The 71298-nt window shown below is 41.7% G+C and overlaps 4 protein-coding genes across 10 annotated transcripts; 1 reads left to right on the forward strand and 3 right to left on the reverse strand.

Moving 5' to 3' along the window:
* Positions 1–352: 352 nt before the first annotated feature.
* Positions 353–36212, reverse strand: LOC117582740 (protein held out wings). 7 transcript variants are annotated; one of them, XM_034270674.1, is made up of 8 exons: positions 36057–36212; positions 34814–35343; positions 13950–14083; positions 7272–7388; positions 5421–5561; positions 5013–5109; positions 4326–4676; positions 353–1478 (listed from the first exon to the last, which is right to left on the reverse strand). In XM_034270674.1, exons 2-8 carry the CDS (start codon positions 35124–35126, stop codon positions 1369–1371), a joined length of 1263 nt encoding a protein of 420 aa, XP_034126565.1. In that variant the 5' UTR covers positions 35127–35343; positions 36057–36212; the 3' UTR covers positions 353–1368. The 7 variants fall into 7 exon arrangements, with proteins under 7 accessions (XP_034126565.1, XP_034126566.1, XP_034126568.1 ...); XM_034270675.1 differs by having other exon boundaries at positions 1002–1475; XM_034270677.1 differs by having other exon boundaries at positions 1337–1475; positions 4326–4628.
* Positions 36213–40061: 3849 nt separating this feature from the next.
* Positions 40062–42800, reverse strand: LOC117583284 (probable ATP-dependent RNA helicase pitchoune). Its single transcript, XM_034271518.1, has 5 exons — positions 42514–42800; positions 42121–42453; positions 41239–41916; positions 40546–41171; positions 40062–40484 (listed from the first exon to the last, which is right to left on the reverse strand). The coding sequence occupies exons 1-5, from the start codon at positions 42704–42706 to the stop codon at positions 40158–40160; spliced, it is 2157 nt and encodes a 718-aa protein (XP_034127409.1). The 5' UTR covers positions 42707–42800; the 3' UTR covers positions 40062–40157.
* A 9382-nt stretch (positions 42801–52182) lies between these two features.
* LOC117583160 (putative odorant receptor 98b) lies at positions 52183–53510 on the forward strand. Its single transcript, XM_034271355.1, has 4 exons — positions 52183–52483; positions 52540–52726; positions 52783–53392; positions 53460–53510. The coding sequence occupies exons 1-4, from the start codon at positions 52183–52185 to the stop codon at positions 53508–53510; spliced, it is 1149 nt and encodes a 382-aa protein (XP_034127246.1).
* Positions 53511–59387: 5877 nt separating this feature from the next.
* On the reverse strand, positions 59388–60523 carry LOC117582800 (alcohol dehydrogenase-like). Its single transcript, XM_034270828.1, has one exon. It carries the CDS (start codon positions 60506–60508, stop codon positions 59477–59479), a length of 1032 nt encoding a protein of 343 aa, XP_034126719.1. The 5' UTR covers positions 60509–60523; the 3' UTR covers positions 59388–59476.
* Between the last annotated feature and the right edge of the window lie 10775 nt (positions 60524–71298).

Here is a 71298-nt window from a genome sequence, read left to right on the forward strand (position 1 = left end):
TATGTATAGGTATGTGTGGTGTTTCGTATCTATCGTTAAGTTCTCTTAGTGACTAGAGTTGCAAACAAACAAAGTGAAGTGTTTTTTTTTCTTTCTTTTTTTTGTATTAATAGTTCTGATCAATGAGTTATGTGTGACTGATAAATACTTTTGATTTTTTTTGATTATTTTTTTGGTGGGTGGTTTAGTTTACGGAAAGCGTTAGATTTTTGGTTGAAAGTTTTTTTCGAGAGAGAGAGTGGAGAACTCTGTTCTCCGTGGAGAATTTCTGAAAGAATTCAAGTAAAGAATCATAAGACTTGGTATGGATTTTGTTTTGTTTTTTGTTGTGTTCGCTTATTTTTTTTTTAAGATTTTCTGTTTGTTTTGCATTGCAACAAAAATCATTGATCTTTATTGTGGTACACTTTCTCGGGGGGTTTTCGGTTCAATTGCAACATCATTTACATTCGAACGCATAATACAAAATAATCGTAGAATCATTACAGACTAAACAGGGGGGACTTATGGCCTAGGATACACATGTAAAATTCTCATATCTCATAAAGAGTATATTTATGTATATGGTATATGGCTTATTCGAGAGTAATACAAGGGAAAAGTCTACTACAATATTCTCTTTTTGAATTTTTTTTTTGTTCTTTTCTTTTTTCTTTTCTAAAACATCAAAGGCACAAGTCAACGTGGAAACAAAGGAAAAAAAATTACAATATATAAAGATTGCGTGTATGTGTGTGTGTGTGTGTGTGTGTATAAATATTCATATCTAAGAAAAATAAACAACTTTTCGTTTTCAGCAGCATCATCTCAAAACTCGCAAAATTTTACGAAAACAAAATGCAAGCGGGAACAGAACCCATTTGCATTTTATTTCCACGCGTAAAAAAAGGATAACATATATAGAGAAAGTAACAGTAAAGAAAGTAAATGAGTGGAAAACACAACTAACCTGTGGAGGCGGTGCCACTTGCACTTTTGCCACTTGGCAATTGCATTTTTTGTTTTTGGATACGAGTGACGACCGATCAGGGCAAAGCGGCGGCGGCCTGGGCCTGGCCAACAGCTCCGGCGGTGTTTCATTGGTATCTCGTTGTGTGTGGGTTATAAATGACAGCAAAATGTTTATAATAATTGTTCTAAATTGAATGGTTGTTGGGGTAAAAACACAATCAGGGCCCAAGCAACCATCAAATTCGAAAATATCTTTTGTTACGACTTTCGATTATTGTTTTATCTTTGTTTTTGTTTTTATTTATGATTTTTTTATTAATTTTGTGGTTAAAGTTTCGCCAAAAACGAAACGAAATTCTGTAGTTTTGTTGTTGTTATTGTTTTCTGTTTTCTGTTGGTTTTGTTGGCTTGTGGAGTTTACTGTATCTCAATGAAACCCGCCGGCTTGGCTGGCACACCGACCGTTGCGCGCTGATAGGGGTGCTCTCTGGTAGCCGCCAAACGACGCTGCTGCTTAATGGCGCCTACTAAAATATACGATACGATACATGTAGATACAGATGCAAAATACAGATAAATATATATGTATAGATATATATGCATTATATAGGCATAAAATAGATTGTGAACATATTCGCTAAATAGCAATTTAAACTTAAGAACTAATAAATATTTTGCATACGATTTGCTCATATTTCGATTTCATTTCACACTTTTCGTTTCTTTTTGTTTGTTGCCAATTTTGCGGGTGGAAATCTTCTCCAGTTTTACTTTGTAACATTTAAATTCTCTGCTTCTTTGGAATGAGTCGTTCATATGTTTGTTTGTGTGTGTTTTGTGTGTGGGTTTTTTTTGTTTTTGTTTTTGTTTTGTTTGATCATTTCTTGGACACAAAATAAGTGATTTTCAAGCCGCTTAGCCTAAGGCTGGGGGTATGGGGGTTGGGGGTTGGGGGTTGGGGTTTCTCCTGTTTGTGTGTTTTTGTTTAATTCTAGAAATAATATATATTTTTGCTGTGTATGGTTTCCCTCCTTCTCTTGATTAAATCTAGAAATATATATTTGTTTTTGTTTGTTTGTGTAGTAGTAGTAATATTGATTTAAATATTGTTCATCTTCATCTCGATTTGCTGACTAGTCGTGCATTCAATTCTTGATTCTATTTCTGTTGCTGTATTCCTGGACGGCTGCCTTGACTTCAAAACTTATTAAATAAATTAAGCACCAACTGGATTCAAGGCTCCCTTTTTTCTTACTAGATTAAGTTACATTTCGCATACGATATAAAAGCTCTGCTGCAATTCTGACAAATGGCACTGGCTGGAAAAAATTGAAACGGTTTTTCTTTTTTCTTCTGCTACGTAAGGTACATTTGTGCATAAATACTGTCCCGCCCCATCATCATATTTAATCCTCCTCATCATCGCTAGTAAAAGTAACTATGCAAAAGAAAAAACAAAACAAAAAATACTAGACTAAAAACCCTTAAACCACAAAATATAATCCTAAGAAAATGCTAATAATAGTAATAATAAAATAGATTTTGCAACTCTGCCAACTTGGTTGAAAGTTTTTTGTTTTCTTATCGCTCACTCTCTACTCAAAAATTTGAAAATACTCAAAGGGTTCCACGAAAAATAAAAACAACAAATTTATGAGAATCAACAACTCTGCTGCTGCGCTGCTGGCGCTCTGCTGCTGTTCTCAACTAGAATATACTCATATCAAAAAACATATTTGGGGGGGAACTGGGGGATTGATAAATACTCGGATAAAGAGAACTAAAAAAACTACAAATAATGGGCCTAAAAATCACTTATTTTCGCCAAATAGTCATTGAACTTTTCTTGCGACCTATCGACTAACTATTACAGAACAGGAGAAAAAATAAACCCAAATTCATTGACGCGCAATAATTATAACTCTTTGTCTTCCATTATCTTTCATTTGAGTATTTTGTTTGTTTGTTGTTTGTTGATCTTGTTGTGCCGTTTGTTTACTCTTTTTGTTCTCTAAATATATTAAATTTGTTTATAAAACAGTCTCTAATTTGTGACTGCAACTAAAGAAACGTTTAAGCTAACAATTTCTGGATTTTTGGATTTCTGGATTGGTTTTGGATTGTTGGTATTTCTGTTTTTACTCAGGGGGAAAAATAATAGAGAGTGGGGATAGAAGTTCAAAAGACGGAGCCGGCATGCATATATCGACCAACTGGAAATATTTATGTTTGTAACAAAAATTGTTTATATAAAAAGTATAAGAGAAGAATAATGATTTCTTTTTTGGTGGAAAAATAAATAATGAACGAACATGTTTAGTTCTGTTAGCTATGGGGATTTTCTCTTCGTTTTTTTTTTTGTTTCTTGTGTTATTATTATTAATATAAAATAATAATATATTTTAAAAGCAATCCATGCCCAATAGAGGGGTTAAAAAGCGTGCACTGTGGCTCTAAATATATGTTTTATAGACAGTTACTTTATGGCACTGATTGATAATTCCAGGCTTGTTTTAGACTATTTATTAGCAGCCACGAGTCATCTATTCTGTTGTTCCCTTTACGAAAGTTAAGTACCAAAAGATTGTAAAAGCTTCTAACAAAAAGTGCTGCATACTCTTGGGCGTTGCTTAGAATTCATTGTGTAGATATCATGTAGTAATTATGTAAAATACTCCTTTGCTGTCAAGTATGGATCGACTAGGACTCGGACAATAAGACTGTGATTATTATAAGCTGTTTCTTTCTCTAGAAATAGCCAGATGAATGCTTTGATTGATGTGCCTCTTTTTCCTGTTACTTTACAAGAAATTGGTTCCTTCCTTAGACAACAAAATAAATGCAAAATCTTTGCAAGACAATCAAAAAATTATTAAAACTACATCGAAATGCGCGCTTTAAAGACCAATCAAAAATAATACTAACTAGAGTTCGCTGCTAAAAACAGAACTCTCTGGATTAAACTTGGTTTTATTTGGCTTTTGTGTGTTAAGAGCAAAGGCAAACGAAAACGTTAGCTGGACAGAGAGAGAAAACAGGGGCCAACCTGGCGTATGCGTAATGTGTGTATAAGTGTGTCTGTAGTTCGTGTTAGGGGGTGGTGATATTTGATTATTGCTCGCTAAACTCTTTCAATTATATTCAGATTCTTTAGATTAATTTGCTCCTAAAAAATGTTTGGTTTTCCCATTTTGTGATGCTTGATTATTGTGTGTTGGGTGTGTGTGTGTGTGTGTGTGTGTGTGTGTGTCTAGAGTTATGGCGCATAATAAATAAAAATAATATGTATTATAGTTTAGATAGAGTGAGAGAGTGATTGGGTGAAAGATTGTGGTAGGATGTTATAAAAAAAAATTATTTGGCAAACAACCCACCGCTATGATCAGCATATTCCGCGAGCAGAGGATTGCCAGCGAGTGCCGCATAATTCGCATAGTCCGCATATGGGGCAAAGATCATTTGATGTCCACTCTGATCGAAGGCACCCGACGGCGCCTGGGACAATATGCTGGCTGCCGATGTGGGCACGGACATCCTGGGGTTCAGTATCAATGGTGCGCCCAGCGGCGCCGATGATGGGGCACGTATCTGTGCGGCCAATCCAGCGGGCAGGCCGGCGGGTGTTAGCAGGCGATTGTCGGATCCAGCCATCAGACGACGCCATTCCTCTTCGCACACTGCGGGATACAGAACAGAAGCAGAGGGAGAGCCAACGCATGAGAAAGCTGTTCGTCGGCGCACACAGAAATATTCGTAGAAAAAGTTTAAAAATCAGTTGTCAAATCAATGTAAAAATCCAAAATGTATCATAATAATATTTAATAATATTCGACGAGTATGTCTAGCGTTAATGGTTAGACGTTGGTTGTTAGGACGGACGTTGGGAGAGCCTTTTCGCTTGACTTGATTTCTGGGTTATCCATTCGTTAATTGTTAAACATTTCTGGTTAGGCATTCTGGATTAGCTGGATTGAAATTATATCTTGGAGAGATTGTTACGGATATTTCGATCGATTGAGAGATAGATAGAGTGAGAGACTTTGTTTTGTTTTTCGACATACCTGCGACAGATTTCGCTGTTGTGTCCCTATAGGTGCCATTTATTATGGCCAATTCCATTAGTTGACGTTTCTTGAGCTCGTCTTCGCCTTCGGCTTGCTGTTAGTACAGATACGGCAAATGGTTCGGTGTGTGTGTGTGTGTGTGTGTGTGTATTTTGTGGCATTTATTGCAGCAAGGCAGATTAGATTTATTTGTTGTTTTTGGGCAAAGGAGAAAAGATGAGAGAAAAATATACATTATTAATTATATTTTGTTGGTTAACATTCAATTTTAGCTATGAAATAATTAAACATTAAAAGGGGCTAAAGTAGGGCCGCAGGCAGAGGGGTAAAACTTGCTTCTTCTTTGGCTTTTAAGCATTTTTCTGGTGTAAAATCTATTTTTATTTTATTTTTTCTACGACTTACCGGCACGAGCAACTTTTGTACTTCGCCCACAGCCTGAGCCAGCTTGACCTTGGCACGATTCTCGGTGTCCTCGACGGTGATCAGGACATGCAGATCATCGGACAAATGCTCCCAGTTGGGCTTGCCACGATTGGCATCCTCCTGCAAGCAGAAAATAAAACAAAAAATATTTAAAATGAAACTATAGAAAAGCAAAAAGAACTATGAAGAATTTTTAGATTCATTTTAAAGACATTTTTCGGACATAGCTTGCACTCAAGTAAATCCTTTTAATATTCCGAACCCTCGTTAAAGTGCAAAACAAATGATAAAAACTAAATGCGCCTTCAGCATGTGTGTGCTAATGGGCGCGCACAATTAATTAAATTAATTGTGGGCGTGCCGCATCACTGATGCACAGATAATGCATACAAAAATATATTCATATTTTTTTGGCTTCTGTTGATGCTGTTATTACTTATGGCGCGACGTTTCTTGGCTGGCTCGCTCGAAAAATATGCAAACAAAAAAAAGACCGCCCTCTCTCTCTGTCGTTGTCAACTTTTGACCCACAATTTATAAACAATTAAGCCTCAAATTAGACAGAGAATTATACAGAAGGAGCGTGTGTCAGCGCTGGCTGTCAGCCTGCTTCCAGGTTGCAGCTAGACTCGTGTCAAATTAAGACAGGAACACAACTAAACAATAATAAGAGGGCACAAATAAATGTCACACCTCTAAGCATTTGCCTCTGCCTATGACTAATGTTGTGTGTTTTTGGGACCTAAAATAAGACAAATGTCTCTTTGGTGTTTCTTTTGACGATGACTAAGACTAAGAGACAATCGTGTGGGCGTCACTCTCGTATTTGCTGCTAAATTATCAAAATATTGCAACGAAATTAAACATCTCTCACTCGCCGCCCGTCCAACTGTCTACCTTTCTTTGCTTTGCTTTCTTTCTGTTGTTTGTCTCCCCATCTGTAGCACAAACCCCGCCACATTTAACAATTACAAAAATACATTTAATCGTCTCGAGTCACTCGATTCATATTCGCATTTTTCGCTTTTTTTGATGCTGCCAACGGAAATTAAATCATCAACGATATTTTGACTGACAGGAATTTTTGGCATCTAGTATAATTTGGGTACGTTCTGGTCTGTGCCTGTGCCTGTGTCTTTCTCGTGTGTGGACTTTAAAATGCTCTCTAATTAGTTTGATGTTTCATCAGTGAATCACGGAAGAAGAAAAAAATAACACAAAAATGTCCTAGAAGGTGTGAGAGCGGTGCGGCGCAGCTCTTGCTCCCTTTTCGCTATGCATACCAACCGATGGGCGCTGCTGCATGACGTTCTAACGCACGCTTTCCATACTTATTTTTAGATACATGTTGACAACCTTTTGTTATATTCTCTATGCAAGAGTTCTTTATTAATTTATCTACTATATTTATCCCTTAGACATTTGCAGCATGTGCCACTCTTTGTAGAGGCTGTCAACTCTCAGTTGGCATGGAATTCGTACAGCGAAATATCAGCCAAGAATCTTCCTCTGGTGTTGAATAATATTATTAAAGTGCATCTTTTGCTCCTATAGTCTCCAAGAGCTGGATGTAAATGTGTAGATATATGTATAAGTAGACAGACACGTCAGCTATTCATAAATATACAATAAATACATAGAGAGGCATCTCTCTGCTTCTCTTTTTGCCTTTAATTAAGTACGAACACAATTCTCATTTGGCACGGAAACCGACTGTCAAGAGTAATGTAATACCCGTGTATGTGCGAGATATTTATGATAATTCAAAATTGAAATTTGGAATTCGCCAAAGAATGAATGAATTTCACTCTTAAAACTATTTTTACTCACCTTCTTCTTGTCGCGCATGGAGCCCTTGCCTCGGACCATGATCTTGCAGCCAGTCTCCTGTTCCAATTGTTTGGCTGTCATGCCGCGTGGTCCCAGAATGCGACCGACAAAGTTGAACTGAAATGGGAAATGGAAGCAAAAATGGTTGAAAGAATTAATATGAGAGGAAATCATTAGCGGAAACTAATTAGGTTCAAAGTTTTTATACATTTGTTTTGGCAAATTTAAAACGCATTAGAAGACCGGATTGGAGATTATGACTCACAGAGAGACAGATCTTTGGAGTGCATTAAAATCGAAATCATTGAGTTTCCATTTCTGTTTTTGCGGTTTGAAGGTTGACTTGGAAGCGTCACACACCCGCTACAACAATGGGTGGCATGCATCCATGGAAATATCTACTGTAAAATGGTAAATGGCTAAGGTAATATGACCGGAGGCGACACGCCTGAATTTGGCACGATAAACCAATCAGTCAGAATGGAGACACGCGAAGAAAAAGCGCAGAACATTTCAATCAAAAATTATAACAAAATTCATGAAATCTTGAAGTTTTCTTTGCTGTTTTTTCGCTCAGTGCAGCTCTTGCATGATTATAAACCAAAGTGCAGTCATGCAGTCAGTCTGTCAGTTAGTCATTCAATCGACAGGCGGCGACATTCAAAAGAATTGACGCGCCTGTCGCTTGCCCAGAACCGAGCAGCAATGATGGACATGGCTCAGTCGAGGCTCTAAGCCGGGCCAACAAGGGGGGGGGGGGGGTCCGCTTGGCGCCCAATTATCATACACACACACACACATTATCGTAGATATATTTTGTAGCTCCGGGGCTGGTGTGATGTGCTGATAAATTTCGATTTATTAGCCACATCGAAAGGCAATTTTCATGTGAGTTACTGCAAATTGTTGAAGAAACTAGTTCTGTTTTGGTACTGCCCCAAAGGCAGCACACACAACCCACCCACAACGGACACAGAGATACGGTGGAAAAGCTATTCCAAAAGCGATGATGTGATGGGGGATGTGAGATATTGAATGCCGTGTGTGATGCGATCATCGGACAGTCAGCCCGCCCCAGGCCTCAGGCAACAATCAGCAGTCAGGCAGCAACAGTCAGCAGCAGCTGTTTGTCAGTCTGAATGTATCTGTACATATCTGTATCTTATAGCCTGGCATCTGCAACTGCAACTGCCACTGCGGCAGCAGAGAGATCAAATCAATTGAAAATTGCCGCCATGATCCGAAGAATGCAGTTAATGGCTAATGGCTTTGGCAATTTTAATTAAATTTTGCAACAAAAAATTCAACCAAAGTGGCTGACAACAATCTATCCTCCTTAAATGTTGCACAAATATGGCGAGAAAGTTTATTTTTCTTGTTGTGTCTACGGGTTCAGGCCGTTGTCTAGCTTTGAGCTTAATTAAAAAACCCAAAATGATAAACAAATGATCGCACAAGCGGAAATTAAAATTCACCCAAACCGCTGCAGCTCTTTTTATGTTCCTTCGACGGCCGCAACACTCGAAGCTACCACAAAGCAACGCGTTCCACAAATATTGAACGAGGGCAAACAATTATAAGAGTGGGCTATATAAATGATAAATGAATAAAGATTAAAACAGAAATAAATGCACTTGAGGCGGCAGGAGTTCGCTGTGCAGAAGCAGAAGAGTTTTGAAATATTTTATGGCTTAAAAGAGACACACAAGAGACACGTAAAAACTCATTAAATAATATATTTTAAAAATCTAAAGAAAAATGCAATAACTTCAGAAAATAAGGAATATTGTTCATGTTGTGCAACTTAGTGCCAAAATAATTATTGAAGATAGATAACCCATCCCTTCCTGATTGAAACTAATTTAAAACAAGCACATTTCTTGCGTGTATTTTAGTCTGCTCTGATCCACTCTCTTACCCCCTCTCCGCACTCATTTACTTTGTTGTCGTTTTATGAGCTGCATATACAATAATTACGAGTGCCAGACAAGCAGCAGCAGGAGTAGCTGTCCCCACACACGCGTGCCGCTAGACATTCCAAAAACCAAAAACAGCAACAGGCAAATGGCAAGAGCAATGATAAAGCAAACAGTTTTGGATGTTTTACTATTTGTGTTTGTACGTTTATTGGCATTTTCCAGGGAGGCACTTGAAGCAGACAGCAGGCAGGCACAAACGGGAGTCAAGTGGGAGAGTGGAGAGCGGGAGAGTGTAGAGCGAGAGAGCGGAGAGCGGGAGAGTGGAAAGTGAAAAGTGGAGTGGAAGCAAAGCAAAAACAGATTCCGATGTGATTCAATTCAAGTGAAGAAGAAATAAATAAATAAATGCCTGTATATTTTACATTTATGTCTTAAATTATTTTACAGATTTTCAGACCTGATCAGGCAAGCGCACACAAGTGGAAAAGTACATAAATATATGTACGTCTGTGTGCACTTGGAAAATATGTATATTTCATATACAATTTCTACAATAATTTTCAATAAAGCAAAGGTACAAGAAATTGATAAGAGAACGAGGAAGAGGAGCCAGAGGGGATCTGCACGCCCACAGAAGGGCCCCCCCAAGAGATAAGGAAATGTGTTTGTGTGTGTGTGTGTGTGTGTGTAGAGGCCTAGCCAGCAGACTTGTGCGGTGTGGGGCGACCATGACAACGAAACCGAAGCACACGCAACTGTCCTACGATTGTCCTCAGTGCTCAGCTCTCAATGTGCTATGCAATATCAAATGAAAAGCCATCATCAATTTTTGCGAGCACAAAGCAAATGGCAATGACACGTTTTCGTTTGGGTAAACCTTTGCCCTGCCGCCCACAGCTTCAATCATTAATAACCGAATTTGTGGTATTTTTACCACAAAAAGGTGTCATATTTTGGCCAGATCCGAGACGATTTACAAAAAATGGCATAAAATATTTGCAGCTTATGATATTTGAGAGAGCTTCAATCTGTTCAAACCTCTAGTAGTAAAGGGTAGAAACCCCAAATAAATCTAAGAAAAAAAAAGACGAGATACGAGAAATGCATTATCTATTTTTAATTCGCTAATTCAATGGCGAAAGGTTGCTTCAAACTGAGTGGCCATGAGAGCAAAAAATTGCTTCCCATTCTTCTCCAGCAACCAATAGAAAGGTCTACAAAAATATATCTAAGTCTTTCAGTTAGTTCCATATAAAAACACCGCTCCAGCGGACAATGTATAAAAGTGCATAGGCAACACTCAGGCAGAGGGTCGGCGGCATAGATCAAATAGATTAGACTCGTATACGCTTATTAAATGCATCTAAAACATGTATGTAAATACTCTCTACAGAGAGCGACACTTTAGCGCACAACAAAAAAGCTTGTCTATTACACGGAAAAATAAATCAAAAATTGACATGACAGGCAGCAGCAGCAGCAGCAGCAGCAGCAGCAGCAGCAGCAGCAGCAACGGGCAGCAAAATTTGAATGACTGAAAATTAAACTCTGAAAATAATGTTCATAGTTTGTCGGCTAATGCGTTGGCATTTTTGCGTTTTTTACCCCCATTAAATTACCCAGTGGAACAACCGAAAATGTACATAAAAATTGCATGTAATTAGCATTTCAATGTTTATGACTAATTTGCTGCAGTTTGTAGATTAATTGGCCTTTGTGTTAACGGCCTTAGACAATTAGACAAACAAACAAAAAGTAAAGTGTTTTTGTTTTTGTTTTTGCGCTGGATGGGTTGCTGTTGGAATATAATACAATTATGCGATGTACCATGTTCAGGGGCAGTATTTAAGGCGGCAGCATTTAAGCGTTTTGAGCGTTATAAATCTCTGGCAGAAACGACCTTAAAGCCAGCATCAGATGGGGGCTTAAATGTGAGCTGCAGTTGGCTTTTTATGTTTTGTGGGTGTGACCCAAACATCATTACAGATCATATTGGATTGATTAAGCGGCTGATTGTTTAATTATAAGGGAGGGAGGAACCAGAAAATGTGAGGGCAAAGCTGAGGCTGCTTAGGGAAAATGTAATTTTGGGAGAGGGAAAGGTAGGTTAAGGGAGTCTTTTTTTAAGGGTAAAGCCAAAAGACTTTATGCAAAATTTTAATTCAATTTTGTGCCAATATTTTGTGCTTCTCAAAATGAATTCAACTATTTTTTCTGCAGTAGAAAATCTTTAGGTGCTTTATGGGAATATTTTCTCTACTGATCGGGGTCTAGCTCCATTTAATTATCCTCTAAATTTCAGTAATTTGTTGTGCCTTTTCCATTAATAAATTCGAATACTTATCTATGACTCTCTGACATGTAATGACTGCTTCAAGCATCAAGCATCAAGCATCAAAATGATTTCATTTAACAGAATACAAAACACAAAAATGATTTGGCCATAAAGAATGTCAAACATAATTTTCTATTCGCTCATTGAAACAGATACAGATACAGATACAGATACAGATACAGATACACGCACTAGGCAACGGGTTGCTGCTGTTTTTCTCAGTGGGTCAACTGTCGCATGTCGCCACGGGGCGTATGAGCAATGAGCGCTGACAGTCGTACAAGCACAACATACACACACGAGGGAGAGATGAATAGAATACAATGGAAAGAGACAGCAGACAGACAGATGAGACAGAGCAGACAGACGACTTTGGAGCGTTAATGGCGTGGCCTGTAATTAATTGTAAACTGTTTAAATGCGCCGCTGGACGGGCTCTTGGACTGGACTGACTCTTGGCTGCTTTAATTAAGTTGCATTTATGTTTTTGGTCGCAAAACAAGCTGCAATCTACCCCAGCCTCTGTCTCTGCATTCGGTTAACTCGTTGACAAATTGTTTGTCCATTTACATGGCACACGAAATACTCTCGTATTGCTTGGGGCCTGTCACTTCTATGACTCCTCTGACAAATCTCTATTTACATTGTGTTTTTGGTATAAATTATTAACTGCCATTACTCGTTGCTCTTGCCGAAATGCCTTGAAATGTGTGTCCAATGACGTGGCGGCATCCTCTGGTTTGTGTCTGTTGCATTTTCCATGTTATTTGAAGCGCAATTTATCTTGCTTGAACATATATTTCACAAACACAGCCACCGAGACGTGGCAAATGTGGAATATTGCACAAATTTTGCTCAAAATGTTTGCAATTAAATGAAATGATTTATGACGCGTAGAGAAATGTGCCTCGAAGACGCCCACGCCGAATAGCACTCGAACATTGAACACCTTTAGGAAATTTCCAAGCATTTGGCTATTGAAAATAGACTGATTTGAACACCTGAAAGCGGGTCTAAGGATGCGCCGATTGGAGCTATAGATTCTGTGCCAGATTTCATTTGGAAAATGTCACAAAAACAACATCAAAAGTTGTCAAGTTTGTGTTTCATTTGAAATTATACATGTTCTTGCTTAATTTATGAACTCAACTCATTCATATTCAGTTGGAATTGGTCTGGGAGAACCAACATAACATGAGAAATGGGTTGGGAGCGCACATTTTGATGGTTTTTTATGTTTTGCTCTACTTCAGGCGCCTTCCTCTATGATTGCTTCGCTTTGTTCTACAGTTTATGATTTGCTTAAACTCTTGGGAAATGTTTTGTCATGGTTCAGGGATAATGGTTCATAGATTTTGACTGTAGATCTAATTATCTGCAGAGTTTTCTTGACTTTTCACTACAAATATTTCTAAAAAATCACAGAAAATTCCCTGCTTCTCTCACTTCTTCTGGTCCCTGTCCGAACCTCTCTTATTCCCCTCCCTGGGTGACAGTTTCGCCCTGAACTATTGCTTGGGCGCCAGCCAGCCACTCATTTGTCCAAGAAAATGATTATAACAGCTGTTTGGACAAGCAGCACTCGATCTGAAATGCTTTCGAGTCTAATTAATGCTATTTAAATTTATGCATCCTACTCGCAGATATCTGGAACGCCAGCAGAGAGTGCAGAGTGAGGAGTGAGGCGGGGAGGTGAGGGCAAAAATACATCAACATAAAATACATCCAAAGGCAAAGTGTGTCATGCAATAAAATAAATTTCCTCGTCTGCTGCTGTCAGGCCATAAATAAATAGAGGAGGGAGCAAAAACAAGAAAAAACTACGCCCAAACAATTTCCAAATTAAACGAGAAACAAATAACAGAGCGGATTGGAACGGCGCAACATTTTAAATTGCATAAAATTAAATCAAATTCTAATGTGGCAGGGCCCTGGGGCTGGGCTTGGCTTGGCTTTGGCTTTGGCTTTGACATGACGCCTACAAGTAAATTAAATGAAATGAAACCGGAGTGAGTGCTGCCGTCAAACGACTTCCTAAAACGCTTCAATGATTCCGCGCATCTAATCCACATGGTGGCTATATAGGGATGGGTGGGCAAGGGGTACAGCTTTGCATTTGGCATCTGGCATGGGGCGTGTTGTGTCTTGTCTCAAAGACACTTTAACACACGACTGACTCTAACAGTGGCACACAAGAAGACAGTACAGCATGTCGTAGGTAGGCAGGCACTGGCACACCTTAAAGCCATTTCCGGTGTACCAGTTGCTCAGTGAACACTCCGAGACATTGTTGCCTAATGTCGTTGTCACTTTTCTAATTGGCGGAAACCCAGAGCCATCGAAATGTATCGTTGTCGATCCATAAATTAGATCATCATTATTTGTCATTCAGCGTTAATTGTTAATTTTAGTGGTTCAACTTACATCTGGATGTTCGCGAACTGGCACATAAACCTTCTCGTTCATCGTCACGACAGCGCCCTCGGGCTCGGGCAGTGTCAGTGGCTCCTTCTTGACCCCATTGATCTGGAAGAGTGAGGCGCGCACGCGTGCAATTTCTGTAATAAAAGCGAAAAGGGAATGGAGATTAAATAAATGGAAAAGACATACAGCAAAGAGTTACCGAAAAGTATTTCAATTTAAAGGAAAAATATTTCTGTCTCAAAAAAAGGGAATGGTGAATGGTGGGTACATCGAAGGTATTTTGATCCTAAATTTATCTGCAACCAAATTATATAAACAATCCACTTAATTGCGCAACAAATGCCACCTTTTCCATGTCCAAGAAATTGCATAAAAATAAATAAATTCTCTAATGAAAGTTGCACAAACAAATTTTAATTGCTAGCCTCAACCACGACTGAGTTCCATTTGTCATTTGGCTAAGTGGTTGTATTAAATTACGTTTAATTCATGTACTAAATGGGCATCAATAAAATGGCGTGTGAATAATATGCTCAGCCATGCAGTTGAGTGCTACTTTTGTTATTTATTAGGTTGTTGGGCTGATAGCCAATGAAATCACTTGGTTTATATATAAACAAATTATGCCATGCATTTTCCCTAGCTCCCAACCCCTAGGTGAGCTCTGAGGTCAGCCTCTACATTTCACACTTCTGTTCAGGGTGGGCTGCTGTGTGAGTTACCCCCAACTGTGCCAGTTGACAGCCCCTCTCGAATTGATATGATCAACATTTTGTGGCTGCTGGGGCTGCTGTTATTCTGCTTTTGTGCATAAACCCAAACCCAATTGCATTGCCATTGTTTGTCTTTGGCATGTGCCTTCACAATTTGTCACTAAATACTTGGTAATTGTTGGGGCTTGTGTGTGCTGCTACATGGGGGGCCAGGCGGCAGATGTCATAGAAGTGACTCAAGATTTGTGCCCACAAGTGACATCAATTAAACGCGCCACTGACTTGTCCAACTAAATGAAAAACGAGTGACTAAACTTTGACAAGAAAATACGATTTGATGGGCAGCATAATGCTTTGTGGAATTTATTTTATAGAAACTTTTAGTGTCTTAAATCCTTTGGCCTGCCTTGAACCGTTTGTCCATCTTTGCCTTGAGTAAATTAATTAACTTTTTATATACACCCACAAATGTATCTAGCTTGCGGCATCTTTTCTTGTCTTTTGTGTGTCACATAAATAAAATTAAGAACAAAAATCTGCAAACTGAAATCTGAAATCTGTGCTGCGGCAAAACAATGAAAAGCAAAAACGCAGAAGAAGAAATTGCACAAAAAATTTAAAATTACTTTTTTTTCGCGGTAAAGCAACGAGATGGAAAATAAAAAGATGTTTTTCCATTCCAGAGTTCAGCGTGGGTTTCGGGGTCAAAGAACCCATCAAGAAATGTATAGAAAAAGATGAAGAATAATTGTGGGGCAGCCGCCGCCAGCAACGCAGCACAAAAATTTAAGAAAAATATCTATTGATGGTAGATGGTAGAGATTTTCGCCTCAAGCGAGGAAAATTGACTGGGAGAGTAGAGTTTTTGCATCACGCAACATGGAAGAGCATTCCATCAAGTTTAGAATAGATCGGATCACAGCTTTAAGATCATTCAATCAAGACAGCTGTCAGTTTTAATCGAGCATATGTCAATGTGCAACGTGACCCAAGCACGCTGCAGATTGTGCAACCAGATTAGATGAATAAGACTCTAAGAGAGTCGCCGCCGCCGGAGTGGAGGTTAAATTGGTGTAAAATCATTTGCATTTGGCCGAACCGAACCGATGACGAAGTCGCAGCATATCGAATCGAATTAGTCACTTCTGGCAATGGCTTATTGGATAGGCGGCATTTAGATAAATTGCTATAATCAGACGGCATATTGTGCAGGCGGCTTAACTAATAACTTGGGTCTCTCTCTCAGATCTATAATTAAATCCCTTACTCAGAGAACCACCTGCTGTTGCCGTCCCCCCACACACAGAATCTCCATTTAAGGGCAGTCAGAACTCAGAACTCAGAACTCTGAAATGAGAGACCTGCCTGAGTGGGCGAACCGAACGAGAGCAGTAACAATTATCAATGAATGACCATTTTATTCATTAACAAGTCGAGTCGTTTGTGCTTTTAAGGCAACTCTCGGTTCTACTTCATCTTTCATATTCATTCAGTCCGCGCCTAATGCAAGTTTGAGTCATCATTTGCATAGATAGAGACCACTTTTATGACTCTATATCTGTATCTGTCTATGTAGCTCTTGGCCAACGCTCAAGCTCTATATATGGCAGCAGCATCGGAGGAGCTGCCACCAAATTTGGCGCAAAACTTTGCGTGTGGTGTGCTCAAGTATTATTATTATTATTATCATTTTGTAGAAACCTCAGCGCCCACAATGTGGCTCCACCAAGTGGGTTACCTTTGCGCCGAATGGAGTGTTATTAGTGGCAACAGCAAACAGCAAGAAACTCAAGGCTAAAGGATGAATGGAATCGGTTTAATTTGTATATGACATCATTTTTGATTTTGATTTCACAGAATGAAATCTTTTCTCCCTCCCTTCGATTCACTGCCACATTTTGCAACATTTAAAAATTTAAATTTAGCTTCTGCACTTTTTTTGATTCTCTGTTGCTTTTTTCTGCTTTTTCCTGCACTTGAGAGATGGTACGAATCCGTACCATAAGTTGTCAAATTTTATGCACCACGACTTTTATTTTTTTTGGCAAGGGTTCTTCGGGGCCTTGCTGCCCCGCAGGCAAGTAGGGCATAAAATACATATATACAAAGTGGGTGGCAGAAATAATTACACATTTAACATATATTTTGATGCGTGGGGGTGAACTTTTTTGAAGTGCCTTTTGGGTTTGATTTTGGGATGAAATTCTGCGGAATTTAATTGAACAGATTGAACGATGGAAGAGGGTACATTTTCGGTGCTGTCATAAATGGATTTTGATTGAATTTCGCAGCAAATTGAATGAGCTAAAAATATTTAAGATACATGAGGAAACATTTAGCTACTATTTTAGGTGCAGCTGATATTCAATTAGTTATCGAATGGAATATTATTGTCAGCGCTTACCCTCTCTTCTGCGCTTCCGTTACCTTTGCTGGACGTTTACGGTTTTTTTAGAGCGGGTGCATTGAGAGAGGCCCCCGCTCAGAGAGGATGACATGAGCGAGCAGATAAGAGAGCGCAGTTCTTGCTGAGTGCGAGTGGGATGCCAGTACGTACTAAGAGAGAGACTCGCTCATATTTGCGCAAGGCGATAAGCGGGGTTTTACCGAATGCGACTGCACATGGAATTCCGTTGTGTAAACAGTATGAGCAAGAGCAAAAAATAATCAATGCAACTTTTAATCAGCAGCTAAGTTAAGGACATCTTTCAAGCAATTCCACCATTCACAGCCATAGCCCCGACAGCCTTGCGCTCCCACCAAATACACCAAATATCCCCAAATCGAATGTCACAGACAGCTCGCTCATAAGATATGCAAGAGAGCGACACCTTAAACCAAATTAAAACTGAGCTTAGCTCAACAGCTTAACACGAGAGATATCATCTCATCAGGGGGGGGGCGCTGATTGATTGTTTTTTTTTTTGTTTTGCTGTAGCTGGGAGAACAATTTGCATTGGCTCACGATTTTCATGGCTAAGAGGCGACAAGTGCGGGCGTGGTGGGGACTGTGGCTAAGTGCGACACATATCTAAGTATCTGCCAGCTAATTTATGAATGCAAAACCATTCATACAAGCGAGTACCACACGATATTCGAGCGTGGGTGTCTGGCAACCCAAAGCCAACAATGTCAAATGAGTTCTGTCCGTCTGGTCTGAGTACGTCTCGTGTCTCTGTGTGGGTTTCGACCTGACTCTGTGACTCTTGCCTTAACAAAATTGTCCACAGAAATGGCAAAGAAACGTTTAAGGTTCACATTGATTGCTGCACTTAAGCCCCCATCGGGTACCCGGTATTTTAGTAATGTTTTGTGAGCTTTATTTTTGGTTTTGAACTCCATTGGCCTTGGAAATATTATTTGCAATTTGGCAGTGTATTTGTACAACCAAAAATCAAAACCAAAACCGAAACGCCACAAAAAAAAAAGGAATGTTTATTGTGCGTTCAAGTAATTTCATTATTCGCTTGTATTTTTATTTTTTCGTGAAGCTTTTTGCATATTTTGTGCATATCTCTCTTGCCTTATGATTGTGGTTGTGGTTGTGCTTGGAACAGTGCGTGTCGTAGCTATAAGTCGAGCAGAGCTAAGGCAATAAATTCATTTATTTTTGATTTGTTTCTTCAAGTTCTAAAACGCACCTCCAGCTATTTGGGTGTTTCGCACCACTGCAAGAATAAATATTTGTTAATTTAGCTGAAAATCCGTGTTTTCTTTGGTTTTGCTTGGATTTTTGTGATTTTTTTTCAGTATTTTAATTAATGAATATTTCCAAAGCTGGCGGGCGACACGAATGACAGTTTTTTATGCATTTTTAGAAATAAATTTGCTACAATCATAAAACTGTCAGTGGCATGTCGGTTCACACGCTCGCTTCGTGGCTGATATTTCCAAGATTTCTATTATAGTCAAGCAAAATGGTTATTTCTGAACAAACAAAATAATATAAATATTAGCGGGGATTCTTTGTTGTTGTCAACATGATTTTATAATTAAAATTGCACATGCAGGCCACATTTTTGGTGGGTGTTACGGAAAACAAAAGTTTACTGAAAGTTGTAACCGATGTGGTATGAAAATGTAATTTCTGGCTAACAATATCCGCAGAGAAATAAACTCAAACAAAACAAAAAGGAAACACAATTAAAGGTTGCGTAAAACAAAACAAAGACTAAAAGCGAAAAAGAGGGGAAAGAGAGAAATTCCAATAAAAAATATCAGCAGTGGGTTAACGATAGATGAAGCTGGAGAGGGGGAATATGGCTTGTCCTTGAAACTGGGTTAAAAGCAGAGAACCAGCACACAGAACGGAGCGGAGACTGTGCCAACAGAGCAACGGAAATACCATTAAAAAAGGGAAGAGATGCTTATTTCATGTTAAATCTCTTCTTGAGTTTCTTAAAATGTTTTCAATGCTGGAGAACTCTTAATTTCCGTTGTAATATTTCCAAACGATGTGTGGCAGGTACTTACACTTGCATGAACTTCCGAGTGAAACTTTGCATTGTGCTGAAAGATAAATATTGGGACAAGAGTTTCCATGCCCTTGGCTATACATAAACTTGTTGGCTTTGAAATGTTAAGGAAATTTTGCGCAGTTTTTGCCAATAAATTCGTACGATTATTGATTACATTTTTCGCACAATTTTCTTTGTTTTATTTCTCAGAGTTTTCTTAGTTTCCGTGTGTTTATTGAATGTGCAGTGAAATATTGCAAATGAATTTGCAACAAAAGAGTGGCGAAAAGCAAGAACCCAAACAAAAAATCACGGATACATGTCGGAATATAATAAATCTGCACCTGGTTCGGCAGCCCAGACATGCGGATAAACACTTGAGCAAACACACCCTGAGAAATGATAAAACGCACATTAGGCTAACAATAACACGGAATAATTGTACAAATTGTTAGTTAAATAAACCCCAAAATTTCCCCTGTTTGGTGCCCATTTTGTGTATGTTGATTTTGTTCATTACTTTATATTTGGATTCTGGCACAAGCCGGTCGATAGAATAAACACTTCCCAGAGGAGAGACATGCTCTATTTGTGGGGCTGTACCGAATGTCAAAATCGGACTTAAATGTGGCTATAAATATATTCGGTTAAGGCATAATTTGTTTAGCCAAATATTTTGTTTGCATTTTGATGGGTTTTTATTTATTTTAGGGGCGGACAACCGTGGATGATGTAACTGTGTTGTCTATTATTATTTATAGATTATTGTTTAACTTTTATTAGTCAGAACTAATAGAGAGAAATAATAGCCCTTGCACATCATCGATAGAAAGATATCATCTCCGCTGCCAACAGCTGTTCAAAATCATATTACCCTCGAACGAACATGAAAATCAATGGATGGAAGATTTAAAGGCGCGAAGGCACATTTAATTAAATGAAATGTGTGATTAATTTACGGTACATTGTGGGATATTTTGGGATTAACAGGCGTATCAATAGCCTGTGTATCGAATATATTAAATGTAATTCAATAAAAATTAAAACAAGATTAAATTGCTGTTACCAAATCATGTTCTGGGCCACAGCCACACTCGGGAACGAGTTCGCCAGGCATTTGGCAACAAATAAATCGTTGCGATTAAGATCTCACAGCATTTACTTGGTCAAACGTGCAAAAATGTATCAAACAAACCCCCCCCCCCCCCAGCAAATTCGTGACTAATTTTCGACTTCGTAATGCCACCGAAATATATTCTCACACACAGACACACAAATCTTGTTATTAGCCATCGCAATGAGTGGCTGTTGCCGTTTAATTACGCGGCAACAAAGAAATATTGTATTAAAAAGAAATGGGAGGAGGCGGAATTTTAATGGACACTCAATGCGCGAGGCTACCTCACTTTAAGCTGCTGGCTGGCTGGCCAACAGCGTAAATTCTCTCTCCATTGGCCATTAATATGGCTCATCATTGTCAACATACGTCTAAGGGCATTAAAAGCTAATGCCGGCACCCACATCGCAAAGAGTGAGCCAAAGATTTGGCATATTTCAAAGGAGAATTGTACAAAGTACATGAGACGAAAGGAAACAGCGAAAAACAAAGATATTGCGACTAGCTGATACCTTGGACGCTCATTAAATATAACAAGAAAATTCTTTAAAATTGTTTGTGCCAACCACTGCGAGGCACCTACAAAAATGTGTAAAAAAAAAGGAAAAAACTGTGAAATAAATCAAAAACAATGCAGAATTGGCCAACAAGCAGACTTTTCACATGTCACAGACGAGAGAGAGAGAGACGACGACACACTTATTCTGGAAGTCGCTCTGTGTGCCACATTTTGACGAGCTTTAAGTCTTGTCGACACGCCAGAATGCCCTCGAGGGAGACTAGGGGCAGTGGGAGTGGTTTTAGCATTTCCCCTTAGAGCGAGAGATGAGGTGTTGCTGAATCCGAAAGGAAGTGAAATGTTATATTTGAACTTTCAGTTTTCCACAGACAATGGAAATGTGGAAAGTTGTTTGCCAGCGCACACGCAGCAGCACTTAAACTCAAACAAGCAGCATTATGCACACACACCACACACGGAAAGACGGACAAGACAGACACAAATTATGTATGTTTTCCGCTGTGGGTTGGTCTTGATCGGGGAAGCCCCCAGATTAAAACACATTTTCACATGCACTTGGAAAACAAAACAACAAATGAAAGAAAATACTTGTGGGAGGCAGGCTGCAGCAGCAGAGCTTTGCATTAAGTAGGGCTCCGTAAATCGCTTAAGAGCATCAAGGGCGGAAACAGTAGAATTGGGTGTGCCAGTGGCGTATGAGAGTATGTCAGTTAGTCAGTCAATCACGAACAGCAGCAGAAGCCACTTATCAACGAAATTAAATATGTGTCAAAACAATCAATCAAACTAACAAGACGAAAGGTGTTGGGGCTACCCTTGAAATGTTTGGTTTATAACTTGTTTTTATTTTTTTGGTAATTGGAGTAGGTTATTATTAATATATCTTATAGTCGTTAATGAAACAGGAACTGCGTTGCAAAGTAGAAGTACCGTATGCTTACGCTTGTTCCTCATGCTTAAGTGTGAGCTGAGCGAGAGAGAGAGAGAGCGAGGCTAAAGCTCATTGTGGTTGTTTTCTTTGTGCATTGGAACACAGGAATTAAAATAGCATGTAATGCGTGCGAGCAGGAGCAATGCACGTGAAATGAAACGACAGAAGTCAATCCCGTTTGCCGACAACTACAAAGTGCAGCGGCTACCTGCGTACGCCTTTTGCTGTTGGTTGTTGTTGCTGAGAGAGCAATGGAGTGAAGAATTCGCGAGAGAATGGCTTGGCGTGAGAGCAAAGCAATGCGCGTGTAGATGCAATCAAGATGAAGAGATAAGACAATTGCAACTGGACAGCAAAAAAACAGCAGCCGGCTGGCTTTACATCTCTGAAGATGTATGTGTACATTATGTATACATTTATTTAGATTGAAATCTTCTCATTTGAAACACATTTCTAATTTACAATGAAATTGTTAACTGATTCACAATGCCAAATGTTTCCATCACACTGAGTCATGGGACGAATAAACATTTTCACAGCTGTCCGGCACGGCACTCATTAAATGTGGGGTGTACTCCCCCCGACCCCGAACCACCCTCACCATCCCAACTATTTTCGTGAGAGCCGAAGGCAAACAGTTATGTGGCTGCTGCAACTCGAAAACAAACAAACAAAAACAAACACGTTTGGAAAATTGCTAACCAAAAAGAGGAGAGAAACAAAAATACCCAATTGCAACGGCAACTTGTCGTTGCCAAAAAACATTGCAAATGTCGTCTGGCAGTTACTGTTTCTGCAGTCGCTCGATCGATCGATGGTCGTTGGTCGTTGGTGGTTTGGCCGATGGTCGGCTTGTCACTCCGAAGGCATCGAGAGTCGAAGCCTACGAGAAGGCACTAACCGCTAATCAATCAGTTCCCATGAGCACAATTTTCAGCAAAATGCCCCCACAAAACGAGTATATAACCCAGAGGCCTAGGGAGAAACGAACCCAAAAACGTATCAAGTAAATGCGCAATCAAAGCGCAAATTGCCTCGAAAATAAATGATTAAAGGAAAAATGCTAGCTAAACCGCATTCAACTATAATGAGTACAGAATGCTCCTATTTGAAGTTAAGGATAAATAATTGCCCCTAAATGTTGGTTTATATATTTTCTAATCAATTTATCCTGGTGCTTTAGAGTCCAGCTCGTAGCTCATTGCCATAACACATTAAAAGTGTACTCCCATTCAAAGAATATCTAAAACCAAAGCAGGAAGCCGCACCCAACTCCAAGCTGAAGAGAAAAATAAAAAAATCCAAAATATACACACAAAGAAAATTAATTAATTAAGAGTAACGAAACATTCGGGTGGCTTCCCACTGCTTGCTTTGCTCGTCCGCTCCCTTCGGCAAGGGGTTCAGTTGAGCTTCTCTTTTGAATGGAAAAATGCCAAACCTTTGAGTGCATAAATTTCATAGCCGAGCGGCGGCCACCGGGGGGGCACTGGCAAGAGAGATGAATGACAATTTAGTCATTTCCTACAAATAAAATGATAAAAAACTCAGCAAAACGGTAGTCGGGTAGACACACGCGCCCATTTTTATAAAGCAATTAACTGAAGCTGATTTTTATGGGCGACTCAACCCATACCCCGCCAAACCCCAGAGGGGGGACTCATAAAACCCAGCGCAAAGTAACAAAATAACATCAATGTGGATGATGATGATGGCCCTCCCTCTGCGCTGCCACTGCTCTGCCCTGCTCTGACGATTGCAATGGCTGCTTAAACCAATTAAAAGTTAACAATTTATAGTATAGCTAATAGACGATTTGTGTACTCAGCCAATCAGGTTAGCCTCAGTCAGAGCCGTCGGCATTTTGTTGCCGTCTGCTGCTACCGTGTGTGGGCAGTATCTCGCTTTATCGCATTGGACGCCGTGATAAGGAAACTCACCTGCAAATAAACAAAAAAGAGGGAGAATAAATTTCAGATTAGATAAGATAATAATAATAATACATTGAAATGGCGGTTTGCATATGTATATGAAAACAATTTATGATCCACCTACTAACAGAATTTCCACTGATTTGTGTAACTGCCTGGCGGGTGGGTTTGCCGTAAAGGGAAACAGGAAAAAACAGGGAAATTTATCAGGTAAATATATTATGAAGATGCCATCACGTCTAGAGTTTAATTTAAAACACAAAGATGGAGATTTTTTTCAGGAATTTCTTGGAAGTTTCTTCTCCCTATTCATACTATACCTTCCAAGAGCTTAAGTATAAAAGTAAATTGAACCCGTAACCACTTTTACACTTTTACTCAAGCACCCAAGCACCTCAATCAACAGACAACGTTTTCAACGATTTCTTGCCACATTTCAGCGTTGTTTGTGGGACTTCTATTTTTAAGAATATTTAGAATATAAGATTTCAGTCTTGCCCCATGCCCCACACACTGCCAAACTGCTGCTGCTTCTCGCTTGTTTATTTCTGGAGTAGCCGAATGACTTTTCCGGAGTCGCGGCAACCCGTGGGGGGAGGGGAACATAAACAAAGACCAAGATGATGCCACAAAACAGGGAGAGGGAAAAGACACCCGCAGGGTTCATGACCTTTTTGGGCAGATATACACACATACATATATTCTACGTATAAATTGAATATTTCGTTACATCCTGTTAAATGTGTTCCCTTCGTTGCATTTCGTTTCTTGCAATTAATTTTTCGTTATACAAAAATTCTATTCGAGCAATTTCCAATCGCTAATCATTATCCAAATTGTGTAAACATAAACAATAAATAACGCTAGAACACAAAAATGGGAAAAACGCTGCATTCCATCAAATGTTAAACATTCTGTTTTTATTTCAAAGTACAAAATACAGGCCCGTGCGATGGCCGTGTGCCGTCAGCTGCCTGCTAGCCCCATAGTAAAGTTTGGCTATTGGAAAAATCATTTGTTGCCTTATGGCATTCCGGTGAAAGTTGCAGTTTGGTGCCGTTTTTGGATCAGTCGGACGGACCGGACCGGACCGGACCGGCAATGGCTATGGATATGTGGCTATCGCTGCTTATGTCATGTTTATAATATTCGTTTTCAAGCACAGCCCCCACAGCACCATAATTAGCCAAAACAAAAAAAATAACACATACAATAACTCGATTTGGTCCATATTTATTAAACGAATGTTGAGCGATCATAATACCTCATAGGCACTATAGGGTTAAAGAGGCTGATGGCAGAGAGATAGAGAGAGAGAGAGAGAGAGCAAATGGAAGCTTGCTTCCTGTAAGAGAGCAAGCAACTGTAAACTTGAGAGAGAGCTAGAAGGAATGCAGTGGGAGAGAGAGAGATCGCGTATGCTGGATAGGAATATCCCGTTAGAGAGCGCACCGGGTCGCAGGTAGAATATCCCCATCTACCCAAAGGGGAGGGAGTGTGTGGGAGAGTAAAGCTCTCACGTGATATTCCCATACCCACCGAAATGCAAGAAATCTTCAGCTCCAAGAATTCCTCACATAATTAAACTCAAATTTCGAAAGCTCAAAACATTTCTATTACATTAAGTAAATATTTATTTGCCATGTTTAGCATGTGCGAGTATGTGTACCTTTGAATGGGTCATGGTCTTGCCTGCCTCTCACTTTAAGTCGCATAATCAATTGCGCTCTCCCACTCTCCCTCCCTCTCTCCCTCTCTCTCTCTCTGTATGTCACTCTATCAACCGAAAATGATTTACGTGTAGGAACGAGCATTAGCTTACACCAACACAACAGCGTCGTAATTATTTTTATATATAGCGTAATATGCGCTTGATTTGACCAACATTGAAGTGTGGCCGAAAACAACTCGTTTTGAAACAAAAGCCCAAAGCTGCCGCCAGCCTTTTTCTTTTCCCTTTTTTTTGTGTGTTTTTGCTTTGCACCCACCCGGTACCCAGTCTTTGCCTTGAATGGGATTTATTATAATAATAAATGTACACAGTCGTACGTACGTACGAGTAAACTTTGTATTTGTGATGTGCCTGTGGCATCTGTGGGTAGTTTTAGCCTGTTGGATTTGGGGCTTTGTTGAGTGTGCAACTTGTTCTTAACACCTTTTTCATTTCTTTCTTCCTTTTGGTTTTTTTTTCTCTCTTTGTTGTTGTTGTTTCTTTCGCGCCCACGTTTTTTGTTTATTTTTAGTCATGCCGCTGCGGGGCACTCGTCAATCTCTTCTTCGTTTTTCGTTTTCCTTTTCTTTTGCTGTTAATTTATTTATTTTTTGATTTTTTTTGTGTTGTCTTCTTTTCTTTACACTTTTGTTATGGCCTGTCTCCGCCCCAAGTGTCGCTTTGTATGACAATTTATATGTTGGTGTGTGGTGTGTGGGTTTGTCCTCTTCTAGTGCGTGGAAAACCGGAAAATCCTACGTATAAACCTTAACTGTGGGCCAGAAAATGCAAGTGCACCCCACACCCCGTATCTGCTGTGTGATGTTGTGGCATATGCCAATGACATTCGAGTTGTTGCCATGGCTGATAAGGCACAAGTCGTCCTTGGACATCGTTCGATGATGATGCCACAAAGGGGAGAGACAGCGACAAAACATAGTGGAGTCAGGGCTCAAAAGATGCGGAGGCGAAGAGAGAGGGAAAAGGTAGAGCTAACCTGCAAGTCGTGTGGGCAGTTTTGGTATTTAATAAAAAAAAACAAAGGCCTTGCAGGCATAGAAATTGTCATTAAATAAAAGTGAATTAAATACACATCAAGTCGAAAATATTCCAGTAGATCAAATGCAATTTGTAATGGGTAATTTTGCACTGCTTTGCACTGCTTGCTGAGAGCTAAACAATTCCACGGAATAGCAAAGTGCCAGTCATGCGCGTAAATCGATCAAATGACACATTCCAGTGGAATCACTATCCAATGATTGATTGATTGAATGAATGATTGCACCAAGCCATTTCAACAATTGAATTTGTTTATGCCCGTGGCAAGTGCAAACGTTTTATTTAATTGCAAATCGAAACCACGCTGAATTCAATGGAAATCTCTGATTGCACCCTCGCCACATTAGATCGATCGTACAGGATAACCATTTAAAGCGAAACATGAGTTTCCAGCACAGACACAATTAATTTATTCGCCTACAGTGGACCTGCCTGCCACATCATTGACATGAGCGGAGAGCGAGAGATCCGACCCAGTGCCAGTGCCAGCGCCTGGGCGTCCATATAAAATGAACATTTAACCCAAATACGCATACGACCGGCATACAGTGTAAACGTGGCCAACGCAGCACGACATTAAAAAACATTTATGGCATATATCAAAGGCAGCCACTAAAAACTGCCAAAAATGAAAAACAATTCAAGCCAAAGGCAACAGGCAACAGGCAAAAGAGACAAAACGCAAACGCAAAAAGCCAATCAAAACTAAAGACAAAAGCAAAATGCAGCACTCCCCCACACACACAGCAGAACCTCACAGAGGGGCAGGCAGGGAGGGGGGCACAAAATGTGAACAGATGATGGCAAATGCCACAATTAGGTGCCCATTGGGGTGTGGCATTTGTTAAATTTTATGAAATACGAAATACTTTCAATCGAAACGATTGAAAGAGACCAAGCTGCAGGCGAATGGACGAGTGCGTTTGCCAAAAATAGCGCAAAATTGAAACGGCTGTTGTGAAGGCGCCCCCGTAAAGAAATCTAAAGCCAAAATGCCATCACACAAACACACACACAGACAGAGAGTGAGTCTGAGATACTCGAAGAGATACAAAGATACAGTGGCAGACAGCAGACAGTCGGACAGGTTAAAGCAAGAAGACGTGACACATGCTGGCAGCCAAGATTCATTCATTCATGCTGCAAAAAGCAAATACGCGTCGTCGCCTCTTGCTAAACCCTTTCCTCCCCCCTCACAATTGCAGCCATCGAAGCGCGTTGAAAAAGTCACAAAGTGAAGATACCAAAGATTGAGCACACTCGAGCTGCAAATTTACTTGCTAAAAAATCGACTTAGTTCTGCGTCTCAGATGGTAGTTAAGCGCGTTTAATCCACTGAAGGTGTTAGTTTGTGCCTTTCACTTATGGATAATTTGTACAGCAAGGTTCACTGCAAATTCCAGAGTATTCCCAACTTCCATTCTCCATATCCGTAGGGTTCTTCTAACCCATTTGCATGTGCTTCAACGGCATTTCTATTTTGTATCTTTTCCATCTCTTGGCTTACATTTATTTTCCACTTTTTGCCATCTGCTTTTTGCGCGCATTACGCTGCTGTTAATTGTCTCGTATCAATGACACACTGGAGAATAGATGGCAAGAAGTAGAGAAAGAAGCAGCAACATAAAACCGACAAGATTAAGATACAATCTGTATCTGTGTGTCTTTTGTTGTTTGTTTCTGTTTTCTTACGTTCGATGCATATTGTGTTTGATTAAAAACAGAATGAAGAAAATAATGTTTGTTTTCTCCATCTCTCTCGCAGAGTAGCTAAGTAATAAAAGGGGAATTTTCATGTGTGCCAGCGCACCATTCTCCAATCCCCAAGAGATAATACCCAGAGCTAATTAATTCCCATTCTCTTCATTTAAATGTTTACCTGTTCAACACCTTTAGTTTTATTTACTTCAAATATTAAATAAACCTTGGAGCAAGCGAAAGGTAACTTTAGGATGAGCAAATGCAGGAAATCGTTGCCTGGAATTTGTACATTTTGTTAATTAAATACCTCCCGAAATGTGCTAAATAGTTGGAATACTTTTTCTTCCATTTTCATTAGTTTTCCAAAGCGCAAACAAAGTTTTGCAGACCCAAAATGTTTTTCTAAGGGCGAGGCTTGGCCCGCATTTCACACGCCCCGGAGTCGAGATCTCTCCCTCTCTATTTCCCTCGCTGCCTTGAGGTCTTTGGAGGTCTTTAGGTACAATTGAAAAATTAAATTGATTGCCGATATCCAATCGAATGGCGAATGCAATACTTCAGGCTGCAATAAAATTGATTCACTTTCAAGTGGCAGGCAGTCAGGCAGTCAGGCAGGCAGGCAGCATCCCAACCAACCATATATGTATTTCTAAAGAGTTTTAAGTTCGAGTTTGAAGTCAGAGATGGAAGAGATACAGTCCGACCATATGGCGGCGGGCACACTGAAAGCCCCCGCAACTTCAAAGGCCACACAATCCCACAATGTTGCCTCTTTGTGTGCGCGTCTCTCAAGTGTGGTGGCAGTCGGTCTGCTACCCTCTCCTCTGCCTGCTCCGCGTTATCAAATTGTTCAATTTGTGCAGCTTGTCGACTACTGTGTGTGAGTGCCCCTGTGCCGGTGCCAGTGCCAGTGCCTGTGCCTGTGCCTATGCCTGTGCCGCCTGGTGCCATATTAAAGCAATTGTCTAATGCCACATGGCTGGCTGGCGGCTGCTGGTAGTCGCGTGCCCCAGTCAGAAGGGGAGACAACGGCAGTCTAGGGGCACTCCAAAAATGTTTCAAAGTTTTTCTGTTGCGTGAGGCAGAGGCAGGAGGCACGGGCAGAAATATGAGACTCATGCGAAAATATATATATTTTAATTACGCGCTTCTTTGTTTCACATTTTTCGAATGCTATTTTTGTCAAAAATTAAATTCCTCCTCCAGCTATTGCCACATACACATTTGTGGCACGCTTGGCTATCAAATAACATGCTGCCGCCAAATGACGCAATATTCAAGTTGCAAAAGCATTTACAAGGAAAATAAATAATTGCTAATTGAAGGCTGCACAAAAAAAGGCTGCGGTAACTGCAGGTTGGGGCTCATTAATCTGGATTCTCGGATCTAGTCTTGGCTTTATCGACCTTTCAAGGTAATAAAATAAAGCCCAAAAGATAAATTAAGGCGCTAAGAAAAATGCAAACGAGAAGGAAAATCGTTTCTCAATGTTTCAGCTGCGGAAAATATTTTTCTGCTGCTTTTTTTTTGAGCCTTTTGGTCTGTCTTCTGATACAAACTGCCATCGATTTGCAGATGATTTCCCATCTAAATCTCTCTCAATTTTGTAATGCTTAGATAATAATTCCCCACAATCAAGATCCACTTTCCATGACAAATTCATTTGACCAAAACGAAAGCCAATTCAAAAAGCCAGCAGCAAACTTTCGCCTCATCAACGTACAAAACATATGGAGGGATCCAGCCCAATCGGTCGATCAACGATCAACGATCAACGATCAATGCCCTTTACATGCAACAAAATGCAATGGGAATTGCAACTGCCACTGAGAGAGTCATATTAGTTTTGGTATTGTGTCGATGGCTTCATTTGGTTTTGGTTTAGGCTTTGGTCAACTTCCGCGGTGGTCGTATGCTTGATTGCATTTATACGAACAGATACAAAGAGAGAAAGAGCCAACCCAACCAAGCGACCCAACCAACCCATCCAAACGGCCAATAAAACAAATAACACAAATCAAAACAAAACCAAACGACGTACGATCGCTGGCTGCTCGTTGACAAAAGATTTTAATTGAATTTGAAAACGCAATGAGACGTGGAATCGCTTTTGGATTTGAATGATTTCGTTTGGTCGGTTGGAGGAGGACACTTTCGAGGGTGCGGGTGCGGGTGCGCTGGTTGCTTCTGCGCTATAAACAGCAGCTGTCCGTGCCTACGCGTTCCGCATAACAATTGTCAACAAATTTATGATCACGTCAGTTAGGAGGAGTAGGAGGAGCGAAAATTGATGGAACCTGAGGTAGTGGTGGCAAATTTCAAATTAAAATGCTGAAGCGATGGGCAACTCCATGGAGCGATAAATAAATATATGCTATCGATAATGCATGACTGTAAACGATTATTTCGATAATTTTTCAATCAGTTTGTTTTTTTTTATGTATTTTAATTGCTTTTTCCATGCCATATGCCAGAATAAACCTTGAACATGGCCCATAAACAGCCTCTAAACAGAATGCAAAGATTGGCAATCGAAATCGTTAACAACTCTGGGATAAACCTAATCGATCGTTAAGTTGAATGCTTTCGGAAGCGCTGATGATCGATCATCAAATGTAACTTTTGTAATGAGAGAGGAATGGATGGGCAGCTGTCCCATGGCCAAAGGTTCAAGTAATTTGTTTGCATTTTGGCATCGCGCTGCTTGTTTGCATTCGACTCGATGGACCACCATTAGTGTCAACAAGCTGGCAAGCACTTTAAATACCAATTTGAATGATCAAATCCCCGCCCTTGCCGACCCTGCCACTTTGAATCACAGGAAAAACAACGCCCTAAAACGGTAGCATAGAGAAAATTCCAACGATGGAAAGGCCGACAAGCCATTTCGTTTTTCCAATAATCTAAATTTAGATGAAATGAAACACATTTCAAAATTTTCATGAAAAATGTCGGACATGGTGAGAAGAGAACGATTTCTTTTTCTTTTTTTTTGTTGTGTATCTGAGAAATGCCAAGATACAAACACAAGAATATATGTGTGTGTGTGTGTGTGTATGTGTGTCTATATATATACAGCAATATATAGCTGTATCTGTGTGCATGCTTATAGATATATTCCGCATGCGGGCGTACGAGTAATTTGATTTTTATTTTCCTGTAGCATGGGGATCGGTTAGCAATTCGAGAGAGATCCACCTCAGGCTCTATAGTAATTTACATATAATTTATTTCGGTCAGGTGTAGGTTGGGGCGTCGTCTCCTTTTTCATCAAAATATACATCATTCGCTATGAAGTGTATCAAAAAGATGGGTTGGCTTTTGTTTGCTATCTGGGGGTTCTTTTTTTAGCGGCAGTGTAAACAAACGTCATGCGGAAGATGGAAGAAAGATCTCTGGGCTCTCGGATCGGATCGGATCGGATCGTATAGTACGTGCAGTTATGCTTGGACTACGGCATCGCGTCGCCGGTAATCCGAGTGTGTGTGCTGCTGGCTTGACGTTTTCCACACAGTCCATCCAGTGTTTCCACAGTCTAGGCACACTTCAACTGTGCGAAATGCGACGACTATGAATAGGCCAACAGCGAAACAGAATACAGCAGCCAGCAGTCAGCACTCGTCCGGAGATACAGATACATATACAGATACAGATACAACTGCAGCAACAGATATACCAGAGGCTACAAACCGAAGAAACGTGCTCCAGCGGCGTGTGTCATAAAAGCTATCTAACAGATACAATACAAACGAATGCCAGCGCCCCGATCCCCTCTCTTTCGCTCTGTGCACTCGACTCGACCGCCGAAACTTATTCTTCGCCTTCGTTTGGGGCGGCGGCGTGAGTCAGAAAACCGAAAACCAAACAACACAGCAACACAAAATTTATGTCAGCAGTGCCAAAAGCGTCGAGCGGAATGAAGACGACGATACAAAAAAACGCGGCAAATAAACAGAAAAAGAGTAAAATGTAGAAAAGAATATCTACATATACAAAATGTACGTGGTTGTACAGTGCGTTTCTTGAATGACTGGCCATGGGTTTAATTGAAAGGAAAAATGTCAAAATTCGAAATTAAATTCTAAAATAATGTAATTTATCGATCAAAAATCGATTTTAATCATAAATTATTTATCGCAAAATCCTTTGGGGATATTATCGATTTGTAACAATGAATTCTGAGAAGATATTGCTTGAAATTGTTATCAAAAACTTATCCAAATTTATTTTATTATATATAAACTGACCGAACTGTTTTTATATGAATTTCGATGGTACTGTTCTAGAATATGATGCTAAAAATTCTTAAAGAAATGGGCGCTAGATGTGGGATTACAGTAGAAACACTCTCTCTTTCCAGCACATGTAGACGGGTTAAGAGCATGAGTTTTGTTTCTATTAAAACTATAATTTAGTTCCGCACTGTATCCACACGCACACTATTATCTATTCAAATGTAATCACAAGCTGTGCATATTAAATGAACAGACGCCCCAACAGGTAGTATTGCCCCACGGATGAGTATAGAACCCCAAAGAGGAACAAACCCAAAGCAAACATTGTTGCACACCCCCCACAACAACAACCACAATTGGAATATCTTCTCAGAAACCGCAACCTCAAACACCCGTCGGTCCTTAGGCTTTTGTTGTTGTTGTTATTGTTGGTTGTTTGCTGTGGCTGTGGCTGTGTTTCTGCCGCAGCTTGGGGTAAGGCAGGAACCTAATTAGATCTCTCGCAACCGAACAACAGCGCAAATATGTGTGTAAAAAAGTATATGCAAAATTATGTTAAGCAGCTTAAGAATTTGTCAGTTTTCAGACATTAAAGAGTTTCAGAATTTTGATATTTTTTAGATTTAATAAAATAAAAAATAAAACACTTTAAAGCAATTTAAGTTCCTGTCAATCTCTGCTTACAGTTCAAAATATGTATAAAATTCCCAAAATCCTTCTTGAACAATTTAAATGTAACAAATTTAAAGGAATGGCAAGTCACTATTTTTTTAAGGTTCTGCGGGACACACACATGTACACATATGAATGTAAAATATTTTTGCCTCGTTTTGACCCGCATGTTGTCGAAAACAAAACAGAGAAAACAACAAGCGACGACAGCAATTGAAAAGAGAAAGTTGCCAAATGAGGAAAACACAAAAAACTTCTAGCAGAGGTAACCCCCTAGAGGGAGAGGCAAAAGGCAGCCCCCCAGCAGAAGCAGAAGTTGAAAAGTTGAAAGCCGTCCAGTGTACAAGCTGTGGTCCCCAGAGCACGCCGAGTGCTATATTTTGGCAAGAGTGTGGCTTGTGGCTCACTCCCACTAAGCTGATAAGACAGCTAACCCCGAGAGACCATAGCACGGATTGCGGTACCCTGGTAATGCAAGGGTATGCTGTTTTTATGTGCAGCAGGCAGCACAAACGAATTTCAAGTGTGAGACTATTATGAAATATTTTTTAGGAATTTTAAGAATGGAATTATTACAACTTTTCTTCAAAGCCTTTACCTTTGCTTCCTTTAAAAGGTATTTATATTCCATTTAATTTCCCAAAATGCGTCTAACGGGTATAGCTTTAGTCCATAATATTACCTCGGAACATTCTTGTTTTAGTTTTAGTTTTTTTGTTGTTTCTTGAGTGATTTTTGTGTCTGGTGGTCGAACGAGTTTTACAAATTGTCAACGCTTTGCCTTTAGCAAATACAATTTGTTGAGAGGGAAACTAGTTTGCAGCTATGCGAATACATTAAAAGCAAAAACAAAATCGAAAACTCGGTATCTGTAGCTGTAGCTGTAGTGTAGTGTAGTTTGGTGTAGATCTGTGCAACATAATTTTGTCATTACCGTGCAGGCACATAGTACGGGCTCTATATGCATATGGGCAACAGATGTTGGGCAAACACACACACACACTCAGAGAGATAGTCGTACACTGATACACAAATACTTATAGAGCACTGCGAGATGCGACCAGGTAGTGGCTGGCAGACACACACACGCCCCAGCCTCGTTTCCCGTAAGTTGACTTTTTGTTGGTTTTCCCTCAAAAAGTGTGTTTGCCTTTGCCTTAAGGCTGGCTGGTATTCGGGCGTGGGCAGCGTCGGCGGCAGTGCTACACTTTTACCGCACTTCAATGTAGCCGAAACTCTTGAGTGGAGTATGATGATGATGCTGCCCCCCAGGGAGGGGACATGCAACGGAACATCTCTTCTCTCAGATCATGCGCGCTCTCTCTTTCTGTTGTGTACGAATGGCCAAGTCAACAAAGAATTCATAATAAGAACAACAAAAGCAAAAGGGGAACGCAACATAAGACATGAGTGGAGGCCAAAGACAGAACAAGAGAGAGAGAGAGAGAGAGAGAGAGAGAGAGAACGATACAGATTCCCAAAGGAGAGAAATTCAATGAGTGAGAGTCGCTCGCGAAGAGGCGCACAAAAAGGAAGTAACTAAAAATAACAAACAACCGCCGCTCTTCTGCTGTAAGGTGGAATGAACTCGAATGGTAAGGAGACAGACAGAAGATGGGCAGAGAAGAACAAAACGGAGAGTGGCAGACAGGTCTTTGACCAATTTAAGCCAGATCTCTAGTAGAGTAATCTAAACTGTTAAGGTTAACAGAGCAAAAGGAAGTTAGTTTTTCATTTTAAAATGTGTGGCATTAACCCCAAAATGTTACTTTCCTACAAGGCAAATTCTGCAACAGGCATATTCTCTCTGTGCTTACCTTCATCCAAAAGTCGCTCCACATGCGTAAAAACATTCGGGAATGCCGCCAACTGCTTGCGATCCTTCAGCAATTGGGCCAAATAGTCGGCAATGCTCTGTGTGCTCTGTTGCTGTTGTTGGGGCGTCAGATGGGGCACCACCACTTGCGGGGGCTGTTGCTGCTGCTGCTGCTGCTGTTGTTGTTGCTGCTGCTGTTGTTGTTGTTGCTGTGCGACGGCAGCGGCTGCTACGGCGGCGGCAGCGGCTGCTTGTTGCTGCAATTGCTGTTGCAGTTGCTGTTGCACAACGGCTTTGCTCTCACAAACACTCATTATGTTGCTGTGTTGGTGAATGTGTGTGTGAGTGAGTTTGTGGGGGGTGTAGGTGAGAGAAAGAGAGCAAACGAGTGAGAGAGAATGTTGCTCTGTAGATTTGTTTATTCTTTTGAAATGAAAACTGTTTACTCTTGAGAGATTCTTTTATTTCGTTGATTGTTCTCTGATTTCATTTACTTATTGCACAATTTGTTTAATTTTCTTTAACACGTTACTGCAAGAGAGAGACACAACGGGCAATGTGTTATTATTATGTATTTGCCGAAGAGAAAACGAAATGAAAACAACTCCACCCAAAATATTTCGGTTATTTTTTTGCCTTTGAGAAACAGTAACAGCAACGAGACGAAAAACTGCGTGAGCGATCAACACTCACAAAGCCAGGAGAGACAGATAGAGCGAGAAGACAGAAAATTCCTCAGCGCCGCCGCTGCAGATCGATCGTGTGTGCAAAGAGGCAGGCCAGAGTCACACACACACACACACACACTCTCTCGCAGGCAGCCAGACGGCGACAGAGAAGAGAGCGCAGTTAATATGATAGTGAGCGTGAGTGCGGCGGAGATGAATGAAAGCAGAATGTCAAAATATCTGCTAGCTCGCTCCCACTCACAGGCACGGCTGCTGCAGCCCCGCAGAGAGAGCAAATACAACAAAAAGGAAAATAATTTTAAATGCAAATTATTCTACACATTTTCCAGCGTATTTTAACAAATTTATGAAATTATTTAACACAACTGCAGGAATTCCAGTGCGACATTCGCTGGAATATATTCGAATTTTTGCAGAAATATGCACAGTTGCTGATTATGTTGATGGCAGGGCAGCAGCAGCGTTGCTGTTTGTCTGTTTTATCTCTTCGGTTTAGGGTTTGCCTTCATTTGGTTTTCACTGTAATACGCGTTGGAAATGTTCCAATATACACACTTCTTATGGTTTAAGCGAATGAGGATTCCTTTTCTAGTGATGATTTTTTATTATTCGAGTCGGAGAAGAACGAATGGGGATCGATCTCGGGGACTTTGCTTGAACGCGATTCCGTTTACCGTTTATTCCTACAGCTGAACCGAGCGCGAAGACAGAGAAAAAGAATCTGAATGCGAGGCATAAAGCGCGATAGCTCGACAGTGTGCGATCGTGCTGTGTGCTTGAGAGGGTGGCATTTGTTACATTCGCTCTCTATCGATCGCTCACTCGCATGACGTCACAAGTGTGGTTTTGAATACAAGGCGGTTTTCGATAATAATACTAGAAGTTGTAATGAGAGGGGAAGATAAAATTTATTAGAGGTTTAACTAATCATTTTTAAAGGGTCTTAGCAGTTTAAATGTATATTTCAATCCATTTTTTTAATTTTTTGTTTAAATATTTGTATATAGTGGTTGTAATTTTAGCTAACTTTTTTAATTTTTTCTCAACGTTTACTAATTTAAAATGTATTTTTTTCCTTATTAAATCCTTATTACAGCTAACACATTCCATAATAAAGTGTTTTAGTGAATCGGCCATACAACACCACACCAATCTGGCTTTTGTGACGTCACGCGCTCTCTTGTGTGGCTCTCTCTCTACGTTTCGAATATCAGTCACACCCTAATTATCGCGCATTGCATCGAATAGAGTTGTTGCAGCTGTTTAGGTTATTGCAGATATTTTCGCTTAAAATGTAAATAATTGAGTTGACAAATTATAGGACATCTCAAATGTAGCTAAATACACATGGGGTTAATAAATTACAGGCTTAATATTGCTGACAAAGTGAATATTATAAAACAATGAAGCTGGCGTTGCCACCTAGCAGAAAAATAATCAACAATTTGGCGCGTTGGCGTAGATTTGAATGAGTTTTCAGATGGTGCGGGATTACTAGCTAAATTATAGCTAGTATGACACTAAAATCTGGATAGATGCTACATATGTATGCACATGTATATAATTTAATGTTCTGTATGGTTACTGACGGAGGCAGGGCATTAATTACGCACGGAAATTGCCGGCAGATTAGAACCAAGCCAACGTTTTGTTGTTCTCCGACATTGTGCACAGATGCGGGGGCAAAAGCCGTTGGGGGCTGGCCAAAAGCCCATGCAAATGAACACCGTACCTTGTTGGTGTTAACTCCTTTGCCTTTAAGCCAAATGCTGAAATGCTGAAATGTATGTGGGAAAATTGGCATTCGCAGTGGTCTGATGATGGTGGCGCTGGCGCTGCTGCTCGCTGGCGACGCACCATATAAGCCACCCTATGCCAGCGACAACTTTTACTTTCCATAGCAAAAATATATAATTTTTCATTTGTACACTTGTCTGAGAGAGGGTATGACGATTAGCCCTAACATAATGCAAGATTTGTTTTAGTTTGTGAATTAATTTTAGGCATATATTGATTGATTTTAGTGAAAAATCATTTAGTAATCGTTACTAAAGTGTATCCAAAACTTCACCTGCCCCCAAAGTGTCAGCCTTTCTTTCTTGTTTTCAGTTGACTTTGGCTCGTCTGCGGCTTCCGTGTGTTCAGCACCCGCATGCACTTAAATGAGACGTGAAAGTTTAGAGTGGACGTGGACGTGGACGTGGACGTGGACATTGGAAAGCAGGCAGGCGGACAAGCAGGCGCCCACCACCAGACCACATCCACATCTGATCTCGCCAGACAAGTCCGCCAAATTTGTGTGCACTTGCCAGAGGTATGGGGCTATGGGGCTATGGTCATATGGTCATTGTGTGTGGGCCGTTATACAGTTTTATTGCCTTTGAAATATGTGTCAATGTGGCGTAAAGATGAAGACATTGTATTGCTTTTGGATTTTCGATTTACACTCTTCAAAAGCCTCCAATCTAAAAGCCCTTTCCAATCTCTTTACACCTACGAAAACATTTTTTGGACAGCACATCTGCTGTGGCATGATGGCGGGGCGATCTTAATGTTTTCCGTGGGCCGCTTAATCTCTCTAGGCCTTTGGCTTTTTATTGAAGATCTATTTTTTCTTTTAGGTAGCACTTTCGTTTTTTTTTTCTGACAAAAAATAAATCCCAAAACAACAAAATTTCTAGCAGTTGTTAAGTGCTTGGCTGTCTGTAGGAAAATGGTCTGAAATTTTCACACAACTTTGTCAAGAAATAAAATTGTGGCAAGGCGTGATTTATTATAATGCATCATTGCTCAGATCTGATCTGTGATCTCTGAAATTTATTTCAATTGTTTCGGGCAGGCCAAAGAGTTCCAAAACGGGACGCAGTTCGTATAAGGAAGTGCGCCCCCCAGCCAGTCAGTATTCACACTCTATCGCATTATCCTTGGTTGTGGGGTTTGCCTTTTCTGTATGTCGCACGTTTTATGGTCACAAATGCAAATTTGGCTTTGTGTGGCTGCGGCTGTTGTGTTTTGCCGCCAAATTATGCATTTCATTGGTTAATTTATAGCCGACACAGAAAAACCGCAGTCAGGCTATAGCCCGTGTGCGATTGTAATTAGCAGAATGTTGGCCAAAAGACAGGCAGGCAGGCAGTCAGGCAGTAGCCGGTCTAGTAACCAGTTTGTAGTTGTTTTCGCTGCATTACATGGCAGGGGAGGGGAGCCTGTGCCTTCTGTGTCTCTGACACCCACACAAACACAGGCAGGCAGGCAGCAGGAAATCAAAGACAACACCCTAAAATGTCAAACACAGTTTGGCGCTGTGCACCCGAGATTTGTTTCGTACATTTTTGCATGCGAACCAGAGCTCAAAGACAATTATTTGCTACGCAGTAATCATTTTTATCTTTCTCACACACATTCACTGCACAGGCAAATGCTCTCAAATTCTCTTCCTTGGATCCTCTCTGAGCGAGTCACTCACTCTCACACGAGTACCGCAATTGTGAAGACAGAAGACAAGAAGAACTGTAAATTGACCAGGGAGATGAAACAACTCAAAAGAAAGAGAAAAATATAAAGGGCACAGGCGACACATAAAAAAGCGAGCAATGCAAATGCAACGGAGTAACTAAGGATATTTTTATGTGGAGGGATATTATATGTGCAACTAAAGCCGAAATTAAGTAGTTGTAGAAAAGAATCGAAAATGTCCTTACCACTTCAAGACAATTACCACCACATTTGTCGCCTGCACGAATGCAGTTTCTGTGTCACAACAGACAGGCAGCAGCCCACAGGTGGAGCTGCCCCTCTCCACTTTTCTCTTCACCCTCTTGTATTCATTCATAAAGTCCCCCCTCGAGTTTTGCATTTTATGCACCGAAGCCAGCTGATTGGTTATAACCAGCACAAAGCCACAAACTAAACTTCGATCTGTTGTGTTGCATGAATGAATCGAACCGAGGGGGCGACGGGCGGACCATGGCTTTTCATTCACAGAAATCTATCGTTGGAGCCGCGCTTCGCTGCTTGAGGTGTAGCGAAACGCAGTGGGCGTACGGCGTTGTTGGTTTTAGACATTCGTTCAGCCCACGCCCACGTACCATACGCCGTCCAACTTCCAATTTGCTGCTACATTTTGATGGGCTGTCCGTGCTGAGTGCGTCGTCTGAGTGTCCCACGTTTTTGGTTTCATTAGGTTGCGCATTTAGTTTTTTATTTTATTTCGTGGGTGACTCTTCGGGGGGGAGAAACGTGTTTTATTAGAAAATTGATCACTGGTACGGGCAGGCAGCTCAATGCTGTTTCAATTGGCCCCCAACGCAGTGTGCAGTGGGCGCCCCAATTGATTAAACGTTCGATTATCGAACTACAGACTATTTGGCACACAGTTTTGAGAGCATTGGCAGCAGCTCACCCACACAACACATTTTGGTGCCAAATTTGGGGGCAGCGACAACAATAAACATTTGAAACAAACAGAGCGCGAGCGAAAGACAAATAAGGAGAAGCCACATCCGCGTGTCGAGATGATGCGAGTTTCGAGTGGGATGCGGCTGCCAAAAGTGGTTAAAGTTACGTGAACAAAGATCGGTTTATGTGTGTATTAACAGCAAAAGATTGTACCTTATACAATTGGTTTTGGGTCTTACAAACTATTCGCACAATTCACTAACGCATAAATTTCTTGGCCTGGTCACGAGTGACCTGCTTGAAGTGGCGCTGCTTCGAGGCGGATGTGTCATTCATTTGTCTGTAGTAACCGAAACCGCCGCCACCCACACGCTTCTCCGGCCGCTGTCGCTTGGCAGCGCCCACCTTGAGGTCAACCACTGGGGGCACCAGGAATCCAAAACTCTTCGACACCGCCTGCAGATCCAGCGTATTCACATTGAATATTTGCTTCAGCTGATGCGAATCATAGGCGCGCACATACGACTTGAAGGCCTCCTTGGCTGATTGATTAAGGAAGTAGTTCTTGGCTATCAGTTTCTCCAGCTGCAAAAGGGGAAGCTTATAGTCGGAAGTGCCGGTGAAAACTCCCTTCGGAGATCCTTACCTGCAGCTGTATGTCAGCAATCTTTTGCCATGAAAACTCAAACTCATTCAGCGGCACCTTGGCCGCCTTGAGGTAGCGCAAGAAGCCCAACTCCTCCGGTCGCATTAGCAGCAACGCGTGGCCCGACGTGCCCGATCCTCTAGCCGTACGTCCCACACGGTGAATGTACTCCTTGGGATCATCTGGCGGATCGTACTGCACTATCCAATCGACCTGCGGTATGTCCAGCCCACGAGCTGCCACATCTGTGCAGAGCAGAATGCCCGTCTCGGCATTGCAGAACTGGAAGAAGGTCGTCGTGCGCTTTGTTTGCTTTTGTTTGCCGTGTATGGACGTCACCGGCAGATCAATGTAGTTGAACAGCTCGTGATGGTACTTGACGGACATGCAGGACGAGAAGAAGACCATCACCTTCTTCTTGCGATTCTTCTTGAGGAAGGTGAAGAGCACGAGCAGCCGCTTCTCCGACGGGCACACAATGTAGCCCTGCTCGAGACCATCAACAGTGGCCGTCACCTCATCATCGTGCACGCCCACATAGATGGGCTCCGACTTGAGGGCCAGCTTCGAGAGCGCCTCAATGCGTGCTGTTTGTGTGGCCGAAAAGAGCATCGTCTGCCGGCGTTCTGGGTACAAAAAGGAGAGCAAAATTGATGACAATCGAAGAGGTTTAGAGGCTCAAATTCAACTCACTTGGCAGCAGATTGATAATTTGCTTTAGCTCCTCCTCGAAACCAATCTCCAATATCCGATCCACCTCATCAATGATCAGACACTGCAAGTTCTTGTACAGAAAGTCGGGAGAGTTCTGCAAGTGATCCAAGAGGCGACCCGGTGTGGCCACCAGTATATTGATGCCCTTGCCCAGCTTCTCGCTCTCCACCTGACGATTGGAGCCACCCATGACGAGGCCGTACGTGTGATGATGATGTGCCATCAGCTCCTTGAGCACACCGAATGTCTGCATGGACAGCTCACGCGTGGGGGAGATAATAATGACGCCCGTGCCATTCCGTGGCATAAAGCGCAGCTTATTGATCAGCTCCACGGCGGGTATCAAAAATGCCAGCGTCTTGCCGGAGCCTGTCTGCGCTGCACCCACAAGATCGCGTCCCTTGAGCAGCGGCGTCAGTGATTTCGCTTGGATTTCGGTCATCTCCGAGAAGCCCATCTCCTTTATGGCGCGCAGCGTGGCCTCCGAGACGGCGCCCTTGAGCGAACTGAACGCGCGATCATCCGAGTCACGTTGGTCCAGCGAAGCCAGCGAGGATTCCACGGTGAAGGGCACATCGTCATGGCTGGGCTTGCCATTTTGCTCCTTCGATTTGTTGGGCAGCAGCTTGACTTTCTTCGCAGGCACGGGTGCAGCGGCTGCAAGGCAAATACATATTAATTATAAACTATAAACACTGGGCAGCAGATGCCAAATGCATGGCTTTTTCAGTTGGTTTATAAATTAATTTCATGGCCGCACACTGGCAGCATTAACTCGCTGGTTCCAATGGCCGCTCAAATTCGCCTTTAAATCATCATTAAGGGCCAGAATTTCCTTCTTTCAGTTGTTCATTTACTAACCTTCATTGTCGGACTCCTCTTCCTCCTCCTCTATGTCTTCATCTTCATCGCTATCTTCATTCAAATCATCTTCCTCCTCCTCATCCTCATCGGAATCTGAATTGGCGACTTGAATTTGTGGCTTCTTTTTCTGCTGCTTTTGCTTCGGTGGCGGAGAGACCTCCTCCTCCTCTTCCTCTTCATCACTGTCGCTCATTGCAATATCCTCCTCATCTTCATCTTCTTCGTCAGAGTCCGAGTCAGAGTTTGCCACCTGAATTTGCGGCTTCTTTTTTTGTTGTTTCTTCTTGGGCAGCAGCGGTGCGCTCTGGAAATCATCTTCCAAATCATCATCTGTGGGGTACAAAACAGAGTTATAGCAGTTCCACAGTGTCACGCATTCCTTACTCATACCTTCTTCCATCGCAACAGGTCCCTTTTTTGGCTTTTGTTGCTTTTTATTCACTTTTTTCCCATTTTGTTGGGGCGGCGCTTGCGCTGCCACGGGCGGCTGCTGCTTGTTTTTGCCCTTCTTCTGCGAGAGTTCCTTCTTCATTTTCTCGCGCTTCACTATCTTCTTCATCAGCAGCTTCTCTCTGATCGACATGTTGCAGTTAGTTAATTATCTATTAGTTTATTGCTAAAATGTGCTTAAAGTAAAAGGAATCGTGCAAAATATGCGCGCACGTGTTGACAGCGGAATTATCGATAAAATATACAAAATATACTCGTAAATATACCAAAATATACCATTGCATCTTCATAATATACCGTAAATATACCATAGTCTTAAATCAGATTCCTCGATTTTGATGTTCAATTTGATATTACGAGCTTGCAAAGACTTTTACCATTGAAACAATAATTTAATCCAATTGAAGAATCAATTTTGCTTATTAAAAATACTCCTTTTTTATTGGATTGGATACCTTATGATCTTATATTTTATTTGAATTTTTTATTAAAATCTACCCCTCTGGAAGCATGAGAGCCTAATGTTCAGTATGTAAATGTATGTAACATGTAGAAACACATGTATGTTAACTGATATCATTGAACATGTTTGAAATATAGCGCGCGCAATAAAGGAGGAAAGTAAATTATATTGTTATCCTGAAAATTCCAGAAAGGAAACATAAGTAAATATTATAATAAGCTCTGAGTGGTTTGGGAGGCAGTTCTTCTATCTTTACAACCTAATTGGGGAAAGACTCCGTTAATATATTGTAATTACTCCTTTCTTGTGCTAAGGAACACCTGATAATGATGAAAAAATCATCATTATCGTCTAACTAGTCACCTATGGAAGGTGTTTTCATTGATTTTATTTTATTTATATTTTATTTGAAGTTCTTTATTCCAGCGAGCTTTCAATATCAGGAAGCAAACGATTGTAAAGAATATTCCCTTTTGCTTTTGTGTAAAAAGAAATATTATTACATTAATTTAACATTTACATGTTAACGAAACGTGCATGAACAGAAAATCATTCAAATTATGGAAGCTATGAAACTATCAGAGCTTTCTGGCAGCCAGTGGCTGCTATGACCGTTGCTGCAGAAAAATCGATTCAGAGCTGCTATTTGAATAAAGAAAGTTCAAACGAAACCCAATAACGCTTTTAATAGTTGACATTTTGTATTTCCCTAGACAGTGGTGGCCACTGCGAAGAGAATAACTGATTCGCCCAGCCATGCCATTCAGCTTTTAGCTTTGAACTTTTTTCTGTTGTGACTTTCAATATCTCTCAGCCAGAGGTGTAAAGTGAACATATCCACAAACAAATTCTTGCAAATTACTTTGTGGCGCCATCTAGCATATTTTGCGCTGCCCCCTGCCGCATTTTATGTTAGTTTCGTTAACAGCTGTTGTTAACGGTTAACAGCGGCACAAATAGGAGTAGAAAAAAATGAAATTTCAAAAGGAAAAACGGTAAAATAGGAGCGGAAAGAGTGGAGTTGGCATTTTTATTTTATTTATATTTACATTTACATTTATAATTTGTTGTTGTAGCCAGCAGTCACTGCTCAATCTCTGGCTCTCTAATTGGCCCATTGAGTGACGTTTCCCAGTTGCTCTCCTCTGCCCGTGTTCTCCCTGCTGCTGGCCACTTGTCTCCGAATTCTTTTATATTTATTGTTTGTCTAATATTCCCTTAAGAATATTTAACCAGGCCAAAAAGGGCTACAACGATTTCCAGAGGCGAAAAGCAAACAGGACAATCGCAAGACGAAGGCAAAAGTAGAAGCTGGAAAAATAATAAAACTTGAAAATGCAACTTTTTGGGGCTGTTGTGGCTACGGCTATGTGGCAAGGTTGCTGCCGCTTGTGCACCTCTGTTGTTGTTGCAGGTTGTTGGGCAAGTGCCACTGACAAACACAGCTGTCGAGTGTGGCGCTTAAATGGCAAGTAAACTGCAGCGCCAGAGCCCCGTTTGCTTTGCTAATTTTGCCCAAGCCCAAGCCCAGGCCCAAGCCCAGGCCCCGGCCGCCTTTGGGTGCCACCTTCTGCAATTGTGTGGGCGTGGCAACAACAACAACAGAGTGTGGCAAGGCAAGGCAAGGTGGCTGGCTGGGGCGTGGCTGTGCACTTGCTGCTTATTATTTGCACTCGGCGGCAAGGCCAACAGCATAATAAATTGGTGTGAGGATGAGGCAAGAGCAAGCGTCTGGGGGGGGTGAATCGGGAAATCTTTTATTCATGAATGCCGCCATGCCACCCCTTCCCTATACCCCCCCCCCCCCCCCCTAGCTTTCGACCGTAAAAATTGCACAATTTGAAGCCGGTTCCACCATCCTGCAGCTTCCATTTTGTGGCAGACGTATGTCCAAAAAAGCGGAGAAAAAAAACGTGCAAAAAATTTACGCGCCTTGGGCGGTTCTCTGAAGGATTTTGGCAATGGCGCTCTGGCTGCCCCTGCCATCTCCTGCCCCTGCAACATCTTGGGCGGGTGCTGCAGGCGATAGTTGCATAAATCATAAAAGGCGCGTTCTCCAGCATCTCCGCCACTCGGCGAAGGACTTTACGACACTTAAGCAACCGCTTGCCGAGAGCAGGAGGCAGGAGCTGGGGCTGGAGCAGCAGCAGCAGGGGCGAAGGTGCCACAGAGAATGTCTCCAAATGTCTGAATTTGATTGCGCGGCCACAACAGGCGCCTCCAGCCAGTGGGCTCTGGATCCCTACTCCATTCTGCAGCAAAACTCCCACTTGAAATACTTTCAGCATTTATTTATGAAGGTCTGAAGGTCCTTGAGTGAATATCTGTGGATTTTCGAGGCTGCAAAATTCTGTTACTGTCGCAGCAGACTGGCACGAAAGGAGCGATAAAGAGGGGGCTCCAGAAGGAGGCAGTGGGGAGTGCCTGTCGTGAGATAAAGATAGCTAGAAGGAGGGAGCACAGATACAGGATACATTGCTCAGCGACACTTGCCACAAGTGCAACAAGTTTTGTGCGAGAAAAATCCCTTCTGGCATTTGACAAAAACCCCCCAAAAATTCCCAAAAACGTGCAGAGAACTTTGGTTTAAAACAAAATTAAATGAACAAAAATGATAATAGCAACAGCAAAAGATTAGAAACCCAAGAGCTAACAGACTCAGCAATGGAAACGGAAACAAATAACGAATTTTGCATAATGTGTGAAATATGTCTGGGGATTATCGAGGCTGCAAAGTGAGGAAAAACAATTGCAAATATTGAGCAAGAGACAAGTTTGCAGCAGCTTAAAGTAGAGACAATAATCAAAGGTCAATCAGGGATACAATTTATGAGAAGTTTATGAGAAATGGAAGCAGCAGTGGGGACTATTACTGAGGTGTTTGGACCACTTTTTGGTATGGAATTGCCAGTGCTGAGAAGTCTGTTAATTTATGAAAAATCCACCAGATTATCCACAATTGAATTTACAATTTAAAACCACAAATTAAATATCAATAAATGTGGCCGCGAATTTTCTTAACACTTTGAAACGTTAGCTGCGAGATCGCGCCTGTCCTGGCCCTGTCTTTCATCACTCCTCGCCCCTGCTTGCCACTCTGTAAGCTTGGGTCAGAGCGTTATTTATGACTTGGCGGGCAATAATTCAAAGTCATAGGCCTCCAGAGACCGTTCAGGCAACACTCGGACCACTCGTTCGTGGGGAGGCCCAAACACCTCAGCACAAGGCAAATTGTGGCTAGGAATTTTTAATTAAAATATTAAAGCATTGGCCGTAAGGTGTTTTTAATCTTGAAAATTGTATTAATTGTGATTTAGGATTTGTTGTCGCTGCCCCAGTGGGCATGGCCCTGACTGTTTTTTGTGTGGTGCAATTTATGTGCGCCTAATTAGAACAGACATCAGCGGTGTCGTCTGCTTTCTGTTGTTCCTCTCAGGGTTTCTTTTTTTTTTGTATCTTTTAATGTTTTGTTGTAGCTGCTTTTCTGGGTGTTTTGTTTTTCGCTCTGATGCAAAGCCGCTTCATAATTACCATATTTTCAAATTACCATTCGCCAAGTGCGTCCGGGGCCATGGCCATGGCCGCCATTTTCCTTTGCCCGGCGGCCATAAAAGCTAATTGTATGCGTGCGTGGGCCACACGCCCCTCCGCCCACAAAGACGAGCGTGGAGTGGGAGAGGACAGGGCACTGCCTGAAGTGGGGCTCAGTGGGTGTGAGGTAAATCCTTGGCATGTTGTTGCTCGGTGATTTATATTTAATTGTTGTCATTATGGTCATCAAAATCGTGTGAAGTTCCAGCGGCACTCGCGGTGGAGGAGACGAAACACTAGAGACAGGAGTGGGGAGAGCGGAGCAAGGTGTTGTTTTTTTTTTTGCTGTGGCATGATGGAGTGCCTGCTGCGGCCACATGCCGCAGGTGTTGCTTATACACTTGGCAAATGTATGAGAAATATGGGGGACAGATATCTAGAAAAATCACGTAAAACATTTTTTTAATGCGTAAAAATAATTATAAAAAAAATATATAAAAATTGTATTTGATTTTTATTTGTTTCAGGATTGTTTTAAGTATATTTTCAGATTTTTTGAGCTCCATATTTCCTCAGGACTCAAGCGCAAAAGGTGAAGAAAGTCACGCACTACTGATATGAACAGAGTTAAAAATATTTATAAAACAATGTAAAGGATTCATTTTAAATGCATTTAAAAAATGTCTTAGAAAATTTAGAAAAATATAATTTGTTTTGTATTTTTATCAAGACAGTTTTAAATTTATGTACAGATATTTTGCTGTTCCATAATCCATCAGGATTACATATCAAAAGGTGAATCAACGAAACAACTCCTCAAAAAAATAAATTCGCAAAAATGAAAAAAATGCACTCCAAAATTTAAAGTAATATTTAAAAATTATAAAAAAAAAATACTAAAAATAAAGTACTCTCATCTTAAGCTCTAATATTTTTTCAACATTAATCTTTGTTTTTTCCTCAGTGTATTTGTTGCCTTGTCTGTGGAAAAGTATTCCCTGCCAGCTGCCTAATTGTTGTGCAAGTTTTTGGCCCGTCCTGGCGCTGTTTACATTTTCCTCTTCCTAGGAAATTCCAATCTGGACTAGAGGCCAGCGCTCTCTTAGAACGAGACCTAAGAGCAAAGAAACATTTGCAACATTGTGGCAATGGAACAGAGAGATATGCAGCCTGGAGCTCGGCGCATGCCTTCTGCTCGTTTCATTGTGGATTCGTTTCAAAGCTGCAGGACACAGGACATCGTTTTGGTGTTAGCTTCGTCGCAGTCGTTGTCCGTTTATGGCTCCATTTGGACCGATTCGAATGCAGAAATTGTGCTTGGGCTTTCACCCACAAATAAACGTAAATTATGCTGGCCAGAGGATGTGCAATGTGTCGATTGTAGGCGGATTGTAGGTGGTTATTGATATGCAACTTATCAAATTAATTTGCCTTTGGATGTGTTGTGGGGGGGCTCTGAATTATATTCACACGAATAATGCTGCAAAATTGTAATTGAATTGAATTGGGGAATGTACTCTGTATGGATATGGATTTGATTATGCAATTTGGGCTTTAAGTGTGCATGAAAGTCAATTTGCCAGCCGCTGTCCGCTGTCCGCTGTCCGTTGGCCAACTGTCCGCTGCTTGATTGCTCGCTGTCCACTGTCTGTTCTCTGTTGTTGCAGTTCATCAGCATTCTGGGGGCGGGTGCGTAACCCAATAAATAATTTCAATTATTAATTGAATAAAGCGTACACTTATTTGTCTGATTAATACAATTTTCCCTGTCCGTTGCGCTGCGTTCTCTGCCTCTCTCTCTCTCTCGTTTTTCCTCTCTACGAATTGACACAAATTCAATTAAACTCTTTTTTTTCGTGTTCTTTCGCTCGTTTCGGTTGCATGCGAGCAAAAAACACAGAATAACATCAGTCTGAAACAGCACGAACCATATTCATTAGTGATATTAATTCAATATGAAATGCCTTTTCTCATTTTTTTTGATGCTGTTCTCTCCTGCTGTGCTGTCGTTCAGCTGCTGCTCTTGCTGCTCTCATCCTCCCTCTACTCGTAATCGATTGTATTTTTAAATAGATTATTAATTTAAATTCTTTTAATGCCATTTGTACGCTACCCTCACGAATTGTGGTTGAGCTTCAATCAGCGCGAAGAGTATTGCGTTTCATTCACTTGTTTTATTCACGTATTCATCACTTATAACCATGAAATATTTACTAACATATAGTAATTTTCTGCCTAAACTCATTTCACCATTTGCACAATTTTTTTGATTAATTAAAATTAATTAAAATTTTATATCTATCTTTGGCATAGCATCATAAAAGAGCAGAGGCAAAAAACTACTATTAAATGCTCAATTTAATTAGAATTTTGTGATGGAAATATGTTATTTTATACTCCTCGATTATAGCTTATAGAAGCAATTTAAAATTGTTACATCAAAATATGTTTGGCATAGCAAAAAAATATTTAAAATGTTTTTTTGGAAAATGGAAATAAATGTCGTTGACGATTTTATGTTTTGTGTTTAAGAATGATATTTTTATTTTATATTTTATATTTTGCAAATAATGTAAGTTTTATTTATTTTTTAATTTGATTTTTTTAGGCTAAAAAATGAATTAAAATCCCAAAATCTACTGCCATTTGGCAGCGTATTCCTCCATTCGCTTTCCATTTCCCCCTTTTCTCTCTGTAGTTATTTTTTGTAATTGACTTATCGCATAGTTGTGGCCATTGCATTTTTTCTTATTTTATTTTATTTTTTTATTGTGAGCTGATATAATCAGCTTCTCGCTGGTTAACCAGCAGTTGCAGATACTCGCAGCTGGATCCATGAATTAGCTACGGAAAATGCCCGAGTAAAGTTACAAAAAATTCTGCCACTCATCCTAACAATTTTCTTTACAAATGGAGTAAAAAGGGAAAACAGCACAAGGCATTGATGTCAGTGAGGGGGAAAAAACAAATTACTTAGGTTTGTTTGTTTTGCAAAAATATATATTTTTCCTGGGACTGGGGATTCGTAGACAAAAGCGCCTCGAGAGCCAAAAATATGGCTTCGTCATTTGCAAATTCGACAGTTTTCTGCCATCGGGGAGTGTATCGAATTGAGGCACAAACGGAGCAGAAGGCATGGTAAAATGAGTACAAGCCACGTAAATATCTAAAATTGAGTCCTCATTCCACATTACACAAAGAGAAAGAGCCTCGGAAATATTCCAATAAATATGAGCTGGAGGGGGAAAATAAAATATCTCTCGTTAAATGATGACAGCAGCAAATATGAAAGCATTGTCTCGGGGGGCAACAGATACAGATACAATTACATATCCACAGATACGCCAGCTTTCCACACCTGTCCGAAAGAGGGGGGCAAGTGGCTGGAGTGAGTGTGGGATATGTGTGTGTGTGTGTGTGTGTGTGTGTGTGGCAGAGCGCATTAATTACAACTGTCTAAGTGCGATTCAACAGAGAAGAAACGCTGGCAGGCAGGAGCGAAAGGAGCAGGCTTAGGCACAGTCTGAGGCGCACTCCCAGTCAAGTGCTGCTCTCCTGCTAAACAAATATTTGAGTTGATTGGGGGGCGGCTCTCTGCAAAGAAACTTTCCACACTCAAGGAGTTCACCAAATTCGCATAAATTCACTGCGTTCCGTGCCCTGGCAGCCGTGAACTTTTTAATGTATTTTAAAACACTTTCCACTAAACATTTCAAGCAAACTGCTTTGGTCTCCCAGCCTCTCTCGCTGCCAGTTCATCTTCGCTTCTGTTTTAGTCGCAGTCTCAGGCACAGTCCCACTCGCAAGTCCAACTCCACGCTGGGACTGCCAAGTTGGCTTCCTGTGCGAGCGGCAAAAGTTTTTCGCTTCAGCCCAAAATCCCACGGAGGCTGAAATCAAGTATTTCATTTCGGATTCAACTGCTGTCCGAGAGCATTGCAACAACTAAATGGGAGAGTTACCCAAAAGGCCAAGCAATGGAAACTTGGGAAAAATAAAAACGAATTTGCAATGCCCTGCAAAAAATTAATTTAAATTAATAAAAACATCCAAAAAGTATGAGCTTTATTTTGTTAAATGAAAGTAAAAGGCATGCACCAATTTATCAGTATTTTATATATATTTTTTTTTATATTTTATATTTTACAACAAATATTTTATAAATCTTCAGTTTTGCTCACCCTTTTGGCAGCTTCAAAAACCTCCTAATAAATTATTTAAAATATTTCTTTTACAATCAAAAAACAACTCTTTTGTGTGGCTCATTGACTGCCCAGAAAATGAGCTGATAATTGCTCAAACCAAAGGCAATTCTGCTTCAATTCTTATGATACTTTCGCGTAACTTGAGCCGCTGATTGAACCATTGCTAGGACTACGGGAAGTGCTTAATCCACAGATTTCACGCCTTCTTTTAAAAAGGGAACTCAAGCAGGCAGCCTCAACGAAGGAAGAAAAACTTCTTGAGGAGTTTTCGGCGCTCTCAAAACATCTTTCGGTTGCTCCAAGCCTGCTCTGGTGCCTCCTGCCGCCTGAGTTTCCAGCAAGTTTTGGCCTCTACAACAAATAAACAAAACAAACTCCATTTTGTGCAGCTTGCCTTTCCCTGGTCAGTGTGTCAATGTTTGTTCTATGTGCCTAGGCTAAAGTTTTACTTTATTTCAAAAAGAAAACCTCCCATCCTGCGCTTTTATTTTTTAATTAATTGTAAACAACAGGCAGCAGACAAAAGGCAAATAGCAGCAGGAAAATCTTTGATTTGCGAACACACACAAAAGCGATTAATATAATCATCTGTCGATGATGCACTGGCCGAACATAATTTGTGTGTGTTTTAAGTCAATTTAGAGCGGCTTAGGAATGCCTCCCTGCCTGCCTTCTGTTTTGCATTTAATTGCATTAATTTATTTGGTCAAAAACGTTGGCCAGTACGCTGCCAGAACTGATCTTTGACCACGACTTTAGCTCGTAATTAAAACACTGAAATGTGACTGGGGAAAATATATTTTAAGGAGTGTACACAAACAAAAGTTGTGCAATCCAAGTTGGATTTGTTTTAGTTTTTGCAAATATTTGCAGTGGCCCAGAGATTTGCTTGCTGCATTTACAGAGAGGCGCTCACAATGGCCCACAAATGCTTTTAATTGTTTTTAATTAAGTATAATTTATTGTGCAAACCGAGTGGCCGCACACGATTTGCTCTGTCCGCAAATAGTGCTTAAGAATTTCTTGGCACATTCTCGACATTTTTGCACTGTGGCTAAAGCCTGCTCTAGTTACGTGAATCTAAATAATAAATGGCACTGCCAATGAAGGTTAATGCGTTTTGGCATAAGTGGTTATTGATTTTGTGGAGCGGTTAATAAGCAGCAAATTCTAGCGACACTGAGCGGAAAATTGTGGTAGAAATTTTGATCAATTTTGAGGCATTAAATGTGCATTTGGAATTTTACATTTTTTGGTTACCTTTCCTTGGCAGATTTTTCATAATTGGGTGGCTGCTTTTTACCCTCCTTCATTTCTTCTAATTCCAGCATTTATTTGTTTTCAGTGCAGCTAAAATCCTGTGCTATAAAACCAGGCCACACCTGACAGTTCAGTTCCACTTGCCTCAACATGCTGACAGCAAAGTTTCTCCGCTTGCAGTCCTTTTTCTTTCGCCTGCTGGGACTGCAGCTGTTGGAGGAGCAGAAGCAGCATAGAAGTCGCAGCATTTGCTGCCTACTGTCCATAGTCACATTTCTGCCACTGTCCATTGCTTTTGGTTTGAGAAACATCCACAACATGGACAGACTGACGGAAACACTCTGCTCGGTGCTGGTGGATCTGTTGGCGCTCTGCAAGATTGGCTGCTGCCTGGGACGCTACGAGCAGACCAGAAGACTCATACGAAGCTTGCATGAGATGCTGGAACGTGGTTAGTTTTTCTCACAATTTATTTTCTTTGTTTACCCGAACATTTCTACTCTTTAGAGCATCACTGGGAGCCAGCAGCTGCGATCATTTCCAGACAGAACGAACGCGATCAGTTCATTAGTTCCCTCTACACGCTGTGCTTCCTGGTGGCTGGTTTCTCTGCCTGTTTGATGTCTCCACTGAACATGATAATTGACTATTGGAGAACAGGTCAACTGCAGCCAGATTATCCCTTTCCCAGCGTGTAAGTGGAGGAGCAGGGGAAGGAGTCCAAGCCTGTCTATCCTTCTGCCTTTTCAGCTACCCCTGGGACAATCGTCAGCTGCACAATTATCTCTTCTCATATTTGTGGAATGTGTGCGCCGCTTTGGGCGTGGCACTGTCCACTATCTGTGTGGACACACTCTTCTGCTCGCTGACCCACAATCTGTGTGCAGTCTTTGAGATTTGCCGACACAAAATGAAAAGTTTGAGAGGCAGCGCTGCGGCGGATAGCCAGCGGAAACTGCGGCACATTTTCCACCTGTATGGCGATTGCTTGGACTTTGGCAGCTCATTAAATCGCCTCTTCAGGCCGCTCATCTTTGCGCAGTTTATTGCCGCCTCGCTGCACCTGTGCGTGCTCTGCTATCAGCTCTCCACGAAGCTGCTGCAGCCCGGAGTGCTCTTCTATGCCGCCTTCATGGCCTCCATGCTCTGCCAGCTGGCCATCTACTGCCACGGTGGGTCGTGTGTCCAAACGGAGAGCCAGCTCTTCGCACAGGCCATCTACGACAGCGATTGGCTGGAGCTGCTGTTGGCTGGATATCCGGCTGTGGGACGTTCCCTGCAGATTGCCATGACACGTGCCCAGCGCGGCAGTCGCATCGATGGCTATTTCTTTGAGGCGAATCGAAAGACATTTGTGTTGGTGTGTGAATGGGTTTTGCTCAGTGATTAAGAAAATTGCTCTCAAGGTTCCACACTCTCTTTTGCAGATTGTTCGCACGGCCATTTCGTATGTGACGCTGCTGCGATCGTTCTCTTAAATCAGCGAGACACAGAGAGCAACAGAGTCTGTGCAGCTAACAGAGCCAATAACAGAGACTATAACAGGGGCAATAACAGAACAAATGACAGCGCGGAAGAACCCAAAGGTAACAGCGCGAGAAAGAGAGCAGAAGCGCAAGCGAGACAAAGCCGATAACAGAATTAACATAACAAATAGCAGAGCAAGAGAGACCAGCAGCGGCAAAGAGAACAAAGAGAGGAGCCGATCAGTGAACGATGCATATTAACTCGGTGCAAAAGTCTCTATTTAAAATGACTAAAATTACGAGTGCAAGTAAATTTATAATAAGTGTGTGTATATTAAATAAAATATTTAAAAATACTAAAATAAAATTGAGACTAAACACATTACAATTTATCAAGAATTTAGCAGAATAAACTACTTGGCGTTAAATATTCATAAATATTTCTAAGCTTTTGAATGCAAATTACAACATTTGGTGGCTCTTTTTGGTTTCAGTTTTCGCATTACCATCTAAATTTTGCGCGAAAAGTGATTTTATATACGTATATTTATGGGAATTTTTACTGGCTGTTACATAAATCCCTGCTTTTTTTTGTTTGCCTTGGACATGTGTGAAAATGATTATTTCTGCATAAATTTATAAAAAATACTAATAGAATTCATGAGGCCATTGCTGCCTATTCGAGCCACCACTAATACCTAGGTGGAAAATCCTATGAATTTTGCATTCAAAATTATAAAAAATTCAATAAAATATTTACCTTTATGCAAGAGCATAAATGCATCTATCTATTACCTAAACAAATTTATCGTTTTGGATGTTCTTTCTTCAACCTTGGCAAACTCTTTTGGTAACAGTTTCCTCAACTTACATTTTCTCTTCAGTTGAATTTCTCTTGGCTGCTGGCAGATAGAATGTTCTTGCCCTTTACTGCCTCTCCCACTTTCAATAAAAGTACTTCCTCTTTCGCTCAATGCAGTGCCCTCTCCCCCATTCAATATTCATGAGTGCCTCGAAGCTCTGTGCTCTGTGCTCTGGTTTTTGATTAAGCTGCGTGAAAATATTTACAATTATGCTTTAAGCTGAATGCGGTTTAAGCCACTTGGCTAATTAAGCCATGTTAATGGCAATAACTGCGTGGAAAAATCAGTGCCGGCTGCCCTGTTAATGCCTTTTGCATTATTGGCCCAGGCACTCGCTGCTGCCGCACGTATACGTAATATTTTCTCTCTGTTTGGTTTTTTTGTGTGTTTGCGGTTGTCCGCACGTGCCTGGGCCTGGGCCCACTATTATATATAAAAGTGTGACATGGTCAAAGGATTTTGGGCGATTTAACTTTGTTTCGCCGATAGACATGACTCTCTGTCTGCTGTGTTTTTGTGTGTGTTTGCGTGTGTGGCACGTGAGTGGCACGTGAGTGCGGTCGCGGCCAAAGCCAATTGCAGTGACATGGATTTTGGTACGCTTCCGCCGCATGCAACGCTTTTGTCATAAACTGCACGCATCATGGAGGCTTAAGCTTAGCCGATTTTGTGATTTGACAGTGGCCACAAGGGGGCAGCAGAGCGCAACAAAAAGTAGACCTAGAGTACAGAAAAAGCAGCAACATATTCAAATCAGTGCTGAGAAATTCTTAATAAAAATCACAAAATTCCTCCTCGAGCTGCCAATAGCCCAACAATTAGTTGCATGATTCCTTATGCTGCTTATGCCAAAGTTTCCTGCGATTAAACATGACAAATGCTGTGTAATTCCCTCTGGCCTATGCTGTGTAATTCCAAGTGTAACTCCTTGCCCTTTGCTGTGTAATTCCTGCTGCAGCCAGCAGGCAAAGGCCAGCCACTTGTATCGTTCAATTGGGGATTGGGGGGAACACAGCTTTTTGGGTGGCACAAAACCAGGCAACAGACAAACAAAAATCAAAGACGGGTGGCGAAAGTGGCGAAAAATATGCCCCAAGGGCATTGGAACTATCACTGTCTGCACTCGGTTCTCTCTCTCACTTTCTCTTTTTTCTGCGCTCTCCTTCTAGCACTGCTTCATTCTATGGCCTTTGCCTTTTGGCGTGTCGTGTGGCGCTTTGTGGCCCATTGAGGCAAATAGTTTCGGTTTAGTCCAATAATGATGCTATTGCAACAGAGAGTTTGCCGCCAGTCCGCCAGTCAGTCCCTTGCCACTGATATGCCCTTCGCTTCTGTGTGTGTGTGTCCGTTTCTTCGTCCACTTTCATTCAATTGACGCTCCTCGAGCTGAAATGCCATAATAAATTCAATTGTGCCTGTGAGACTCTGCCCCGCAGGTCGTCTGTCACTTTTGTGTCGCCACAGATCCGTTTCCAGCATTCCATTTGATCTCCCATCTTTCCTGCACCAAAATCATTTATTATTATTTTGGTCTACCCACATTGTCATAACATTTTCTTGCCTTTTTTGCTCTTCTCGCTGGCAGGAAATTCCCTTTTTTAATTTGCCAATTAATCGAATCAATCGCCTGCACTTCCCCTCGGCCTTTTCTTACTTTAATGCCGCTAATTTATGTGGTCAATTGTTTTTAGTTTTAACGAGCATTCCATGCCATTCCGTTCTCCATTTTTTATGCTGCCGCTTCAATGAATTTCTGGGCCCGGATGCGCCTCTAATTTGGGGGTTTTCTTTTTATGGGTTTCTTGTAATTTGGGCGGAGAAATGATGCCAAGTAACGTTTGAAATGCCGACATTGGTACGCTCTTGTGGGGCTGATTATAGGGGGAAAAGAGAGGGAGTTAATGTCTGGCATTGAACGCTGCTAATCTGGGAGAAAAGTTCTATCGAAAATGTTGCATCTATGATAAAAGTGAAAGAAGGCGCAGACAAGTCAAAAATTACTATAATTTAATCGAAATATACTCGGAAACTACGGCGAATTTACACCGAATTTACTCCGAATGTACTCCGAAATTACTCCGAATTTACTTCGAGCATACTCCGAAATTACTCGAAATCCACTCGGAATTTACGCGAAAACTACTAAGAATTAACTCCGAAATGACTCCGAATCTACTCCGAACTTACTCGAAATGCCCTGCGAACCTACCACTCCGAATCTACTCAATATCTACTTCGCAACTACTCCGAATCCACTCGACATCCACTCATCTCCTACTGCTGCCAAAGCAACTTTCACTTGCTCAACAAATTGCAGATTTGCTGTCGCATTTGATGCCCCAGAGTGAGATACACTAAGCAAATACTGCCATGACTTAAAGCTGACCTAATGAATGTTGATTGCAGACACAGCAGGGCACACAGGCACAGGCACAGGCACAGGCAGGACATGGTTCAGGGTCTAGGCTGCACCCTCAATTAGAGCATAAATATCAAATATTACGTATATGCATACTCCTGGCACTTCGCATAGTCAAACATTAAGGGCAAAACTAATGGATTCATTTATGGATATTGCTGGGTAAACGCTCGATGCAAAAATACTCATAGTTTGGCTACAATATACGAGCAGATGAAGCCATCTTGAGGAGGAGGAGATGCAGACCCAGACCCAGACCCGGAACCGAAAGCTGCCTAAAGTTCTGCATTGTACATGAAATTGTTATAAAGAGCTAACCGGATATTTTGGGAATTTTTAATTAATTCGTCTGCCCTCGAACCGTGCTACCTATACACATCCTGAGCAGTCATGTCCGGTGGCAAGGACTTGCCTTGTCCTGCCTTGTTGTAGGGCAACTTGCATGTCATGCATGCGTGTGTGTGCGTTCAATTTGCAGTTGTATTGCTGTTGTCAAAGAGCGAGTGCGAGCAGAGAGCTCTGCAGCAATTTTCGGCAATTGCTATCCTGACTAAGGACACACTATTGCTGGTGCGCTCCTTCCCCTTGCTCATCCTTGCTCTACCGTTTGCCTCTTCATCGCCATCTCCTGCTGCTCCTTTGTTGTTGCTCATTCATTGTGCAAAGTTTGTATAAATTTTTGATTTCTTTACACAAAATGCTGTGCATGTCTCTCTCGCTGCTGTCTGTCTGTCTGTCTGTCTGTGATGTCCTGCTGTTCCTGCTGCAGAGCAAGACTTCCTCGTCCTTGTACTCATTCTGGCATCGCATCGTTGCCGCCGTCACACAACACAAATGCCATTGATTGAGTCACATCGCCTGGGCATATAAATCTCCACTGATGGGGTGTGGCACGCTTGCCTGCTGTCAGAATATTTCTGGCTTGCCTACCTTAAAGTTTTTCGCCGTGCTGCCATGCCTCAGCGGAGCCACCCAGACTGAGGCAAGGAGTCGCAGTCGCAGTCAGAGTCTGTGGCGTTTGGCGTAACTTGCCCGATGATTTCGTTATTGTTCGATTGACAATAAAAAATCAACTGAAAGTTGCAAAAAAGGCACAAAACTGTCATTGAATTTGCAGACATACAGCAGCGAAATGAATACTTCGATGAGAGGTCAGAGAACATGGTCCTGGAGCCGAGGCAAAATGTAAGCATATAAAAATAAGTCGCTTGGGGGGCTTCTCCTCTTGCCATTTTTCGGACAAAAGCTTTCCGAATTTGTATGCAAAAATGCAATAAGCGAGTGCAGCTTAAATAAAATGCATTTCAATGATTGCATTTTGGATTAAAACAACAACAACAGCAGCAACAACCATTTCTACATACATATTTATTAAAAAGTTGTTCAACTCCTTTTTTTCTGCTCTTCTTTTGTTGTTGCTTAAGTTGTAGAATTTGCTGGCAAATGGCACTGACAGACATTGCCTCTCAGTTTGCGTCCAAGTTTAGGTTTAATGAAGTGCAAACAGAAATATTTTCAATTAGAGGAAAGGATAACCGGTGAAAGCACCAGCAGCAGCAGCAAAAACCGACACTGAAACAATGTAGAAAAAAAGGGTAAAAGTCGACAAGAGCAGCGCAGGTGAGTGGCATGCAAATGCAGCTTGCCACACTTTCTCTTGCCACACACACACACAGGCACAGGCACACTCACACCCAACAGACAAAAGCCGAAGTGCACTCACGCAAAGCTAGAAGCTCGAGTTTGCTGTCGGCTTTAGGTTGGCTTCTTTTTCCGTTTCCCGTTTGCTATCAGCCTTCAGGTGGAGCTTACACAGCCACCTAAAAGTGTCTTGCTGGCAGCTACTGAGATCTGCGATCCTACTTGATCACTTGGCCTCACTTTGCCAGCATTGAATGTCACACAACATCATGGAATATCTCTGGGATAGGACATTGCCAAGCGTCACTGATTTGTTTTACATTTTTCAGACTAAAGCTTCCTCAATGTTTCCCACAAATTGTTGTAAGGATATCTTAACGATAGGGCTTCGGGGCTTCAGCACGTGCGTGATTTATGCTCAAGTCTTTGTGTTTCATTGTCCCCCTGATTGCTCTCCGTGTGGGGCTCGGCGGCCTCGACTAAACATTCAATAAATAAGGCGACAAAAATTATGATTCGTTGATATTTTTACGACGGCGACGTGCGCATTTAAAAGTGTTTTTGATTTGTTGCCATCGCCGTTGGCGGCACATTAAATTTATATGCCAACATTTCACGCTCTTCTAATTTATGTGGCTAAAAGTTGATGTTGCAAGTCGTCGTTCTGCCACCCAACAACTTTATTATTATGCTGCTGCCCAGGCCCTCCACCATCCGCCGGCTGCCTCAACAAAACACTTGGGTGATGACATTTTTATGTCTGCTATCAAAAACAAAAAGCGCTACACACAAAATAGATTTGTCCTTAAGGAAACGAAAGTGAAACTACAGAGGAAGGAAGGAAATCTGTAAAATCTAAAGCCCATTATCATTTGCAGATCCACTCAATGATTGATGACTATTGTTACGACAAATGAATTAGATGTGTTATCTGAAAAAGAATCACTATACTTTTTTTTGTTTAAGTTTAAATTTAAATCAAATTTTTATTATCATATTCCAATTGAAGAGAATCAAATCAGCCTTATTCGAATTGGCGGATTTAGATGCCCCGTTTAGATGCCCGAATCCCAGTGCTTGGTCCACTTGATGGGCTCCAGAGTTCCCAAGTCCAATTTCCAGAGGGCCCCATTCTGGTTCATCTCAATGGCCTTGACAAAGTTCTTGGCACACTGCTGAGTGGTCTGGGTGGGATGCTCCAGCAGCTTCTCCGCCACTTTGGGCTCCACATCCAGCCACGAGTTGAATTTCTGCACCAGAGTGGTCTTGGTGATGCCAGGATTCACAGTGTATGCGGTGACTCCAGTGATGGGTGCAAGCTTCGCCAGGGAGCTGGTGAAGTTAACCACCGCCGCCTTGCTGCCAGAGTAAACGGGCACCTGGTAGATGGCATTGAAACCGGTAACGGAGCCAATGTTGCAAATGATGCCACCTGGGCCGCACTTCCGCTTGTCCCAGAACTCCATCATGGCTGTGGTGGTGTTGACCAAGCCAGTGTAGTTAACGGCAATGGTACGCTCGATGGCATGATCGTCCAGGATGCCAGCACCGTTGATCAGGACATCGACGGTCTTGATCTGGGAAAAGATGCACTTCAGGAGTTCGGTGGTCTCTGCGAGAGGTACAGTCACATCATAAGGGAAGACGGTGACCTTCACCTTGGGATTGATCTTCTTCAGTTCGGCAACGGCATCTGTATTGTCAATGCGATCCAGGATGACGAGGTTCTTCAGATCCCGCTTAAGCAACTCCCGGCTGGTGTCCAGGCCAATGCATCCCAGACCAGCCACGAAAACAACATTCTTGTTTGTGAGTGACAATTTGGAGTTTTGCTTTTGTCCCTGGCACTCCTTCGAAGTGCTGTAGCGGCGCGGGCATTCCTGCATCAAGCTGCTGATCTTCTTTCCGTCGACCTCCAGCGTGTTGCCCTCCAGGGAGCTCTGCCTGTTGTAAATGCCATGAGTGGAGTACTTGGGAACCATTAAGGGGTCATTGATGGCCAGCATCTGCACATCCTTGCGCGACAGACATTTGCGCAGAACCACGCGACCGATGCGCCCAAAGCCATTGATTCCGAGTCCCAACATGTTTTTCGGTTGTTCGCAATATAAACAGTGAAAATTTTAAATATTCAGTTCAATTGTTGTTCAGAGAGTATTTGTTTTTTTTTGATTTTAAATTAATAGCTAAATTTTTAAAATTTTTTTTTTTGAATTTGTTGAATATTAGAGAAAATAATTTTACTGAAAATTTTTGAACTCAAAAAGAGTTGTTTGCCGAACGAACACCAGAAATAGAATGAGAGTATTTGTTTCGACTGAAAGGAACAACCTGCCAAGCAATGTCAAAGGCCCAAACGAATGACATTTGAGTCTCGGTTCGCTGAAGCTCGAAATAGATTCTGTTTTGGTAAAACAAAGGATGCTTTTGGCCTTACAAAGTTCTTGTTCGTCATTTGCTAGCTTTTGGGTCTGTTAGCGGCTTGAATTTGCTGTTTCGGGACAAAATTTCGCATCTTTTCCACTCAGATCACCACCGATGGGCTAATGCAAAGTTTTTCAGCAGTTTTAGATGTCGTATAGCCATTTTCAGTTAGCTACACAATAATATTTAACATTTCTAGAGATTGTTTCTTCAGGCTCTTAAAAATATAAACTAACGAAAAGTGCATAATGCTAGTTTTTTTTAATTTTTTATTTTTCACTATTTAAAAGCTTCACAGTTGTATTTTTCTGGTATGCCCATTTGTTAAAGGGATTGATATCTGCAAAAAAATTGGTTATGCGTTTAGAAGTTATGGTCGACGAAAGTCAGTTATTGTGAACTTGTACTAATCATTGCTCCCCACTGTACATCCATATGTACACCCACATGTAAAGAGTAAAGACAACAAAAACAGCCGCCCAGAAAAATAGATTCACAAACCAAGCACCCACCTACATACATGCATACATACATTCACATACGCAAGCATTTGTGGGAGAACAAAATAATCTACACTGGTTTCTTAACTCTTCCATCTCTTACCTTTTGCCATTTTCTGCATTTGCTGTTCTCTTCCTCACAAGAACAACCTTCGTTTTTGCGCTGCTTCCTCTCCCATCTAACTGCTCCATTCAGCCAACCCAACAGCAAAACACTTTCCCCTTCTCGCCATTCACCGTTGCTTTAAAAAGTGGTCACTAGCGCAAACGTTCGCTCTCTTGGAGTAGGAGGGGAAACACAAAAGACAAAATACAATGAGAGGGCAATTGGGAAGCGCAGCAGAAGAAGAGCATGGAAACTAAGTCTCCTACGCATTCAAATCAGCGAACCTTAGCTTCTCGAACATTCCATGATGTTACTTTCAATATTCTCATTATGATCTCCTCAGCTTCCCCCATCTTCCACACATGCCAACACAGCAGTACTTCCCCGTTCTCTGCATTCATCGTTGCATTAACAGCGCAAAACATTTGCTGCTTGGAGTAGAAGAGTGAGAACAAGGTTGAGAGAAAGAGAGCATGAAATGTTCTAAGCATGAAGCAATTATATAAGGAGGGTTCTTCGGTCCCGTAGTGGTCTACTATGTTATGTTGCTTGTAAGTGAGAGTGAAAGGGTTTGCATCAACAAGCGAGCACGCACTGAAAAGTAATAGACCGAACGACACCCGAGCGGACCACCTCTTATAGTTGCTTCATGGTTCATAGTCGCCTACGCATTAATTTCTGCGCCGCTCTTTTCAATTTTTCGGACGGACAAAGCGCGCGTTTTTAGGTCAGCTCCGCGTTGCGGGTCGCGAAAATCGGGAAATGGATGAAAAATCCTACGGGGAAATTGTCGCGAAGTGTTTTGGTGAAGTGAAAAGTGCAGTGAGTGGTGCAGTGTAGTGGGGCAGAAAGCGGCCTAAAAATTGGAAGCTAGTTGCTGATCCAGAGAAGCAGCATCCATCGTCAAATTGGCATACAGAGCGGCAGAGGAAAATTGGGCAATAAGTGAAATTGAAAAGTGTATAGTGCATTTAATGTACACAAGTGTATAATGTGTATATTCCATGTAAACATTTTTTTTTTTCGTTCGATCATGTGATCTCTTGCAATTTGTGTTCGTGTGCTTGTGTGTGCAAAAAATTCGGCTCAGAGTTGTGTCCCACTCCAATACCCAATATGAAGAGGAGAAGAAAGAAGAAGAGTAAAGCAATAAGAAAAGAGCGAGCTCAGCGTGGCGACGCTCTCTCTCGTGCCAAGTGTCTCAGTGCATGGTGAGGTGATCTCACTCTCTCTCGTTGGTGTTTTCCCACGAAATCCAGTGCTGTTATGCCTCACCCTATATTAATCTACCCAAAATATGTGCTCCAATTGAAGTGTGCTTGGAATTATTGCAATTCCTTTGGTTGTGCCGTTGCGTTTTCGTTTTCGTAATCGTTTCGCAAATCCGTTTTTTCGTCGCGTGATGACGTGGTCTAACGATCTGTTTACCCCTCCCACGCAACCACGAAATCTCATGTGTAAGAGAGAGAAACAGCAAATGCAAAAAGGAAATGGCATAACATTATTTGCCCAAAAGGTATGAGAGAACTTCAACTTGCTTTTGTTGTTAAAGTATCCTAATCAATTTGTAAATAAAACCAGAGCTGTCTTAGTTCTGCAACAAATTTAAATAAACCTGTTAAAACATTTGGCGTTTTAATGTGTTTTATTTAAATATGGATGACTAGACTTCATTTAGTTGAGACAATGTCAGCAAAGAATGACAAAAGTTAAAGTATATTTATAAAGTTACAAATTTGTGGTGCGTAGGGAAACGGTTTGTGGATATCCCTTGAAGATTTTGAAAGACTACGGGCTGGCCTCTGGCTGTGTTCAGTTCACATTTAAGGAATAACATTTAATATGTTAAAATTACAAAAAGGCAACCATTCAGGAATCCCAATAAAACTCAGTTTAACTTTCTCATTTTGCTCTCTCTGCCCCTCACTCACCCTTCGTGTGGAGTGGCTCCCACTCAGTCCAACATACCTCACATGCACTCGGTACTCTCGAGCAACAACAATTTGGAGGAGTTTTCAACTTTTAGTTCGTTATTGCCGACAATGTTCCCCTGGTTCCCCCCACGTTCCCTTAAATGTAATTTTTTCGTTTTTTTGTTGGGCGCTTTCTGCCCCTCCAGCACACACACTGACTGGCTCGGTAGTTGTTGTCAGAGTCGCAGCCATAGACATGTAGCCATAATGCTTACATGAGCGAAAGCACAGGGGAAAAAAATATATGTATACACAAAAATTTGCATGAAATCGCTTAAGTGCTTTTCCCATAACTTTACAAGGTAAGAGCCCAGGGAGAGAGTTACAAGCCTGTTGCGAACTTTTTCATAAAAAGCAGAAACAACGGAAAATTGTGTGTATATTTAAATAAGTAAATGTTGTGCACACACACATGTGACGGTGACGGGCAATAAATACAGCAAATTAAACGGAATCCCACAAATTGAACCACCCACAAGGATTGACACTCATTTGCAGTGCAATTATCGCTTGGGTGAAAAAAAACTTCCGCATTTGGAAGGGGTGTCCATTCATTCATGTCCCCCAAAACCGCCTTGAGCTGTTGAGACACGACACTGAATCAAACTTAGAATACGCAGAATTTGCTCCTCTTCCTCTGACAATGTGCTTCCGTGTAGTAGCCTCAGCTTCAGCTTCAGCTTCAGTTTCAGTTTCTTTTTTTTTTTTTTTGAGACTTGCCATCTATCCCGGAGGCAGCCATCTATCTATCTGTGTGTTCTATCCTAACGTAACTGAAAGCAGCTGCCACAGTTCTTCCGTTAGCATTCTCTTCATTTGCTTTTGCCTGGCTCCTTTCTGCCGTGTTGCATTGTCCGGGTAGCTGCAGGCGCCATGTGTTTTGTAATTTCCTGTTGGCTCTCTCGCTCGCTCTACCTACCTCTTGGATTGTTGCTACGTTGATAGCCCATTCCATTCCAATGCCAGTGCATTGACCGATGGCTGACGACCCACTGACACAAACTAATCCCTCACTCGGTCAGCACTCCTGACTGGCGAATACTGAATAGAGCGAGACCTATATCCATAGATAAATGTATGTAGAATAGAGAGAATGTGTGCTGTGCTGTGCCATTGTAAATTAATTTCGTAAAAACAATTAAAATTTGACAAAAATGCAATGGAATGAGAATGTGCGACCGGCCGCAAACGAATGGAAAAACTCAAATGAAATTTAATTAGTGCCAAATGTGGAAATATATTTCGCTAATGACATACAGCCAACCAATTTACTTGCGGCTCAGCGACTCTAACGTTCTCTCTCTCTCTCTGTGTGTCACATTCAGCTGCAATTATTCTGTTTTCTGCTCGAATTGCAATCCTGAATCCCACTATCATTGCCCCCTATCAATTTAATTCATTGCGTTTTTCTGTTCATTCATTTGTTTATCACACAAACAGCTTTTTGGCAGTCAATGGGCTTGCTGCTTGTTGCTTTTCATCGATTTTTATTGGCATATAATCAGCATGCAAATTTGCATTATCCAACTTTCTGGCAACGTGCCACGCCCTCCACGCCTTATGCTTCACACAAAGCGATAAACATTTATCTTCATTATCAAATTTGCGGCCATCCCTACCCCCTACCTTCCTACTCATCTTCGAGCTGTTGGGTTTTCTTTTCTGCCATCTTGTCGACCGCCTCCGTCATCATCAGCATCATCGTTGGCAGCTTAATGAAAAACTTTTTGCCTCTCGCGCATAACCCTTTTTAATTTTTATTAAGCACAAAATTGCCTGTCGGCAAAGGTCCCAGGTCCAGGTCCAAGGCAAGCGAAAAGTAGCATAAAAATAACAACAGGCCAAGGCCCACTGGCCCTTTGGCTTTACAGACTTTCAGGGCGCTATTTTTTCTGCTGTGGAGAGAGTCTGTGGAATACTCTGATTTTTTTTGCTTAAAATCTGTAAATCTTGAAACCTTGTAGAAGCCTCAGAGATGATTCCTCTTGCAGATACCTCAATCTTTGACATTATTTTAATCATTTAAAATTCGATAAATACTTTTCTCACAGCTGCAGCGCGCTCAGATTTCTGCTAGGCCTGGCACTCCATAAAATCTCCATTGTCTAACCCGTTTTGGGTTTTTCGGGCCACTTTTCTTTATCAACTTTTCCCTTGTTTATTTTGCTACGCATTTTTCGGCGCAACAAATTTACAGGGCAAGGAGGACAGGGGGCATTACATTTTAAGCTGATTTTCCGGCTTGAGATTGTTTCTGGAAAAAACAAATTAGGATACCAAAAAAATAATTGCCTTCTTATTAGCCGAAAGTCCGGTTCAAATATTTTCAATCACTTCAATGTCCAGAACGAGGATGAGGCTGAGAGGCTGCCGACATGGAAATGAAATGTTGCGCCACTTCAATTGGTGGCACGTGTCGCCTGTTTGCACTTCATTATTGTTAGCTCATCCATCAGTTGATTTTGCTGTTATTAAATGTACATGGCCACAATGAATATTTAAATGATTTCCGGTTGCCATATTTTCTTTTGCAATTTTTTTCCTGCTGCTGCTGCTGCTCGGCATCCGATTTAATTACACTTTTGTGAAAAATGATGCCCAACTGCCACAAGCTCTCTCCTGCTCTCTCTCTCTCTCTCTCTCTCTCTCTCTGTTGTACAAAGTGTGAGAGTTAATTAAATTTTAATTTTATTTGTCATAAAAATATTTAAGCAAATTTAGCAGAGAGCTTCATAAAAATGCTTAATAGTTTATTTAGTGCGGCTAATTGAAATCATTTTGCGGCTCACACCCGAACGGCTGGCGCCATGAGTAATGTTTTTAGAATGCATTTGATAGATTTGGGGTCATTAAATCGATTTAAAATGATAATCGATACGCAATTTAATCGTTAGACAATTAGATGAGCGAATTAGTTTGGATTTTAAATTTAAAAACATACAAACTCCAGCTTAAAGTTATTTTGTTTTTGTAACTAAAATATTCCCCACAAATGTGGAGGCAGGGAGATGTTCGCTCAGCAGGACTCTTTGTCATTTTACAAGCAACAAATTTTCGACCACGCTTGCTTGTTTAGTTAATTATCCCAGATTACTTGCTCTTGATTATTTTGTACTCATCTCCAGCTACAGCTCCTCCTGCCTTAGCTCCTGCTGCTTTTGCTCTCCTTGTAAAGTCAGCAACTTTGGGGGGAACCAAGCAGTTGACTGTTTGTTGTCTCTGTGTGTCCTCCCCGTCATGTTTGCTTATTTTGACGCAGCATGTGGCACTGCCACAGCGCACAGCAGGCCAATGCCAACTTGGATTTTCTTAGCTGACAAATGTAAGGACATGCGGCAGGGAAGGGAGGTTGAACGCTGGGCAAGTTCGTGGCTGCGATTCATTTGTGGCGTCGTAGCCATATCAACAATTAAATTAAACGTGTTTGCCTTACACAAGCGCCGTAGCTTAAGCGTTCAATCAACGTTTCGTCGAGGGTGGAGAGAAAGGAAGAGCTATTCAATGCACGCGCCGCATTTTAAATTACTAATTACTCCGTCTTTCAGGTAGCCAGTCAGCCAGCCAGCAGCTGGCTTTCACTCACATAATTAGCTGCAGACGTGGAAAGGGGAGCAAACTATGGATTCCAGGCGACATTTAAGCCACAAGAAGGGCTGCAGCAGCGACTCCACTCCTTTTATTAGCTTATATTGAGAGACTTTTCGCCATCAAGCCTTTGCTCAATTAAAGCCTGCTGTCTGCATATTTCACACGCAATTGCAGCTCACTGATTTCATTTTTGTTTGCCAGTATTGCGGTCATCATCATCATTTTGAGCATCAAAATTGGCAGTGGCACAGCTAGTGGCACCACCCAAAAAACACGCACACACAAAAACCCGAAACTCAATTCCCAGTCCCGAACCCATGTCCGTGTCGGTCGTTGCACCATTCTGCACTGCTAATAAATACGCAGACTGCACAGACTGCAGTTGCAGTGCCCTAAAGCCCACCCCCAACCCGTTTCAAATGAGCGGCAATAAACGCCAAAAGCAGAAAATGCAAGTTAATTACGTTTTTCCATTAAGCACTGGCACCAGCCAGCTCACAGCTTTCCCCCCCTTGCTGACTGCCTCCCTCTCTGCATTTAGTCCTCATCAGCGTCCAACGGTGAAAGTCGCCCAGTCAATGTGCTGGCAACAACAATTTTGGCATTGAAATTGAATTGATGAGAAGCGAAGCTTAACACGAAATCACTTTATGCGATCACAATTGGAAAATGGACATAGCCAAGCCGCTTCAGTGGCTATGCTGGGAAAGGCAAAAGTGCAGAATTTATAAGGAAAATATAGACCCAAAAAATAGTTTCTTTAGAGCCTACTTTGCCTCCGAATTCAGCTTCCGATCAGCTCGAATTTTTGGCCACACTTCATACAAATATTTCACCATTTAAAGCTCTTTTTTCAGCTCTAACTAAAATCACAAAATCACTTTAGAATTTGTATAATCCTGCCATCAAATTGGTTTAAAGAGCCCCCGAAACAGTTTGCTGGGGGAGCAGACTCTCCCCTGCTTTCAAGAGCATTCTCTCCGCTTTGTTGCTTGTCAATGGTTTGTGGATTATTTGTTGATACTTTTATATATTTTTATTGCTCTGGCACTGGAATATGTATGGCCCAAATTGACCACCAAATATAATTCATCATTCATGTGTCCAAACTGACACGTCTCTGTGGCCGCAACAACATTGAAATTCACTTTGTTTGCGGTTTCACAATGGCTACTCCATGGCTTCGTTTTGTATGTTTCGTATGCCCTTTGCTATAGATTTTTTATTGGGGTAAAACAAGGCCCCTCTTTGTGTGGCATTACATATTTATAGCGAGCATTTTGTATCGGGTGTAGAATTAATCAGGAAAATATGCGCTCAAGTGGAAGGTTTTTGCTTTTTTTTCTGAATGGCAGGCGGTCGATTAGCAGAAGGCACCTGCAAAAACGCCATCAAGCTAGCTAATAACTTGGCACTCGCATTATAAATTTATATAATTTTAATTTTTAAATAGGCAACTTGAGTGTGTTGAAACTTGAAGCAGCCCACCAGTCTCTCGCCACTCGAAGCTGTATAAATCCAAGATTGTGGCCTCCAACTTGTCGCATGTGTGTGTGTGTAGAGTGCTTGTGTGTGGAAGGGGGGGGGGGGGCATGTGTGTGCTATCTTGACTTCATCCATGACTGGCAGTGGAGCTGCTCAGGCTTTGGCTCGGGCTCGGGCTCGGGCTTTCTCCTTCCTCTCCACTCTCTGCGTTTGACTGTAATTGAAGCAAAATGAAAATCTTTTATTCATGAGGCTATAAAATTGCCCAATTTTCAGGCCATTAGCAAAATTTACGCCTTTTTCTGTGCACGCTCATAGTGGCCATTAAGTACAGTCGCCTGCATAAGTATGCATGCCGCCAATCCAATCCAAGCCAAGCCAAGCCACCAGCCACGCCATGTGGTGGGCGTTTAGATTTCTAAATCGTTGAGTTTTTATTTTTAAATACACGTTTCGCTGCTCGGCGGCGCACTTAACACTTTTCAGCAGCTACGCCTTGGCCATAAATCGCTTGAGCAGAGAGCGCGCGCGGTGGCGTATGCTTGATTTCTGCCTTGGTGGCTCTTGACGGCGGCAGCGTCACGCTCTTAATCCTATTAGGCCCGCTCCGCTCCGCTCGGCTCGGCTCGGCTCGGCTTGTATCGAAAGCAGCTTAGACATGTCAACGTTGTAATTAAAAGCAGTTGAAAACATCAGTCTGCAGAGCCCCTCGGAGATCCTTTCTTGCCGTCACCGAAAATGTCTGCCAAGTCACGCGTTGCCTGTCGGCTTGCCAAAGTGCTCCAACAAAGAGCCGGCCCTTCAGCCTCTGTTCAGCCTGGCTAGCTGGCCAATTATTATGTTAATTTTATGGTCAAGTGCGGGGCTCATTGAGAGTAATTAAAGTGCAGCCAGCGAGCTGTAAGCCTCTCCAACTACTACTCCACAATGTTCCGATTAGTTTTGTGCTTAGAAAAAACATATTTGAACTGGCAAAAGTATTCTTTAGTTGTGTCGGTTTAACAGATTCATTAAATTTGTGCCTGGCTGGCTTTTGTCTGAACTTGACATTGCGCAAAAGGCAAAAACTGCAAGCCGGTAAGCCAGGGAAACTAGGCAACTAGAGGAGTGGCTTGGGTTGGGGATAATACCTAATAGATTTTCAATTTCAATTTTCCAGCTATTGAGTAACCACAAGGTAAGCGGCAGGCAGCAGGAGGCAGGAGCCTAGGCTGCCACACAAACTACCAACTTTCTCTGCCGTATTTCTGTTTTTATGAGAGTGCACATGAGGCACACACAGAGAGGGAGGCATGGAGTGTATGCTTTTGCCTTTCGATTGCGTCTGAGCCTGGCTCTGAGCTGTGCCACAGTCAGCGGATTTATAGTCCTTTTATCCTTGTTAGGCTTCCAGTTGCTAGCGACTGTATCTACACCTGTTTGAGTGCGGATTTAATCGAATTTTCGTATCTCTCTCTTTAACCATATTATGCATAGAATTGAGCAGAAGTTGCCCCCAGATATTACTTACCAATAAATAGCCTCTAGTCAGATTCCTGCCACACATTCGGACACTTTGCTACGGCCGCAGCATAATAAATATTTATGAAATCTACCCAAAGGCCATTCTGGCACTCTGGCCAGACATTCATCCATCTACAGCTCAGTGCTTGTCTCCCAGCTGCTGTTGGTTAGCAATCGAATTTAGTTTGATCGAAGTTTATGTGCTTGAAAAACCTGCCATTAGAAATCAAACAAGAATGGGGCAGAACTCTCTTCCCTTGTCTCTCTCTGTTGCCTCATGGTGTGGCCATGTTCGACATGCAAACAAATGGTCGAAAAAAATGTTTGTGCACACACACACACACACACACACACACACAGAGACGCAACTGTTGTGTGTGTGTGTGGCACACTCAAAGCGGAAGTATATAGGGGCATTTAAATATGCAAAGGAAGTGTGCACTTAATTTGTGCCATCCTTGTTGTTTGCCCTTGCCATAGCCATAGTAGTTGTCGTCGCTTTTTGCCTTTGCTTTTGTTTGTGTGCCCGAAAAATACAACAAAGCGGGAGGGAGGGAAGGGGGTGAAGATGAGCAGTGGCCGATGTGACCGTAGAGAGCACAATATTCGCAGCTCAAACACAAATCCCAACTAATGTGGGCCAAAAAGTTTTTGCGCCCCGCCTGTAGCTGTGGCACCAGCTGACTCTGTTGACTGTTGAGTGGCGGAGTGGCAACGGGCGGACAGCCGGACAGGCAGCGACTGGCGGACAGCTTTAGTGGTCAGAATGTTGGCCGTGGCCCGCTGCTTTTGGCCTGGTCTGGCCTGCTCCTCTGGCCATGTGCCATGGCCGTGCGCACAAGACAAAAGTTATCAGCAGCAGCAGCAGCATGCAACGCCGCCACAGCACCAATGCCCCAGCAATGCCACCTCCCTGCCCCAGCGCTTTCCCACCGTTTCCCCCATTGGGAAACGTTTTCCCATTTTTATCTGACAGTTTTAATTGCCTTGAATGTTTGCAAATTTCTTACGATAGGAATGGGCAGAAATTGTTGTACCATGCGGTTGGCTAGACAGACAGACGCCGCCCTCAATGCTGGCCAAATGGCAGTGGGGGATGGGCCATGGAAAGATCTTAAGCTGGCGAAAAGTTTGTGCGTTGCGTTGTATTTTTCTTAATGCTATTGCAAAAGTTTCCAGATACATGCTGTAGATGAAGTGACTTACACGGCAAGCGAGAAGGGAGCAGAAAGAGGGAGCTGCAAGGGAGCTGCAAGGGAGCTGCAAGGGACCCTGCAGGGAGCATCCAAACTGCACTT

This window comes from Drosophila guanche, unplaced genomic scaffold, assembly GCF_900245975.1.
Source record: "Drosophila guanche unplaced genomic scaffold, DGUA_6, whole genome shotgun sequence".
NCBI lineage: Eukaryota > Metazoa > Arthropoda > Insecta > Diptera > Drosophilidae > Drosophila > Drosophila guanche.

Coding starts and splice junctions, on each gene's coding strand:
- LOC117582740 (XM_034270674.1), bottom strand. CDS start 35,126: ATGAGTGTTTGTGAGAGCAAAGCCGTTGTGCAACAGCAACTGCAACAG. Junction 14,084..34,813: donor GGAGCGACTTTTGGATGAAG/GTAAGCACAGAG, acceptor CTTTTATTACAG/AAATTGCACGCGTGCGCGCC. Junction 5,562..7,271: donor CCATGCGCGACAAGAAGAAG/GTGAGTAAAAAT, acceptor TTCTGCTTGCAG/GAGGATGCCAATCGTGGCAA.
- LOC117583284 (XM_034271518.1), bottom strand. CDS start 42,706: ATGTCGATCAGAGAGAAGCTGCTGATGAAGAAGATAGTGAAGCGCGAG. Junction 41,917..42,120: donor AGAGGAGTCCGACAATGAAG/GTTAGTAAATGA, acceptor TTTGCCTTGCAG/CCGCTGCACCCGTGCCTGCG. Junction 41,172..41,238: donor AATTATCAATCTGCTGCCAA/GTGAGTTGAATT, acceptor TTTTGTACCCAG/AACGCCGGCAGACGATGCTC.
- LOC117583160 (XM_034271355.1), top strand. CDS start 52,183: ATGCTGACAGCAAAGTTTCTCCGCTTGCAGTCCTTTTTCTTTCGCCTG. Junction 52,727..52,782: donor GATTATCCCTTTCCCAGCGT/GTAAGTGGAGGA, acceptor CTGCCTTTTCAG/CTACCCCTGGGACAATCGTC. Junction 53,393..53,459: donor ATCGAAAGACATTTGTGTTG/GTGTGTGAATGG, acceptor TCTCTTTTGCAG/ATTGTTCGCACGGCCATTTC.
- LOC117582800 (XM_034270828.1), bottom strand. CDS start 60,508: ATGTTGGGACTCGGAATCAATGGCTTTGGGCGCATCGGTCGCGTGGTT.